This window comes from Ascidiella aspersa, chromosome 2, assembly GCF_963924565.1.
Source record: "Ascidiella aspersa chromosome 2, kaAscAspe10.2, whole genome shotgun sequence".
Classification (NCBI taxonomy): Eukaryota; Metazoa; Chordata; class Ascidiacea; order Phlebobranchia; family Ascidiidae; genus Ascidiella; species Ascidiella aspersa.
The window spans coordinates 19,381,672-19,453,760 of NC_139448.1; the positions used below are offsets into that span (position 1 = coordinate 19,381,672).

Below are 72,089 nucleotides of genomic sequence, written 5' to 3' on the forward strand. Positions count from 1 at the left end.
GATAGAAGTTTGTGCGAAGTGCCAAACAAATTTGTCTTTACATAGTTTAAGTTGACGAAAGTATAGATTCGGGGATGGAGTTCACAGTTTGCCAACCATTGCATTAGCCCTATTATTCGGTTTTGAAGATTCATGCCATGTCATGTAATGGTAAGTACTACACTGTATTTATGATTCCGAATCATTATATTTACATCTACCACATAAGTTTGCACAAACTGCTTGGTTCAAGTTGCATACTCAACTGGGATGTTACTGTAAATGTAAATCGGAACTTGTCTGAAGTGAATTGCCCTTGCGTTTGGGAAACTAGTGTTCATATGTGCAAACGTATGCTTTTTTTAGCAATTGTTTGTTTTCCGAATAAGAAAAACAGCTGTAATTTGTTTAAAATCATTAAGTCCATTTGTGATGCCTACTTATCCTGAAGATAGTGGAAGTGGCAGTGAGTATGAAGATGAAGGAATGCGACCACCAACTCGAAAACGTGGAAGAGGTGGAAAAACTGCTGTAAGTTGCCCTTAGGTTTTTTACATGTGATATAGTGCCATAAACACATGTAAATTAAATATAACTAAAAAGAAGTACCCAACAAGTCCAGAATTCAACAACAATTTAATTTTAGTTGACTACATTGACAAAATAAAGTCATAGTTTGCTTATTTTGATTGTAATCTAATTTGTTTCTAGTGTATTATAATCTTAGTTATTAATCTTAATTCCTGTTAGGACTAAAAATGATACTTGTACATTATAATAAGATTATAATTCCATTGCCAGAATTTATTTATAAATATGTAAGTAAAGTATTCAGCCTGAAAAGTGCCAATGTTTTCATTCGTCTTATAGCCGACATAATACAGGTTGGCATTTAATCTAAATCTACATTCAGGCGGGTGTCTAACAAAACTAAGTAGCTTTTAAATAACGTAACCTGTCTTACTATTTCAGTATGTATATCAGGGCTACAGAGTCGGTTGAAAGTAACCAGAGTCCAACTCTGACCCAAAAATTAACTCAAGTCCAACTCCTGAACCCGCTCAGACTCTGCAGTCTAGGTTGCCGACTTCTGTTTTAAGACACAATGTTATAAAATTAAACCAAAACCGTATATATATTATTGTGCGCTGACGGTGCATTACGTGTTATAGCCGCAAAACACTAAAATTAATTGCAATTTGCTTCATATATTGATTAAAATTATTGTTCTATGTATTGGCTTCTGGTGTGCATTTCTGTACCAGTAGTTTTCTTAAAGTTGCTTGACTTCCTGGAAGCACCACACAATCACACTTCATAATTATACAGTATAATAGTGTGTCATAAAGCGTTTTCATATTCTATTACACAGCAAAAAAAAATTGTCATTTCTACTCAAATATCCCACCTTATATTTATAAAAGCTGGAAAGCCAAGAAAATTATCTTTCATTTAAGCTCAGTTGCAGAAAAATCGGAAGTTAGTGTTTTTCGCTATAAATTATCAAAAGTTTTGTCAATCACAAATAGTCATGTGTGAAATTAACCACTTGGTGGCCTGTAATGATATAAAAACAAACAACAATATATTTATAAAATCTCCTTACTTTGGGAACTCCTGTGTATTGGAATTTTCAAGTTACTATTTAAAACACCTACATAATAGTCCAAACAAAATTTGCAATTAAAAAAGCCTGAAAGGGGACAATTTTACTGTACCAGCAACAATGGAATGACCCTGTTGTTATTTAAAGCTTTATAAAAAATTACTTTACATCATGTCAACAACAAGTTAGAATCTACTGTTTGTTGATTATAGCAGCTCTTGGACTTAAACTTTCCCAGAAAACTTTAAACCTGTTTTTAATAGCAATGTGCGAAATATTTGTAAAGGTTTCAAAGCGACCAAGGCATGACACTATGGAAAGTAATTTGGATGTTGAAGCAACTTTATTTGAGATTGTCCGTCAAGGAAGAATGTCTATGATTGCTGTTGTGGATGACTGGATTGAGGCTTACAAGGTAAGACATAAGAGTCCTAATTCCAACATCAACATAGTCAGAATAAGGCCTATAAAAATTTTAACCCAAATCCCAACTATAAGTTTGTTACTAACACCTCTAATAATGTAAACCCTAACTTCATTTCGAACCCCACCCATTGCCTGCAGCATTAAATCAATCAGGGACAACAATCAGGCGCCAAAGCAGTGACACCTCAACAGTGCGGTTCAAACTTGGTCGCCCAAACACCGAATGCCAGACAGGTTTCCCCAATCATCCAATATCCTCTTCCATATTTAGGCATTATTTTGACAAATTTAGATCTTCTTCTGTTGTGGTTATTACTAAGGATGTTCAAAGTAGAATATTAAATCCTCGGATTCGAATCCAAATGGGATTTGTATTCAATTCTGCTGTTTATTTGGAACCGATATAATTTAGACTTTTATCGCCATGGTTGCGCCTATTAGTACATACGCGAGTGGCAAGTTAAGATAAGGCCCATTTATGCTTGCTTTAAATGTAACCTGGTAATACGGTGTCAGAGTTTTTTCGGGCGCCATAACCTTCGCCTAATAATTTTCAGGCGACATAACCTTTCGCCTAATAAAGTGGGCATCAAATGTTATTAGGTGAGTGACTAACTTGTAATGCCAGGTTGCAAATTTCTTAACTGTGTTAAGTTGCAAAAGTAACATTCTCTCATAAAACGTGTGGGCATTAAAAAAAGGCGCTACAGGGTTACTTAAGGTCTATTATAAGCCAATATTTAGCGAGGTTATGCACAGTCTAATTGTCCAGTATTAGTAATGGCAGGCTGGTAGAATCTTGCCAGCCTTCTGGTGACAAGTATTTTTGGTGTAAATTCTTTGTTTTTTTGGTCACGCCCCATAACTCAAATGATGTGTTCGTCAAAGGAATGTATCAACCTTGCCATGTTAAAACAAGATAATTAGGAAGTAAGTGAAAAAGCAAAAAGTTTCGCCGAAGCTGCAAAATTTTTTGTGACATAAAGAAATACATATAGTATATGCTGAAGTATAGCCTGGGGGTGCACATGTCTGCCTTTCTTACTCTAGCACCGTTACATAGATAAGCTGTTTTGGTGCGAACTCATGTGCACAAATGCAGCTTAAAATCAGATTGAAAAGCGAGAAAAACATTCTTAAAATTGGAAGAAAATATTTTTTTTGAACTGGGATAAATTTTTAATAAAATAATAATGGTGTGTTATAATCCATGTTAATAGAAATTGTTTGCCCAAAACTCAGTAAAGTGCAACATGCCATAGTATGCATAATACCTCTTGGCTGAATAGATATGCTTCAGAGACACAAGTATAGCTAAATGAGGCCGAAGTTCTCGCAAAGCACAAAAACTTTTTTGCATTTACGTAATTAAAACAGCCAAAACATATTAAGCCCTAGATGGAACAGCGTGGCCTATAGTACATCCTTGTTATGCCCATTTGAATGTCATACTGTCTATTTAACACAGTGGTTCTCAACCTGTGGCGAAGTCATTTTGGGTAGTACACTGTACGCAGTAAGTTTTTAAGTAAAATTACAGTTTTACCAAAATGTTAAGCTTTTCTTATTGTAATAAACAATACATTCATCGTAATGATTGTATAGTTAAATATTTTATGCTTCATCAATGATAGGAACTATTAGCCTATCTTTCCGGAACATCTATGCAAATTTTTTGTATGACATCATAGCAAAACAACGAAGAATTACAAAACTTGGCTACCAGTATCTTGCAAGTTAAAAAAGGGAAACTTTTTTGACAGTAGTGCTGGGCTGCATTTGTTTTGAAATTTCCGGGATAACTAATTAGCTAATCCACCCCTGTTAATAATCCTATATACATTTTGAATAAAGTTTAGTTTTTCAATATTTTGTTGGTACGCAACAAGATCATAGAAGCTCGAGGTGGTACGCAGTAAAAAAAGGTTGAGAACCACTGATTTAACAGGAATGGCGACTATCATGATTGCTTTTCTAACTCAATAAAGAAGTATTTGCCAAATCAATTAAAACTGCAAATACGCAACAGTTCGATCGAAATTTAGTGCTTTTTAAACTAATAAACAATCTATATGCCAAACACTGGCTTTTCGCTGCTAAACAATGTGCTTGATAAAATTATTTTCTGCCAATTTTAGTGCATAATGTTCCTGCATATTTAGCATTATAAATAAATATTGGATTGAATATGTGTAGAACAAGCAGACGTTGTTTGGACACGATCTTTCCAAAAAAAAATTTTTTTTTTGACAACCTTCTTTGGTTTTCTGTCTGATTCTTTGGCCGACATAGTCGCCAAGTCGCCAGCTTTCTGCCATACTGAGTAATGGCAATGGTAACGTTGTAACCAGGAGCGTATCCAGAAATTCAAAAAGGGGGGGGGTTCCGAATTTTCACCTTAGGGAATTCCCCGTTGTTTTTTTCGTCTGACGTTAATGACGTTATAAAATAGTGATGGATATGACGTTATAAAATAGTGATAGTAATGATGTCATAACCAAGAAAAAAATCATCCGAAACAGCCAATTAACGTTCAGCAAAAGCGAACATTTAGACGCAAAGTGAACACGTGCGTTATCTACAATCCTGCCAGGCGCCAGCTGTAGTGTGCAGTCGTTAACTTCAGGAGACAAACTAAACCAAGACCGTGAAATATATGTGATTGATTTTGGTAGATCCATGTACGGGACTAGACTAAATTCCAAGCACGTCTGTCACCACCTGCAATACTAAACGGAGATTGTTTTTCCCGTGTGTTTTTTGATTAGCGCGACATCTAAAACTACTTCGAAGAAACGGTATAACTTTAATAATTAGTTAATGTAGCAGCGTTTGATAACCGTTATAAGTATGGCCGCACCTAGCGAGCGTAGCGAGCTCGATTTTTTTTTTTTTGTATAACGGCATTTCTTTTTTATTACATGGCCGAAAATAAAAAAAATGTTAAAAAATATATGTCAAATATTTTTGAATGTGTTTCGGTTTGTCCGCGACGCACTTGGCAGCTTTCCACGGCGCAACGGTAAAGAAGCGCTGATCTAGTTCAAAATACAGCATCAAAACGTTAACAAACCGGACGTAGTAAGATCATTTCGCGCTATTTTGGCAATATTCCTTTTGGGATTTTTTGGGGAGGAATTAACATTGTTTAAGTCTTTAAGGGAGGAATACGAAATAAACTTTGAGAACCACTGATCTAGCGTTTACGGTCGACCAAACAAAAGACGAAAAACGGCGTTTTGCGTTTGATTTTGGTTTCGCATTAGCTTAAGACACGTGACCCAATTACATTTAAAAACACGCAGCTTCGGACGGTGAGTAAAACTCTGACAAAAACGAACAAAAAACGATAATGTCACTTACGAAAAGGAGGGGGGGGGTCCAAACCCCCAAACCCCCCTGGATACGCCACTGGTTGTAACATATCACGCTAGTCAAAAAAAGTATACCTGTAGAGAATTTCCCCAGTGACAATAAAAGGCACAGCATGGTGTCTGCAGTTTCGTCACTTCGCAAACTTAACGAAGCAAGCAAATATGTACGAGTTCCGTACTGACGTTTTTCAACTGCTAAATGGGAATCAATAACTACAGAGAGCTAAAACAATGACGTCACATTTTTTTAGTTTTTTTTGCCCGCCAATTAAAGAGCCCTAGGGGCGCAGAGTCATAAACCTAACATATGCCCCTATATAGAACTCTATGCCATGTCTGAAAATTTTAAAATTCTATGATTTATGCTTTTTCTATAAAGCTTCAGACAAAAATTGGTCTGAAACATGGAAAAATAATTTCTGGCCCATATAATAATTAATAAAACAATATGAAAAAATAATTCATGCTTTACTTAAAACAAACACTAGTTTGTTTAAACAGATTCTCACAGATATTTACTCCAAATTTTTAAAGAGCTTCCTAGACCAGGTGAGAAGCGCAAATGCAGGATAATTGGGATTGGCTAATTTAACTAGAGTTAATAGTTAATATATCCGGTTCCCATTAACAAAAGTACCACCCTCCCCCCAGAATAAATAATGTTATCTATTTTGTTTGACCAATTGATAATTATTTTTAGACTGATCGCAATGGATCATTGCTGGATCTCATACAATTTTTTATCAACTCTTCTGGCTGCAAAGGAACTGTCACATCACAAATGCTAAGAGAAGCCACTGAAGGATTTCAGGATGTCATAAAAAGAATGACAGAAGAATTTGACGAAGTGGGTGTTAGCAATGATATGGTTGGAATCAGTGTTTCCTCTAATTTTTAGCATGTGCACAGGGCTTTTGCACAAGAGTCAAAATTCAGTGCGCAAAGTGCCCAAATAGGCTCCGTGGAAGACCTGTTTTAAGGCTGTTAGTTTAAAGTCAAGATCTGCACCATAGCATATTTTCTTTCCTTGATGCTTAATGCCATGCATATTATGGGAATTTAGCCAACTTGTAAATTTGATAAAAATTAATGCCTGACAAAAAAAAGTATAATTTATTTTTTTAACTCCCAAGTAGAAAATCTAAATATATTTGGCTTAGTTTGTCCCGAAGGAAAAATGACTTTATTTTTTGCATTGCGCTTGCTTGAGACACGTGTTTGCTTGGTAGTTTTTGGGCAGACTTAGCCAAGTGTACTGTGGTGTAGCCGCCAAATGAAAAATAGTTATCCTGCTCATTGCAGCGGTTATAACAGTAGGTAATTTTTCACTTTTTTGTTCAGACTAGGTTCGGATTAAACTAATTAGTAATGTTAAAACTAAAAGTAATGCTTTAGACTGCTTCTTACCTTGTTAAGCAGGTTAAAATATATTGATGTGTTGTTAAGAAATTAGTTGTCAATAAACCCAACAACAAATTTGTTTGAAGGACAGCGGGGATTATCCTTTGATTGCAGCTGGAACACACTTCAGAAAATTTAAATCCAACTTCTGTGAGTTTGTACAGGTATGTCAAATCTGGACATTGTTTAACATATAACTCATCAATATGAACAACTTATGTTTTAATATGTTATTTAAGGCTCTTGTACGGCAATGTCAATACCAGATCATTTATGACCAATACATGATGGACAACATTCTTACATTGCTTACTGAACTAAGCAATTCCCAAGTCCGGGCGTTTAGACACACAGCTACACTTGCAGGTGTAAATTTGAAATAAATCTTGATATATTTTGTTATCTTAAATTGACGCAGAACTGATTTGGAAACAGCTTGTCCTGTCTTTAAAAATGCTAAAAGTATTTTCAAGTGTGCTTTCAAACTAAACAATGAAATAACAAAAGTTTCAATTTTGTGTAAAACAATCCCTGCATTTTGTGTCTTGTAAATAACTTAATGATTAATCTAATAATTGTATACCATATAGCTATGAAACTGATGACGGGTCTTGTTAATGTTGCCCTGGCTTTGAGCGTTAGTTTGGATAACACTCAAAGGCAGTATGATGCTGAAAGAAACAAGGCAGCCAACAAACGTGCTTCAGAAAAACTTGATATTCTTTTGCAGAAGCGAAAAGAGGTTAGCAATTTATTTATACAGTCATTAAAAATGCTTGGGTTTATTACTAAAATTGTTGTACTTGAATAACTGAACAATTTTTCATAATTAATCATTGCTCACTTTACTAACATAATAATATTAGGGTTGTTCCTCAGCAAAAAGTTACACTCGCCAGTTGGGCGAGCGGTTATCAACCAACACTCCCCTGGACGAAATAACACTCACTAAAAATGTTGGCACGCCGTCTGCAAATATCCGTCCTAGCGCAGCCTTTCTTGTGATATTGTTAACCTGTCTTGTGGTTTCCATACATAAACGTTAGTTTTTGTCAAAGTCTGGTCGTTTATTGCCGCGCATGAATAAACAAATTAATGACCTAAATATTTTTTTTACAATCTTTAGTGAAAAAATAACACTAACTATATTTACAACCTGATTTAAGCAACACACAATAGTGGGCTTTTTCAAATTTTCAATTAAGTTGCACCATGGTTTTGATTTATACCCAAACATAATTGAGATATAAAATATTCACAGACAGTTATTTTTTAAACTTTTGCTTGGTTCACCGCTATGAACTTTAAGAGAGTAATTGCTAATTCTCAGTTGTAGTTACACAACACTGCTTGCAAATATTATTTTATAAGACATTTGCATTCAAACTTATTGCTACCAAAACACTGCAGCAATTGCTTATAATCAATTTCTTAATACAAACAATTCAATAAATACATAAAAGTAAAATTATTTTTGCTGGGTAGATCGCAAGTCGAATAAACTTTTCCAAAGGATTAACGACTGGGTTGAACATTTAAAGATTTACAACGTTTAAACAATAAACCTCATACCCAGGGCGATTATTTTTTGACCTAAAAAATGAGAAATTTTGACCTAAAAAACGCTAACCCGAACTCTAACCCAAATAATGTGCGTTAATTTAATAATTATTTTAAACACTGGTGAAAAAGCCCAAACTCGTGTGGGCATAACACAATTTCTCGTCCGGGTATATAGGATTGTTACGTCACAAATTGATGTATTGGGACCTAAAGCGTTTATGTAATTATCAAATCAACGCACTTTATTTGGGTTAAGGTGCTGGTTAGTGTTTGGGTTTGGTGGGTCAAGTATTATTAAAAGTAATCTTCTAAGTCAAATTAGTGCATTGTCCAAGACCTCAAAGTCTAAAAGTCAGCCTTTTTGATCCTTTGGTTGCTCTAATTGTCATACCTTTTTGCTTAGAACTGCACTAATTTCTGACGGATCGGGTGAAAATTTTTAGATGACAATTTTTGTTCCATAGACAAACAAGACGCTTGTTATTTTAGAAAATTGTTGTATAAATAGTTCAAGTTGACTGTAAAAATTATTTTAGAAAATTAACAAAGACCTATAAATCGAAATTGGAAATGGGATAATTGCAAATCACAAGCGAAAAAAGACAGCAAATACTGTTTAATACAATTGACTAAATCAAAGATAAACAGTAAACACCTATAAAGCAAACAAAGTTCAAGAGCCTTATACGATAAACTAAACCTGGATGGTTAATTCTGCAAGCTCGTGTATACCGTATATTACTCTAATGAAGACATAATACAGTTAAAGCGTCTTTGAATTGAACTCAAAACTAAATTTTTTTGATAAAATTTTAACTGAACGACAGTTGCAAAACGCTGACTATAGTTTTTTTTTAAACAATTTATGTGCATTTTTAATCAATTTTGACATTGAAATAATTTTGACAAATTTTGACCTGACAGGTAAATTTTTACTGTTTTTGACAAGTCTAAAAATAATGGCCCTACTCATAACTATTTTTCACTGCAGAAATGGGGTCTTCTACTGTTTGCCTGTAAACAATTTTTGAATACGGGACAAAGAGTCTTTATTATGATCATTGCTTCAAACAGGACCTTCGTTTAATCTTGTTATTCATTTAGAGTTGAATGTATTTGTGCCTTAGTGTTTAAGGAAATACCTGGGGTTAAGTTATATTTCTAGTGGTGCTGCTTAACACAAGTTGTCCTACGCAAACTGATTAAATTTCTTGTGGGTGTCAATCAGCGAGCTTTTTCAGCTATCATGGGATTGCATTTTTAGGTTGAAATACAAAACCTGTCTAAGCCAAATTCAAGAAAGTAGTATTAAAGTTTGATAATGAACCAAAGAGTTTTTTAAATTGATTAAGAGTAATTTGAATGGACCAAGAGTTTTAACACCTTTCCTCTCAAAAGCGTGGAAACATTGGTATGCCACAGCATACACTGGTGTTTAGAATCAATGGCTTTGCAAATTAAAAAAACGATTTTGTATTGACTGAGATTTAAATAAAATACCACTTGGCTAACCTGATTCAAATTGACTTGTTAATGTTTAGACAAAGATTTGGCCATGAGGACTTCTCAATGGAACATGTAATGTACAATTAACACATTTTAATTTTATCAAACGCCTATAAAACAAATCCTATGTTTTTTCTGCTTTAAAAGACCAATGTCTCTACACACGCTCATGTAGTTAGTCCACCGCAACAGTATTAATATATTTTCGTCTCTATACCTTCTAAGTCTTAGCAAAACAATTTCACCAATTGAGTATCCTTTATGAACCAAATAAATGCAAGCAGCTGAGCTTTCCAGTTTTCTAGATTCATTAACTTGCTCATAAAACTGACAGGCTGTCTTCTTCACTAAAAGTTCTTGCAAACTTGGATCTTTGAGTCTGAAGACAAGTCTTCTATTCTTTGTAAAACTGTCAGTTGACAAAGGAATTCGTCTAACTTTTTTTGGATGCACCAGTTCAAAGAAAACAAAAATGCTAATGCTGGAACTAAACTGATTTTGCATCTGTGTGTGCTTTTTTATGTTTAGCTAACAGTTGACCCACTTTGTAGCTTGCATCAACCCTATTTTCGGCAGCTTAACATAGCTGTCTTATTTGTTTGTTTATTGCTTTTATTCCTTTGCCATATTCTTTATATTTGGATGATTCATCTCAAGTGTCTGAAAAGCTTGCTTGGCACAAATAACACCTTCAATAGAGCTGTGTTGCAGTAAACGCACAAAGGTTGTCGGTAATCCTTAGGTCCCAAAGCAATAAACGCACACTGAATTTAATTTTGTCTATATTTACACATACTACAGTCTCCCTGAGTTGTCTCTTTCTACTTGCTTTTTCAGTACATTTGTCCTAGAAAAATTAATAAATTTAGTTATTTTCCATAACTAACACAATCAAATCCTATTATAGTTTAAAAATCATCTGTACTACATGACAAGAAAAAATATGTTAATTTATCAGTTGCCTAATTTTGATATGCTCTTCTGGATGCATATCAGTAATATGGATGGGCTGTTTTCCAAAATTACAAAACCAAATTGGGAACCACCACTTTAAATTGTGTCTTACTTAGTAAATAAAACACGTTTAATGCTAAATAATTCAAAGTTGTAAAATCTCTAATAAAACCTATACAAAATATAATGGACCCAAAATCTGTTTACTATGTTATGCAACATGTGTATTTTACCGTTATTTACCAAATGGGTAAAAATTTGGTGCTTTATTATAAACACTTAACCCCCAGAACATTTATTGCCAATGTAAGTGTTGTCATTGCTGAAATATTTATGTTGTAGCATGCATAAATATTATACATGAGCTATACGTTTATTTAATGAGAAATAACAAAACCTTAAATATTTTATTGGCCAAGTTTCTTATTGGGAGCCACTGACATGTTTTTTTTTTTGTTACAGTTAGAAGAACAGCAAAGTGAAATTGAAAGTATGTTAAATGGAATATTTAAGGTAACTTTTTTATTTTTATGTTCAAATTACACTTTTAAAATTAACTGATTTGTAGGGTATATTTGTGCATCGTTATCGTGACTATATTGCTGATATCCGTGCTCTTTGCATGGAAGAGATTGGTACTTGGATGAAGATGTTTCCTAAAGTTTTTCTCACAGACAGCTATTTGAAGTATGTTGGATGGACCCTACATGACAAGGTTTGTTGGTGTTAAATGTGTAATGCACAAAATGTGATTTACTGTGTAAAAAACAATGCATAAAATGTTTTAGAAAGGTTATCCTTTCTTTATTAGCTTACCTTATAGCAAACTGTTTGTGCTTTCCATACCTGTGTGCATACTGTTATACAATACTAATAACTTTTTCGTAAAGATAAACGCAGACACCATAAATTCTTAGCTAAGTAATATATTGTCTTAGCAAAAGGAAGTGAGATCGAAGTGCTTGCATACACTTCTTGGTCTCTATGGTGACACAGAGATGACACGAGATCTCAAGTTGTTTACAAGTCGATTTAAAGATCGAATTGTTTCTATGACTCTCGACAAGGAACATGATGTTGCTGTATTAGCAATAAAACTACTTGTTCTTATTCAAGTGTAAGTCTTTAGAATTATCATTTCTATGTTGGCAATTCATTTACTATTTCCCTGTCTGATAAAAGCAACAAAATAGCACCACAATTTAAATAATTATAATTCATGGTTGAACAAAATATAATAACATAGTTATAGTATTATGTAACTTTTAGTTGGCAATATACTCAGACAATAGTTTTAGTCTCAAATTGTGCTGAAATGTAATTTTTACCCCACCTAAACCTCTTTATCATCTTTTAGAAACTGTACCTATGACACTCCAGTCCTCAGCTCAGGTGACAGTGAAAGCATTTATCAGCTTGTTTTTTCTTGCCATCGACCTGTAGCTATTGCAGCTGCAGAGTTCCTCAACAAACAGTTGTTTGCGGACAAGGTATGAAACAATATTAGAATTAAATAAAAGTTTTGGAGTACTCCATAAAATCTTTCAAGTAACCGGTAATATTTTTAAGACGCCTTTACGGATTAAATACCAGGAGAATAAAATTTTTGTCCCCCAACAAAGAGGTATATTAATTTTTTTACTTGCCTAAACAACTCTCATTGCTCCTCAATTAAAAGTGAAATAAATGAATGCTTGGTAGCAGATACATTTTTTCGACCCCATAAAATGTTTTTCCATCACTTGTTTAAAATCCTGCTCTGAACTTGTATGACAATAGGTTTTAATGCAAATACTCTTAACTATTTAGGAAGTTAATCCTGGTTACACAAAAAGAGGTCGCAGAAGATCGCCAAACGCACCTTTGATTGCAGATCTTGTAATGTTCTTCATCGAAAGTGAGGTAAACTTACAAACTGTATTTTTCGCAAAACTATTATGTGATTGAAATTAATAGATATGCCTTTTATTTTTTCTAAAAAAAAATGTTAACTTATATAGTTTATACTTTTTTTGTGGCATTTAGAGCTTAGTTGTTTAACAGTGACCTTTGACTGTCCTGGGGGCGACTGGCACGAGCATATAATATTTTAAATTATTGGTTAGTTAAACTTCAAATCGTAGTTTTTAATATGACCTCGAACACCTGCCTTGCAATGTTATGTGATGCTACTTCTAAATGGTTAGCAAGGGGCACCGTTGTTGAGAGTACATGGAAGGGGGCCTAGACTCATGAAAGGTTAAAACCACATGTTTTTAGTTTGTTTTTATTTGTTAATAGTTAATTTAAATTTTGTATAGCAAAGGAGTTAAAAGCCTTTCTTAATTTGACAAACTTCTAGTATCATTTTATACAATTTTTTAGTTACCAATCTGGAGTGAATTGAAATTGTTTTTACTGCACTGCTTTTTTAAGCTTCATGAACATGCAACTTATCTCGTTGATTCCCTGTGGGAAGTTGCCGGACCTATGCTCAAAGATTGGGAATGTATGTCTGATATGTTGTTAGAAGAACCAGCAAATGATCAAGATGCCCTGGATGAGAAACAAGAAAGTGCTCTTGTTGATATTATGGTCTGTTCAGTCAAGCAAGCAGCAGAGGGTGTCCCCCCTTCAGGAAGACAAGGTTACAGCAAGGTAAAGACCAACAAATACTGAAACATTTATCTGAAAAGCATGTACTTGTTGTACAGTGCTTATAAACCATCATTCCTCCTAACGTTTCATTTTAGAAAAATGCCAACAGGGATAGAAAAACAGCAATTGAAGATAAAGTGCGATTGACGGAACATTTTATTGTTGCACTTCCAAATATTTTAAGGAAATTTCATGTAGACAAAGAAAAGGTTGCTGGTTTGCTACAAATACCAAGATACTTTGATTTAGAATTCTATACAACTAGCAGGTAAATAATATGTTAAAATTGCAACTCGATGTAGATGGTAGAGATAAATTTGTCCTAAATTACCTAACTAATTACCTACCTGTAAAATTGTCATTAGATTGGAAAAACACCTGGAAGACCTACTTTCACAAATGGCAATAGTTGTTGACAAGCACACCGACTCAGAGGCAAGTTAGGTTCATTAGTATTTTCCGCATTAGAGCCAAAACCTGTTTTAATACCCATTGAAGTTACATTCTCTATATTATTCTAATGTTGTTTCGTATTTTTTTAGTGTTAGGTATGGTGGCATCAGGAACGTGCTTTTAATCCAGGTTGGCACCCAAAAGCTTACCTACAGATTAGCGTCACTAGCGCCAAAGCAAAATATTTAAAATGTTAGGCCCATGACTCTCATTCCAATATAAGAATGGGGGAACAGGAAAAGTGGTTCCATACTAAATGCTGAATCTTACGTTTGGTGGCCACGCATAACTTTTCAAAAGATGTGTTATTATATTTGCTTTTGTTGTCTGCGAATGATTCTTAAATGTCAACTTGCAGGTTTTGGAACAAGCATCGCGTACCTACAACCACCTTTGCGATGACGAGTATGCCATCTACAGCAAGGCTACTGTGGCCAGGAGAGCTGTGATTGACACTTGGGCAGAAAACTTCAGACTAGCCTTTGACATCTTTAAACTTGCTGTATGATTGTATACTGCACTTTTAGCAACAATGTTGGCTTTAATTTCGTACCTAATTTATGTAACCATTCACGTATTTGCTGGCAGGGCGACGAGGCAGATGACGAGGAGATTTATAACGTCGTACAAAGTTTAAAGCGACTGACAAATATTTATATGTTTAACGACATGACGTCTTTTGATATCTACCCACGAGTAAGTGGTTTTCTTGCTGACTTGTTGTTTTTGTGAACTCGGGTTCTTAGAATGCGTAACTTAAAAGAAGTCCTTTAGTTTTAACACCAACTACTTGTTTCAGGCGAACCTTATCATCTCTTTTCACCAAGAAAGGGCCGATTCTGTTCCAGAACCCGTAAGTGATTTTTCTATTACTCAAAGTGCTACTTATTTTTTGCTCTTAACTTTTTTATTACCCTATTCGATGTTCACTTTTGTAGATGCTGCGGCAAGCTGTCGAGTTCATCTATTATGACGTTGTAGCAGGTTTACTTAAGGTGAAGGATCGTAGCGATAGTGGGGTCGGTGTGGGGACGGATGAACCTCTGGTTGCGATAGCTGAACTGCGAAAAAAGGTCACAGAATACTTAAGGGCATGCGAACTGCTTCTCACACAATCTCCGCATAAAAAGGTAATCGGATTTCAACTGTTTTTTACGTAAAGCAATATTTTTTTTTTTGACTGATGCCCTACTCTCTATATATCGCCCAAGATGGATAAAAAGCACAGGTGTATATTATTTACATGCGGCCAATCGATATTTGTTTTGCTTTGTAGCATTACTACGAGCATTATATGAACTCGCAGTGTGATTTAAATGTTCAGTCTATTGATATTCGCTACAGTGACCAGTGACCACTGTTATCAGGTGCAAGAGGCGTGCTACATGTCAATATGCGATCTTCTGGTGATGTTTGCCGCCCAACTTGCCAACTCGAATCCAACCCTGAAACCTCTCGTGCAAAAAGCGTCAGATCACATGCAGCACGCACTTATCGAGTTTGTCAAAGACTTTGTGTTTGTACCAGAGGAAGATGATGGTGAGTTGCTGCTATTTTTTTTTTCAACATAAGATGAAGCTACAAAGCAAGGTGATTCAAATGGTATGAATACGTTATGCAGAGCCTGAGGCACAATACCTTTCATGAACAGTTTTTGATAAAAGCAGTAATACATTATTGTAAATCTGTAAAAAACGCGGGATTGCTTTAAATTGCCTTTTGCCATTTTTTGAAACCTATCCTATACTTAATATCAGAGGAGGATGACACAGCCACAATAGACGCCCTGCATCGGCGAAGATCACTTCTGGCAGCAGTTTGCAAGTTGTTTGTCTTCAGTATGATAGACCTGAGACTAGCCGCTACTGTTTTTCAACAATATATCAGGTACAACAAAAAACTGCCTTAAATCATATGAGTAAAAAACATTAAATCATATAAGTAAACATTAATTTCTACCGCGATTGTTTATTTTGCTGGGCAGAATTTCTCAATAGATTGTGTCAAAATCAATCACATATCTTACTTCAGATTATAAAATTCAGATTATAAAATTTGTATTTTAGGTATTATTCGGACTACGGTGACATCATAAAGGACACGATCAGCCGTTCGCGACACGTGAATAAGTTGGCCTGCGCACAAACCCTGGCACTCAGTCTCATGACGGTTAGTTCCATTTCTTTAAGATGTTTGAATTGACCCTAGTTACACTCGAATTATTTCTGTGCTTATATAGGCGCAGCCTGCTTTAAATCACTGTTTTTTTTGCTGTTTATAATGTACGATATACAGTTATACCGCGACACAGTGCGCGAACAAGGGGGTGAGCTTGACCACAGTTCCCAAGAATACGGTCACATGAAGGAACTGGCAAGAAGATTCGCCCTCACTTTTGGACTCGACCAAGTGAAAACCAGAGACGCGGTGGCCGAACTCCACAAGTATGTTCTCTTTTTTTGGTCGTATTACAAATTTTTGCGACATTTGCCCCTTGTCTCAGCAATGATTTGAATGGCGATTGTTATTATAGTAAAATGTGCATTTTACGTATAGCTGTATGTTTGTCGGCAAACACTGAAAGATTGAAAGCTTTTTTATTTTGTAAACTCACTTGTCTTACACCAAATATATTCATAAATGTGTGCACGTGAAATCTGCGTTTTTTTACATTTAAAAATATTGTTTCAATATAGCGAATAACATTGTTTTTCCACTCGTTTTAGAAGTATATTTGGGTCACGTTTAGTAATCCATGTATATTGTTTCCGAAGGGAAGGCATTCTCTTTGCATTAAAGAAAGAGGAAGGTGCAATGAATGACGAATCTGTTGCTCCACCAAACCTAAGCTTCTTGGGTATCCTCGTCGAGTTTTCAGCCAAATTAATGAAACAGGACAAGAAGACTGTGTAAGCTTAGTAATTTGCGAACCAGGATACACATTAGACGAGTTGTTCTTAAATTATGGTTAATTATTATCAACAAAAGGGCAATTAATTTTTTTAGGGGTAATTTAAAACTGAAATTAAAGTTTATGAAAAATCTATGTCTTTTAATATTTCGTTTTAGTGTCGTTTATCTATTTATTAATTTATTGAATTGCTGGACATTTCCTAATATTTTTAAACTCATGATACCTTTCTTTCCAATTGTCGAATCTAAAACTGTACCTTACAGCCTTCAATATTTGGATCGTCACACTTCCGGTGGAATGCAAACAAATCAAGGCCAGTCTTGGATCCCGTTGGTTACTTATCGCAATTCTTTACTCCAAGGTGCAGAAGATGAGTTGAGGACATTTCCCAACAAGGTAAGCTATCGGCAAACTAATACAATACGGAAATTTAAACTTACTTAACTATATTTCAAGTATACGTGTAGCATAGCCCTACCAATGTCTGGTTAGAGTTGTTTAAAGTAGGATTTAAAAAATATTGAGATATCTTTATTAAGTTTTATTTCCCCCCTCAAGTAAACTGAAGTAAAATACCGATTACCCGTCTTTAAAAACATTTTCAAATATATCCAGATTTAAAAAATAAACCCAAATTTTCATTTATTGTTATTTATTTATTTTGCTTTTTTGTTTTATGTGTTTTAATATTTCTAATTGGCACAAATAATTTGTAATATCCGCTTCCTTATATAGTTCGACGCACTGGAGAGAAATTTGTAAAACTTTAGGGGAATTTCCGAAAATTAAAGATCTTCTTGCAATATAAGCTCAACGAACAAAACGAAATAATGATTTTTTCACTAATTATTTTGTCATTTCTATTTTTGGAAAACGTTACTTTGTAAAAATATTTTGTATTATTTAATTGTTTTATTTTAATGTTTATTTATGTTTTTACAACCTTCTTTTTGTCGTTTCGCTGAAAGGGTCGAAGAGGTAGACGACGAAAAAACGAGGGTGATTTAGATGCCCCCCAGACTCCGAGAAGTCCTGCAACCCCAATGCAACAACCACCAATGTCACCCCAGGTATTGCCATAATTTATTATGTTTCGACTAGTTTATGTATTGTATTTTTCAAGTAACAGAGAAATGCTGATATGATGTTTGACCTAAAAATGACTTGTTCTAGACTCCTATGACACCTCAGAACACCATGGGACACCCGCAGCTTAGCTCCACAGTAGTAAGGGGTGTGCAAGGAGTAAACGACGCCCACCAAAAACAAGTTCACATTCCCGATGAACATTCCATGTATCAAGCGTAAGTTTGTGTATTCCTAAAAACTGATTTACACTTTATTATCCCCATTTTAAATTAAAGCTTGTAAGTGTGTTCCTACCTTTTCGTAGGAATTCGGTAAAATTGTGGATCAACAGTGGAAAACGCTCTAGCAACAAAACACGCTGTTTAGCAAACCGAAAAGGCAGAGCCAGATCTTCCAGTGCAAGGCGTAGATCTACCAGTGTAGATTCAAAACAAACTAAACCATTGAAAGCAAACTCATCAGACAAAACCCAAAACGTAAAAACCAAAGTCCCTGAACATCATTATTCAGATGACGAAGGCTTCATTGGTGAAGTTGAGAAAGTACAGAAGTCGTTGTCCGGTTTAAGTGCTAGTTTAAGATCGTCAGTTCGCAAAAATTCCACTTCTACTCCGTCATATGCCGAGGAGTCAGATGATGACTTCGACCTTATATATATTGGAACGCAGCAAACGAATCGTGACTCTAAAGTTTTACCATACGTTGAACCAAAAAATAGTAATAACTGTAAAAAAGCCGAAAGTTCGTCCGATGCTGAACTTAAAATTGACCAATTTGAAGATTTGCCAACAGTTTTTACAGACGCCAGATTAAAATTATCCTTTGATAACCGTATCACTGAAAAAAAGGAAGATGACCTGCTAACAGAACATTACCAGAACGAGAGCGACGACTTGTTGGTGGATCATCTACTTGACTCTCCAGAAAAAGCTGATAGTAAGTACCTACGCAGTCCTTTAATTCAAACCAACCCTTTTCAGTGCATTATTCATGAAATTAAACGTGGTGTGAGGGTAGCTGATAATGACACGCTGGACGAAGGGCATATCTCAGATGTGAGTTCAGAAAGTGGAGAGAGTAGTGAAAACCAGTTCGAGAGCTGCTCTTCTAGGTATTACCAAACCCCTGAAAAGAAGCGGCGCCAAGTTCGTAAACACACAAAACATCAAGAATATATAAGTCCAAAAAAGACAAATCCACCTAGACTATTAGAAGACTTTAATTTCTCAGAGAAGGAAAAACGAAAGATAGTATTTGGTGTGCATGAAAGTTGTGATTCTCTGTCAAACAAAAAACAGTCAAAGAAGTCCGATAGCAACGATGATATAGACTTTCTAGCGAAAAAGTTAATGCACGAAGGGAGCGATTGCTTGAATTATTGCAATTTAAATGTTTATACTCCAATTGAACATTTAGACTCTCCCAAGATCCAAGAGAAAGGTGAATCAGAGTCTAGTGGGGATGACGATGACCTAGGGGCATTTACAGATGTAATGCAGGATTTTTTTTTAAATGCCAGTCAGAGATCACAGTCGCAAAACGAGCACAGTTCACAAAGTTCCCAGAAATGTGAAAGGTTAGTTGTTTACAAATAACGCTTCTTTTATTTTCTCAAACATCCAAATTCTAGATACTTACAGTTAATTCAACTTTTGCATATTTTTTGTTAATGCAGTTCGCAAACAATGATAAATACGCCGATGGCACGTGGCGGCCACACACCGCAAGTACAAGACTACCAGCATTCTATGCATTCAGCGTACCCTATGTCAGTCCCCCAACAAAACCCCATGCCACAATTAGGCACACAACAACCCAGTCCGATGGCTCCTCCACAGTACATGCACCAAGGGTCATCGTCTAACTTGTACCATCAAAATCCAACTGACCACTTCCATGGAGTGATGTCACCAATGCAACAGCAAAGTATTCCACCACAGTCGCCGGTAATACATTTATTGCATTAGTGTTATTTACAAAATCAAAGGGTTAATGTTTTGTAAAACATCTTATAAATTTTTTTTTTGTTAACGTAACCTTCCCAAGACTCACAGGCGACTTTTTCTACACAGAAACTAAATAAATTCCATTTTAAATAAAATATTGCAACTCGATATTTCGGTTCATCGATATTGCGTTAATGTACACTAAACCTAACTTATTTTGTTTCAGTATTTCGGAAGTTAACTTGCACCAAGAGCATTGCCACGATACTTCTATACATAGTGCTACAGATGTGTTATCTTCTGTTTTAACAAATTAATATTGCTACTGCAAAAAAAGTTGATTTAAATTTCTGATACCTACATTTGTATGTTAGCACCTCCTATACGAAAAGCGGCGTTTTCTATTTTTGTAGTACGAAGTAGTAAGCCTGCGTATCAAAGTGAGGTTTAAATAAATTAGAAATCAGCTGCATACAGATGAATAGCTATGTATGTTATGTACAATTTTGAATGCTTTTGGAACGTTTAATGTACATTTTTCTGTTGTAATGATTTACTGTTTGAACGTTCTTTTCTGGTTATTGTGTAAAGTTGTGCGGAATTTGGCACCTGTCCAAATGTAATTGTTTAAAGTTGGTTATCGTTAAGCATAATAAAAATTACAAATACGTCTTGTCTGCTTTTTCAATTTACTGTTGTAAATAGTTTAGTTAATGGCCATTTGTATAGAAAAGGGGAACTGAAAATTAAAGACTGAATTAGAACAACATCAACGTCGAAATAAAAAACAGTTCGGATTTACCAAACTACCAAATATATTCGTAATAACGGGTACATCGGAATATAACCTAAACCCGTCGAAATAAGACCTAAACGGCCAGAATAAAGCCTATACAGTATACACTACTGCAGGGGCGGGCAACATACGGCCCGCGATAGGATTTTAAGCGGTCCGCAGTAGGGATGTTCAAAGTAGAATATCGAATCCAATTCTGCCGTTTATTTCGGGTAATTGGAACCGATATAATTTAATGATTTGCCGCTGATTGTTGCGCCTAATTGTACCAACGCGTGTGGTAAGTTGGCCTGTCGCTGCGGCGACCAGTTTACAGTGCTTGCTTTAAATCAGTGGTTCCCAACCTGGGGTCCGTAATTACCTTGATGAATTTGGGAAAAACGAAAAGTGTTTAAATTGACGTAGCACGGGTAATACTGAACCAAAATTGCTTAGATTTGGTTTGTGGGTTTTTTAGACGCAACCTAGCAATTCCAGGGGGTCCCTATTGCAATTTGACAAAAAAGTGTTTTTTGAACAACCCTAAATGATAGTCATAGTCAATGTTTGAATGAAAACACCAGGATGTAGTTAAATAGATATGAGGAATAGGGCAGAGGACGTTGAAGATGACATGAAAGGCAACAACAGCCCTCTCTTTAAATTTGCTTACGTTGAAAAAGTTTCGGCATGGCACTTTGGGTCACCCTTTTTTTAATTTATATCCCCGAGGAAAACCGCTTGCCAAGGGCGACTAAGTCCTAACAGTGCGAGGCGCAACTCCCATAGGCGTAGCCAGGGCAGATGTAGCGAGTTGGTCGTCAGCCTATCTTCTTTATTTATATATTTTTCCCCACTGTTCTAGTTTCTTTATTTTAGTATTATGTCAATTGTTCATTCAACTTTTATGCCAATGGTGTATCATCTTTTGTTCGTTCTTTCTTTCTTCAACAACAACAATTTAACACAGTACAGCAGGGGTCGGCAACCCCCGGCACGCAAGATGATTTTGCATGGCATGCCAATTGATTTAACGCGCACGTTATATCACCTTAAGAAAGTGCAACCGTTACATCACTACCGCATCATTAACATTACTATTACATCACTAACACTATCTAAATGGTTGCACACATTGCCAGTTCGTGTCACAAATAAGTGTCTTAACTGTGTTGTATTTAATATTATTTTTTGTGAGCGTCAAACTTGTGGTAGATACTTAAACGTCCATTGTGAGGTTCCAAATCCAAGCGTTTTCAGATCGCTTCCTATTGGCTGAAATTTTATGACGTTACAGACGAAATTTTGAGACGTAACAGACGATCAGCTGAGCGGCCGTACTAAATTATTTATTTTTCTTATGGAAGAAAAATACAACAAAATACGATAGGACCGAGATAAGAACAACACCAACGTCAGAATAAAACACATTCGGAATAAGGTCAGGCGCTGGTCTAGAATCCTACCACAACGCACATTATTTGGGTTAGGGTGCGGGTTTGCGTTTAGGTGGGTCGAGTATTATTATTAAATAATATATATTTAATAATACTTGACCCACCCACACCAAAACGCTAACTCGCACCCTAATTAAAATATTGTGCGCTGATTTGATAATTGTGGTAGGATTTTAGACCAGCGCCGACGGCGCTAGTTCAGAATCCTACCACATTTTCGCCCAGGGGCTTAAATTGCTAACATTATTTGTGTTAGCGTTTGGGGTCGGGTGGATCAATTATTACATTTAATAATAGTTCCAACTCATTTAAGGTTGTGTGCATTATTTAGCCTATTTAGACACCTGGGCGAACTTGGGGCGCAAGTTCAAATTTGAACGACATAAACTGGGAGGCACCACCTTCGAAATGAGCCACAATAAAAAAAAATTCAACTTTATACCGTCACAACTTTTGGAGATACTGCCCAAAACCAATTCCGGCGCGCCAAGTTCGCCCAGGTTACTTAGACCACCACAATAGATTACACCAAATCCGAATTTAATAAATGATAAACAAAACGAAGTTATTAAGTTTAGTACATATGTCGTATACCCAGCATAGTTGCGTACGGTCAGTTAAGCAGACTGTAAGTAATTTTTTGTACTGGCCTGTTTTGGCTTTGCACACCTACATTCACACACAAATCACAACTCGCTTTGGCTAGGGATATTGTAAATCAAGTTTAAACACACTTAAACTAATTTTTGAGACATGCTAACGCTTGTTTATTTAATCAGAACAATGATATGGTTATTTTGAGCTTCATTTACGGCGTAAGATGCAAAACAGTGTCAAAGTATTTACCCATAAGCCAATTAAGTTTCTCCTATTTTCCGGCACGACAATAAACGATTTTTTAACGCCTTATTATTTTTTTTAACGCCTTATGATTTTGCGTGTTAGTCTTGCGCCAATAACGATTAGATTTTCGAAACTTCTTTTTATTGTTCGCCAAGTACTACAGTACGTCAACGCCGTTCATTTGCGTTGAGTACATTTGCGCTTAATATAAATGTATTACGTCATAAAATTTCAGCCAATAGGAAGCGATCTGAAAACGCTTGGATTTGAAACCTCACAATGGACGTTTAAGTATCTACCCTAACTTGTTAACCGTTCGTATTACGTCACAAAGGCCCACATTTTGCGTAACGTTTACTACGTTAAAGCAGGGCATGCTACATGGTTCTCAACCGCCGGTTCGCGTCAACTTTCCTGTCGGTCCGCCGAATATATTACAAATTTATATCTCAATTGCAAAAAGCAAGATGTTGAAGGCGGCTTGTCCATCAAATTTAGAACTTAGCCAGTTCCGTAATTTGCAGCATTGTGACGTAACATAGAGTTAACGGTCTACTTTGGACTTCATCTTACGTCACATTGCTGCAAGTGTTGTGCCCAACTATTTAAAAGTAGGCTACAACTCGTTTAAATCCTAAACTTTAAGACCAGTTGTACGTTAAAAACTTCATTAGAACCACGTATAACACGTATGATATCAAAAAGACAGCAGCAAATTTCTCATTACATAGAAGTGTTAGTTATTTGCTTTTAAGTTGCATAATTGTGTCATAATTACATTTTAGGTTGATTTCAATTTTTGAAGGTCCACCGGTTCGCAAAAATTGTTTTAAAATTTTACCGGTCCGTAAGCTTAAAAGGTTGAGAACCACTGTTCTACATTCAAAGTAAGCACGTGTGTTTTAGTGCCACTGAGAAACCAACAAAAAGCGAAACTGATAGTTAACACTTCTAGGTATCGGCTTAAAAGCATCGAAGTATATTTCAAATAATATACGTAAATTAGAAGTCAGATCACAGCAGGGCTGCTGAGTCGGACTCGGGAGTCCAGTAAGACCAGGTAAAACTACCCGAGTCCGACGTGTGCGGCATGCGCAGTACCAAATTTCGAAACTGATAAGGCAGCAAACTATAAATTGTTAAGGTGGAATAGCATATGCTCGTGGCATATTTTCCATGACCCTAGAGTGGATTGCGGAATATCCACCTTAATTTAGTTACGTAAATTGGTGAAATACAGAGGCTGAGTCGGACTCGGGGCGTGATGAAATCTGATATTTGTCCGGAGTCGGACTCGGGTTGGTTTTACCTAACTCCGCAGCCCTGATTGCCAGTGCGAAACCAAACATAGAAAACTGTTTGGCACGCGAGTTGATAATATTTTGACATTATTCATAAACTGGCACACTGCGTACGAAAGGTTGCCGACCCCTGCAGGTCAGTATTTGAGTAGCATAATTATTACAATAGTCAATAGCATGTTAATTGAGTTTCGGGCAAAATTTAGGTAGGGGTCCGCAGAATTAATAATCTGTCTAAACGGGTCCGTGACAACAAAAAGGTTGGGAACCACTGCTTTAAATGGAACCTGGTAGTGCAGTGTCAGCGTTTTTTCGGGCAACCAATTACCGAGTCTCGCGATAGCGTTCGTCTAATAATTAAGTGTCAATCAAGCATTATTGGGCGAGCGACTAAAGTGTAATTTCTGGTGTGGAGTTCGCAATTGCCCTAAATGCGTTAAGTTGCAAAAGTAATATTACGTTGTAAAACGTGCTGGCCGTCTACAAAATGCAGTTATGCACAGCGTAATTGTCAAGAATTCGTTATGTTAATAGTAACTTTGTATTCTTTGCAGTACATTATTTGACTGCATATAGATCATGTTAGTCAAAAAAGAAGCACTAAAACCCAACAATGCTTTAAAAACCTGGACAGTTGACATAATACAACTTACAGAACTGCTTCAAATGACGGTTGTTAAGAATGTTAAACATATGGGAGATTTTTTTATTATTATATACACATGTTAGCAAATTGTTTGGGCGATTTATTGCTGTGATTGTAGGCCCTGTGAGGTAGATTAAGATTAATCCCTTCCCCAAACAAAACCAAGGTTAGATAATTTAATAAAAATATACTAGGATTCGCTATTCTGGATTCGTTATTCTATATTGGAAACCTATTATTCTAGAATACCTTGGGATTCTACTTTGAACATCCCGTTTCCGGTTTTACATGATAATGTGGCCCGCGGCCACAGTCTACCGCAATCCCCTATTACTTTCTTTCTACGTCAAATAATAGTGATTGTTGGTTATTCTTTAGTTTTTTGTTTGGGGTTAAAATTAGAGGACTCCAGCCATAAGATCGAAATAAGAGCAACATCAACATCACACAGTTCGGAAACAAAACTAACACACAGTACGGAATAAGACCAAAATAGGACTAATATCAAATAGTCGTTATACCGTCTTAATCGGGATAAGTTATAAACCCGTCGGAATAAGACCTAAATGACCAAAATCAGGCCTATAAAACATTTTACCTATCCCCAAACCTCACCCCTACTAATAATTTGAACTCTAACCCATTTTCCAACCCCACCCATTACCCACCGGCCACAAACCAGGGCGCCCCAAATTCAACACTAAAGCGGCTAATGTTATTGCGCCCATCGTCCAATACCTTTCTCCCTACAGTTTCAGGCGTGATTTTGGTCATATAGGCCTTATTCCTAAGAATTTAGGACTTAATCCGACAGATTTGTGTCTTATTCAGACGATGTAGTTATTATTCTCTCGTAGATAATACTGCATGTTAGGCTTTATTATGTGTCGTTGGTGTCAATACTATATGGTAATTATTGATTTTTCTGCTTTAGGTATTGTTGATTTTTTGGTCTTATTATGTGTTCCAAATTTAGATTTAGAGTTTACATCAATATTATTCCTTGGATTTTGCCGAGAAACGTAAAGTTTAACAAAGATTGGATGCCGAAAAGTACTTTTTCAAGTCGGCAAGAAAAAAATCAGTTCTTTACAGGGCAATGAAAGTGTTGCCGTGTTTAAAGAGTAGAACATTAGCCGCCATTATGCGACAAAACATGTAGGCCATGGCAGTACAATTAATATATCGATCAGGAATCCGGCCCGCCAAGTACTTCAGTTTCCCATATCAGGCCCGCCGACTGGAGAAGTTGCCCACCCCTGCACTACAGTATACAACCTTATTTCCTTATACATAACCCCAAACGCCACCCGTAACTTCATCACTAACTAACCTAATATTAACTCTCACCTAATTGCTTACCCCAAAATGGGACAAATAATCCGGTGCCATAACAGCGATGTCAGACCGGTGTCTTCCAATCCCATGCCCTTTCCCTGCAGTTTAAGGCGTTATTTTGTTCATTTAGGCCTTATTTTGTTAAATTTAGGACCCATTGCGAAAGATTTGCTCTTAATCAGACGATTTTAGACAGGGAGTCAAACCGTTTAACTTTCCGGGCAGGTTTGGTTCGGGTTCAAGTTTTGGAATCCGGTTCAGTTCCGGTTTCGGTTCGAAGCAATTTAGAAGTTCCGGTTCGACTAAATTTATTTTCAAAACCGGTTTATAAAGTTCCGGTTCGGCTAAAATATGATTTGCGTTACACCTAAAAATTTGGGTCTATCAATTAGAGAATAATTATTAAATTGTAACTCATATTTAATCCAAGTTTCGCGATGTAATAAAAACAAGCAGTTAATTATTTAAATATCCGACAAATAAAAATCACGTTTTATTTACTAAATTTTATTTTTTTTCACAAAATGTTGAACATAGTATACTTGACTGTGTAAAATATAGGTTGTGTCGTCATGCGAGAGTGAACCGCTTTCTCGACAGGTTCGGGTTCTCAGCTTCTTTCAAAATATTCGGCTCCTTAAAATCTTAGAAAAAACGATTCAGGTTCGGTTACGGTTCGCAAAAAAATTGTGTTCTTGAGTGGCCTGGTAAGATACTAATAGCCCATGAGTAGTCTACGCACGACCAATTTAAGGTGTACACAAGCAAAATCATTTTACCAACACTGTGACGTATTTTTATTACAGAGATTTAGAGAAAGTGTTTTTAACGTTTAAGTGGTGAGCAAGAAAAATGTTTACACTTGAGTGCAGCGTTAAAGGTAAAACCACCAGTCCATTAGGCAATATGGATTATTGCCACACATCAAACCCTAATCAAACAACTTTTGTTTTGACGCAATTTTCGCGCCGTTCGGAGTAGGGAGTAGGCTATTATTATTATCGATTTTGTAACAAATAAGATATTACATTGCTTTGTGACATTGCTGGCCCTAACTACATTAACTGTGGCAGTGAGTTTCAATTTTCTATGTCGAAATTTTTTAGATCTATGTCGGGTAATTGGAATAATTTATTAGTTTTTTAGCGGAAAGTTTGGATTTACGCCGCCTATCGCTTTGGCACAACTACTACGGCCTACTGTGCTGGTTCATTTGTAGCCATATATGCGGCTTTATCGTTTTTTTCGTGCGACTAAAATGCCAGGTGGGGAATTTAAATTTTCTTGGGGCGTTATGTTGCACTCTGGGGCGTTATATTAAAACAAACATTCCATCGTAAAACCTTTAGGCCAATATTCAGCGAGGACTGTCAAGTTATAGTAACGCATCAATGACAGTAATAACTTTATCTTCTTTACAGTATAATTTTTTACCTGCCTAATTAACGTTAGTATCACACTTTTATAAAACACAACATTGTTTTCATTGCGCTTACTACAAGATTTGGTAACAACTTGTGTTTCTATCACGTTTTATGTTCTTGTTTAGTTTTTCGTGTAGTTTCGTTGGACCAGTGCCTTTATGTTGACGTGCCTGGTCACAATGAATCTCACTCTTTCAAGTTCTTTGTTTCTTTCTTTGTTCTTAATGCGCTCCTCTTAATCCAAACGCCTCCAATATTAATATGGGCAATGGCTATACTATTTGCAAAATATGGATGGTTTTAAGGTATACATTTTTGCTTTATATGTAATATAGTGTGTTTCCATAGGCTAGTCTATTTTTTGCAGTGTGAATTCATTCTAGATAACCGATATACAAGTTGTCTGTATAAACAATGTGCCTAAAAAATAAAATAATGAAGGCATTTTTTTTTTCGCGAATAATTTAACTTCCTCTATTTCGCCATAAAGGAAATATCTTTAGTCCTACTTGCTACAAAACGCGTTGTTTGGTGACGTTGCGTTATGACGTATTTTGGGACATCATGCTTAAGCGATCATAAAAAGTTCTATAACTGGTGACAGTTTGAAAGGGTTACAAGTTTAAGACCAATAAATATGGTACGATATAAGGCGTCTTTGTCTAAAACTCTAAAAAGAATATGCACATTTTTTAAATTCAGATGGTTACTTCTCTGTAATATTTAAAAAAAAATCCACCGTGTTGTCTTTAGTATTTTTTTAACATACTTTTTAATTTAATTTTTTTTCGTTGATACGTGTACAAAGAAATATGTTTCAAATTGTATTTAGTTCCCTTTTGCCAATGGCTGCCCTCAATTCCGTCGTGTCATGCGCTATCGTTGTGAAACAAAACAAAAGAATGATTCGTCTCTTTTAAAAGTCAGCGTGCGAAAGCAGGTCGGGCGGTTGGTGACTGAGTCGAGTCGCTCATGTAAGGTTGTACCATAACTTGAATAGTGAATTATTTAGATTTGTAATATATAAATTTCCTTATAAAGTTATAGTTGGTTAGTCCTGTCGTCGTTAAACGTTGGCCTTTGGGTGACGGTGATTTATGGGAGTTCGTTTGGTCGAAAATTATTTGGCGCTCGTCTAGAATCCTACCACAACGAACATTATTTTGGTTAGGGTGCCGGTTAGCGTTTGGGTTTGGGTGAGTCCAGTAATAGTGTTAAACAATATTACTTGACCTACCCACACCCAAACACTAACCGACACCCTAACCCACATATTATGCATTGCTTAATAATCATTTCAACGTTGTGGTAGGATTCTAGACCAGCGCCAATTATTTTACAATAAAAGTATTGTAGTTACAGTTAACCTGTTGAACTTTTCACATCCACAGCAATTTATTTATTTTCTATTGAAACAAATTTTGTATTCTTGGTAAAACACTTCACCAGACAAAAAGATATTGAAATTATGTCAAGCCCAAAAAAAAGGTTAGCTGTTAAACAAAGAAACCTAACATATTTATCAATAAAAATTGGGTGTTGGTCTACAATCCTACCATATTTTAACCTGTTTTTTTTATTGCTAACATTATTTGGTTTAATGTGTGAGTTGTTAGCGTTTGGCTTTAGGTTGGTCAAGTATTATTATTATATTTATTCCACCATAATCATTTCATCCTCGCACTTTTCATTTTAACAACTCATTTGGTTACTGTAAAAATAAATAGTAGGATTCTAGACCAGCGCCTTATTTTCTCATTTAAATTTTGACAACTCGTTTCATTACTTTAAAAAAAGTGGTAGCATTCTGGGACCAAAAGCTAGTCAACCTACAAAATCCTGTTCTATAATTTCTATGCCAAAACAAACATATTTACTTAGCTTTCAAAAAAAAAAATTACTCCACATTAAGCCCGTTTATGAATATTAAAAAAATTAAAATTAAAAAAAATATAATAATATTCATTATAAAACACAAAATGAAAACTTTTTGTATCATTTAACCAACAAATTTGGGGCAGGCCTTAATCACACCTTTCAAATGATACCATACTTGATGCCACTGGTATGGAGCATTAGGGTTCAAATCGACGATAACCGATATTAATATTCATAAACGATCGCAATCATTTTTAAATGCCTATAGCATGCCTAATTTAAGATGGAACTAAGCGAAATTTCGAACGACGCTTTAGTCTAACCTCTGTCCTAAGCTAGGATTTCTCAACCCTGGCCTTCGCCCCCCTTGGGGGGGCCACCGAGCGGTCATTGGGGGGCCACAGGCATACCTCTGTAGCTATAGGTATTGCATAACCAAAGTGTCACTATGTTCGGAATTTGCAAGTTAACTTAAATGTGTCATGTTTATTATGTGTGTAAAACTTTCTTGTAACGTTTCGTAACAAATTTTTCTGACGCGTACTTTGACGCGTCAGTAGGCAAGTTTAACGTTTTACCACGAAAAGTTATGCTTAATCAGACGTTGGCCATTGGCAAGTTTGGATAAAGGTCGATCGCTATGGCTAAACAATTACTTTGCTGCTTTATATGCAGCCAAGTATTGGGAAGCCAGCGTTTTTTCAGGCGGCCTATAGTGCAGATATCCTTTACCTAATCATAAAGTGTGCGTTGAATGCTGTTGGGCGAGAAACTAACGTGTAGCCCAGTGGTCGGCAAAATGTGGGTCACGAGTTAGTTTTAAATAGTTTAGTGCAGTGCTCTTTAACCCAAGTTTGTTGTACCGAACTCATGCACCCTGTTTACTTAAAGGAAAACTGAGATAAAAAGCGACATGACAAATCATTATGCATATCAATATTATCATATCAATTAAACCGAGAGTTGACGTTTTACACACTGTCGGTGAGAGTTCGATTATGGCTGCAGGCTGCTTGCGAGTACTATTGCATGTCATATAAATCAGCATTCAATGTCAATATTAATGGTTCAGTAAAAGTTTGTGATGCACCCTTGTATACCTTTTCGTACTGGTGCACTCTAGGGTGTACCATGCACACCGGTTGAAAAGCACTGGTTTGGTGTAATCATGTAGCTGTTGGGGACCGCGTGATAGCCGTACATGAATTTTTATATTGTCTCCGTGTGGTTCAGGCCCGCATGCTAAATGTGGCTAAGAGAGTCCCTGTCGAACTATATTTTTTGCCAACTTTAACTATATTAACGTTATTGTCGCGCTTCGTGCGTAGCCTATTTTCTTTGTTTTATAGTACCATTATGTCTTGCCGATGTTTTCGGTATCAATTGGAGCCGTGTAATACTTCACCTTTTCTTGGTGTCAACAACCTAACCCTGTGTGAACTTAGACTCCCTGCGGCCTACAACATGCAATTTCTATAAAAATATATCTAGTTGTATTTTTTTTATTCAATTTTTATAACAAGATTAACATAATGACCATTAAATTGCCAAACACTGGTATAACCTAATGCCAGGTTTAGAAATTCGCAATTCTCTTAAAGCGCGTTAACAAAAGAAACTCGTAAAACGCAAGTATGGTGCAGGGTTACTCAAGGTTAATTTTAGGCCAATATTTAGCGAGGTTAAGCTCAGTGTATTTCTCAAGTAATACTAACGCATGAATAAAACAAAAATTCAGAAATCATCTCGACGAATCTAATAGCGTTCCCTTGGTTCAGTACAAAACAGAGACGACTATAAACAATACCTGTATAAAATCAAGCTTTGTAATGACTACTATGTTAATTTAAATTAAAAAGACTGACTTGTTATTTTTTAGAAAATTACTGATTTTGTTAATTTTTTAGAAATCTAAACTAAGTGCATTTATTCGTTGATTAAAGGTCATATTTGTTATTAACGTGAGAAAATCAGTAAAACAAGTTAAACACAATGCTAGTAAGCAGGGGCCACGAGGGTTGATAGCCTTTCATAGGGGGCCACGGGCCATAAAGGGTTGAGAACCACTGTCCTAAGCTAATACCTAGTTTTATTGTACATAACTTTTTGGGTGTCCGGACCTCCCCTTTTCGTTAGTGATTTTATCGTTTTTTGGCAGGGTTTTACTCACCATCCTAAGCGGCAATGTTTTTAATGTAATTAGGTCACGCGTCTTAAGCTAATGCGAAACCAAAATCAAACGCAAAACGCGTTTTTTTTTTTTTTACTGCTGTTCCTCGCTGTTCGCTGTCTGCACTAATATCCGATGTTGGTGTAAGTCTGAAAGACGTGCGTGTATTTTAGGTGACTTGGCACACAACCCGGCGCAGATGTTGCACTAATCGTGGCATAATAACTTTGTTTAGTATTGCAGGTGAGAAGAGAAGTGCTTGCAATTTAGCGAACTTCTGTACATGGATCTACCAAAATAAATCACACATACCGTCTTGGTTTAGTTTCTCGCCTAAAGTTAACGATTGCACACTAAGCGGTTTCGTAGGAGTATCGACAATGCACGTGTTTGCTTTGCATCTAAAGTTTTGCTTTTGCTGGACGTCAATGGGCGGTTTCTGATTAGTTTTTTTATTTATTTATGACGTTATTACAATCACTATTTTATGACGTCACACCCTTCACTATTTTATGACGTCATTAACGTCAGACAGAAAAAACGGGAATTCCGCAAGTTGAAAATTCGTAACCCCCCCTTTTTGGATTTCTGGATACGCCCCTGACTTTTACCACTTAATAACACAAAAATATGTGCCACAATGTAGATAAACAGCATTTAAACTTTTATTTTCAGCATTCTTAAATTTTTTTTTAAACTTTATTTTTTGTTTAGTGCTCCAGAGGACACTGACTTGGCAACAGCAATTTTAAGGCAAAAAAGCAAACCTAATCGTCTAATTGTGGAAGATGCTGTTTCAGATGACAACAGTGTTGTTGTTCTTTCTCCGGTAAATTTCACCAACTGTAGATATTGAATATATAATCATCATATTGCTTAATTTTGACTTACATTTTTAGGCAAAAATGGAGGAATTACAATTGTTTCGAGCAGATACAGTGCTGTTGAAAGGCAAAAAACGCAAAGAAACAGTATGTGTTGCTTTGTCAGAGGATGATGTTCCAAATGAAAAGATCCGGATCAATAGAACTGTTCGAAAAAATCTTCGTGTCAGATTAGGAGATATTATAAGGTATTTTTTATATTGGTTTTATCATAGTATAACATACACTACTATGTTGGTGTTACTTAAACTCTGAAAATCTCTAAAATAAATAGTCAGACTTCACTAGCAAACTTACCATTGTATTAAGTTCATTGTTTTATATTAATTAAATTAATTTTAGCATCCAACCTTGTCCTGATGTGAAATATGGTGTAAAGATACATGTTTTACCAATCGACGACACTGTTGAAGGAATTACTGGCAATCTGTTTGAAGCATTTCTTAAGCCCTACTTCCTTGAAGCTTACAGGCCAGTTTGGTAAGAAATTACGTTTTGCTAGTTATGCTATGCAGGAGGCACATTCTTTAACAGGGGGGCGTTTAGGGTGGCTATAAGCATATTATATTTAATAGTTTATACTAAATGTGGATGCTTTCTTTAAAAGGTGGCAGTGGCGTATCCAGGGGGTGGGGGTTGTGGACGAATACACACTTGCTAATCAGCCAACCTAAACAAATAACAAAAAAAATATCCTGTGTTTACGGTTGGCCCATGTGCAAATAAGAGACGAAAAACGGTGTTTTGAGTTTGGTTTCACATTACCATTAGACGCATGACTCAATTGCATTAAAAACATTGCTACTCCGGGAAAAAAATTTTTTGTTCCAACGAAGAGACTCAAATTAGATTAGAATCGCAATCAGCCGCAACTAGATCTAGTTGTCTAAGCCTAACTGGGGATTTTTAAATAGTCGTTCAGAATATAACATGATAATTAAGTGTGATTTGTAACCAAGATTACTTCTTTATCTGTTAGCACTACTAGATTAATAAGCACCTTTAAACAATTGCAAGTAAAAACCTCTGGGAACACTGTGACACACCGGGTTTTGAGCACTGTTCTATAGGACACCACGTTTTGGAGGGAACTTAACCTTCCAGGAAAATGCAAAACAGTCGGTGAGAGATTTTTACTAAAAATTATCATTTTTAGCAAAGGTGATGTGTTCCTTGTTCGTGGTGGAATGAGAGCAGTTGAATTTAAAGTGATAGAAACTGATCCTGCTCCATATTGTGTGGTTTCTCCTGAAACTGTTATACATTGTGAGGGTGAACCTATCAAGCGAGAGGTATGTATTTAAATACTGTTAATTTCTTTTATAAATTAACAGAAGTTTAAGTTGCTTACTGTATTCTGTATATTGAAAAGTATTACTACCTTGTTAGAATACTATTTTTATCAAAAATTCTAAAAATCACACATTAAAATAAATTAAAAGAACATACAAATATTAGCATGGTAATGGCCAATTCGTGGGTAGCGGAAGCAATTCCTGGGTAGCGAATGTGTTTTACTACCATATTTAACTTTTAGTATATAGGTTTTATTGCTCCCATGCTGTTTTCTTAGCATTAAGTTTACCCTGACTTTTATGTTGTTCTATGATTCGCATAAAAATTAGGGCACCAGACTATGCCTCAACAAAATATGTTTTTTATGAACTTTTAGGGCATCTTTTTAGCTTAAAGGTTCCATACATAAAGGTCATGTAATTTTTAAATACTGTTGATGTTGAAGTTGTAACCACCCTTGGCAAATTCAGGGTTGTTCCTACGCAAAAATTAACACTGCTATCAATCAGCACTCGCCCGGATGAAATAACACTGGCCAAATTTTTCGGCATGGCGTCTACAAATTTCCGTCCTAGCGCGGGCATTTCTTGAGTTATCGTTACAGTGTCTTATGGTTTCTATATGTAAACATTAGTGTTTATAAAAGTCTGGTCGTTTATTTCCATTCATGGATGAACAAATTAATGATCCATAAGCAGTTCACGCTTAAACAATGTCTTTTAGCCGAAATATTTTTTAGAATCTTTAGTAACAAAAAAAAATAACGCTGACAATTTAGTAGCCACGGCCTGCCTGTTTTCCATTTTTCTAAAAATCCTTGGCTCTCTTTTTTCGTATTCTGTTTTTTACTGTGCTTATTTCTGTTTTTTTTCTGTGCTTAAAGGACGTTTCACCGCAGGTTGCTTCGCGCCACAAACCATTCATACGCAAAGTTAACAACCATATGCACTACAGGTTCTGTGCTGCCCAACGCCCTAAAGTGGACCGTTTCAATTTTCCAAGGGCGTCCGTAATGGTTTAGATTCGTATCTAAATATAATTGCAATATAAAACTTTTACAGACAATTATTTTTAAGCCATATTTCAAAATATTGTAGTGTTCAGTAGGCTGTTTCAGTCCCACAAAACAAATTTGTATCGCTTGGTACATCGCAAGTCCAATAAACTTTTTCAAAGGCATCAACTCATGGGTTAAACATCTAAAAGTTAACAACGTTTAAGTTAAACAATGAACTTCAAACTATTTATCACTGCAGCAATGGCGTCTTTAATTCTTTGCCGGTAAACGATTTTTTAAAACGGGTCACAAGTTGTCCTACACCAGTGTTTCTCAACCTTTTTTAGCGGCGACCCAAATATTAAGTGTAAGTATGACGACTAAGGTTTGACGACCCAATAGTTTTTTTTTGTAAGCGAACAAAAACTAGGCATTAGCTTACGGAATTTCGAATTTTTAAAACTATGCATTATTTGTATTGCTTCCTTAATTGAGAAATCTTGCTCAGAAACAATCTCAATTAGTATAAACATGTGAATTACTGCAGTCAGCGACCCAGCCAAATCAAACAGCGACCCATAGGTTGAGAAGCACTTTCCTATACCAACTAATTAAATTTCTCGCCAAAGCCACTACTCGCCAGTCGGGCAAGTTTGTCAACCAGCACTCGCCGGAGCGATTTCCACTCGCATTGGCGAGCGGGCGAGTGCTTAATCCCAATCCCCCTAAAATTACAATTTAAAATAAACAAAAGGTATTCCACTTAAAAAGTAGTTTTTTTTTGTTTTTTCTATATTTTTGTATGGGTAATAAAGACAAGCAAACACTGTTTTATTTGTCGTTTACGTTAGTCTATGATGTTTTTTGTGATTTTACCACTGTATTGTGAATAATACCTTTTAAAACAGAATAAATGCGATGAATAATGGTTTGCACTTACACAAAAGTTTTTATGTGGTTTTCAAGCACCCTTTTAGTTGTGATGTCATGTAAAACATTCAGTGTCTACTTTGGAGTAGAGAAACAAGGCAGAAATTATTTTCGTTTTGTGTATTCGCAATGCTAAAAACGGTATTTATTAGGAGCTTATGTCAGTTTAAAATCGTCTGTTTGACGCTAGAAAAATGCAACACCGTGTTGACACTTTCACGTTCGATTGTCACACGATTTCAATTGCGTGCAAAATGCTATGGAATTGCAGTGTCAGAACAGCCTCTGTGACTTATCAATAGCACTATATCTTCTCCACAGCTTAATGGCGGCTCCGCAATTACATATAAAAGTAACACATAAACAAACGAAACACAAACATTACATTAATCTTGTTTTAAAATTTGGTTAACTGTTACTCATGACAAATGGCCATATTACCAAGTTAAATAGAAAATTACGTCAACTAGATATATTTTGGTATAAATTGCATTTTGTAGGGAGTCTTAACACTCTCAGGGCCGTATTTCGTACACGCACCTGGACCGTGAAAAATGTAAAAATCTAATGACAACCTTATTTAACAAGGAAGTTGTAAAGACACTTCATTTCAATTCATTGTTAAAGTAAAGATCTTTTATCGGCACTGTTTTAATAAATTTTTGCCCCCCACCTAAACAGTAGTAATTTATCTAAACCTGATATCCAAGTAAGGGTTTTATAACCGGTTTTGAAGAGGATGGCATTTAAAACATATATACATTATTTTTTTAGTTTGTGTTATGTTTGTAGTTTATATACATTAATTAAGCTAATTGGGTCTACCTCTTTTATAAAACATGAAGTTAACAAGTAGTAATGTTAGGACCTGGATATAAAAAATTACCTTAAGCATCCAGTTTAACATGACAGGATGAAGAGGAATCCTTAAATGAGGTTGGGTATGATGATATTGGTGGTGTAAGGAAACAGCTTGCTCAGATCAAAGAAATGGTAGAGTTACCTCTGCGCCATCCTGCTTTGTTTAAGGTAAGCAACATCTAAAGTTAAGATAATTCTTTTTTATTTGTTTTGGCCTTATTAAACAAACATAAAAATTGTTTTAGGCTATTGGTATCAAACCACCACGAGGCATTTTGTTGTATGGTCCTCCAGGAACGGGAAAAACCCTGATTGCAAGAGCTGTAGCTAATGAGACTGGGGCATTTTTCTTTCTTATTAATGGTAAAGTGTTTCTACTATTTTAATTCACCCTAAAGGACATTTTGTTGGTATTACCACCAAATGTTATGCTTTACAGGCCCAGAAATCATGAGCAAATTGGCTGGTGAATCTGAATCAAACTTGAGAAGAGCATTTGAAGAAGCTGAAAAAAATGCTCCCGCAATTATCTTTATTGACGAATTGGACGCCATTGCTCCCAAAAGAGATAAAGTACTGTGTTATTAACTCTACTTATAAATATATTTTTAAAAATGATAACTCACATCTTTGCCCTGAATAAGTTGAATATGATATTATACTTCTTGAATCTCAAAAGTAAGAAAAGGGTTTTGGTCTCACCAAACTCTATTTCTTTTAGCCTCGCCTTGCTTGTGAGAAAATCCATTATTAATTGACTGATTTTGGTGAGGCTAAACGCATTCGATTGTGCCTTTGGTTTAGCTAAGGTCAACCCTAGCCTAATTTTAATCCTGCATGGTTATGTACAGCATAATTACGAGATAAATGCAATAAGAAACTTGACAAGCATGTGTGGCTGTATATTTTTATGTGGGTTATACCGCGGTGCTGCTATATTTTTCCAGGGGGTTGTTGTACAGTGCTACTATATTTTGCCAAGGGGTATCCGGCAGTTATATTAATTTCTTTTAGAAGGTTTAATATGTCATAGTCGGTATATTGTAAATGTAATTAACTGCTTAGTGCTGTGGCAGGCAGAAAGTGGATGTGGCCCAAAGTTGCATTTTATTAAGGGGCACGATATTGTTTTACAATACAGTAGGCCATGAGTCTGGTCAGAGAAGTTATTAAAGTGTCAATAGTATCTGCCATTTAAAAGGGTTTTTAATTAGTTTAAACGAATCAATTTGCTGTAATACATCAAAAATTGGTATTAAGTAAACATATATTGGTTTTTATCAGTCTATCTCTGTCTATACATTGAATTGTGTTATACTTACACACTTTAGACTCATGGTGAAGTGGAGAGACGCATTGTTTCCCAACTGCTGACTCTCATGGACGGGTTGAAACAACGGAGCCATGTTGTGGTAATGGCTGCTACAAATCGTCCCAATTCAATTGATGCTGCCCTACGTCGATTTGGACGCTTTGATCGTGAAGTAGATATTGGGATTCCAGATGCAACCGGTCGTCTTGAGATCCTTCGTATCCACACCAAAAACATGAAACTTTCAGATGATGTTGAGTTAGAACAAGTAAGCACTTTTATACTAATATCTGATAAGATTACTTTGTCACATCTGAGTGATACAGTATGCCAGTAAGTCTAGGTGAAAATATGCCGAAACGTAAAGTTTTTTATTCATTATGGAAAAGCTCGCATAAATTACCACAAAAGGCCCCGGATAAAGCATTGTGTCTAAAATATCATAATGATTCCATTCATATACGTTATGGGGTTTAAATTTTTAACTGTTTTAAAACGCTTGAGATTGTGCTGATATCAAAGCTAATAATAAGTGTAACAAAAAAGGTTTATTGGACAAAGACGATAAAACGAATTGATGAGTGTCATTAAGGCATCACCTAAACCAAACTTTAATTTGTATCTTAAAGTCTTGCAAGGCCTTTAAAAAACTTTGTATAATACTTGTACCACCAGGTTTAACAATGGTCTTTATTCTGTTTGATGTCTTAACATCAATCCATTAATCAAATCTTGCTATTTGTTTTATTCTTTCAGATATTTTGTTTGTTTTTATCCCAATCGATTTTATAGGAATAAGTTAATGAAAAATTATTATTTACTTGCATCTTCTTCATAAGAAAGTTATTTAATAATTTTTTTTGGGCTTTGGAAAGGTATCTTTAGTCTATGTACTTCAATTGGTTTTGCACTAGCTTAAGAACTAGCTTTGAAAAAAAAATGTATTTCTTTTATTTTTTATTTTGTTTACTGGCCTATTTTATTAAACCTGCATTTTTAAATGAATTGATTATTTTAGGTCGCAGCTGAGTCGCATGGACATGTTGGAGCGGATCTAGCTGCTCTCTGCTCTGAGGCAGCTCTTCAACAGATCAGAGGAAAGATGGATCTTATAGACATGGAAGAAGAAACCATTGATGTTGAAGTTATGGACAGTCTGGCTGTTACCATGGAAGATTTTAGGGTATTTTTATTGATAATATGTATATAAAGGAATATTTTATTTTTAATTGATAATTTTACTTAAGTTTGCCATGGCACAAAGCAACCCATCCGCTTTAAGAGAAACTGTGGTTGAGGTTCCAAACATTTCGTGGGGTGACATTGGTGGTCTGGAGAATGTTAAAACTGAACTTCAAGAACTTGTGCAGGTATTTTATACTAAAAAGTTTATTTTAAGTTTTTTTTTACTTGTTCAAGTATTTCAGGTTTTCCTACCTTTCATATGGTTCAGTGCTTTTCAACCTTTAAAATTTCCATCCGCATTTTTAGCACAGTAAGTTTGCAACCTTTAGTTTATTTTCAATGAGAGGATTTGTGTGTTAAAACTGTTGAGCCTAAGCCTTGACCGATATAAAATAGATGTCTTAAGCTGCAATGAACCACTACGAGACTATATTACTGTATCTGTAACGCGTAAGTGGGCACACCAGCTTATTTGATTACTATATTACACATGATCAAAATAATAACATGCACCATTTTCATCCACACATTATTCCGCACGACGTTTGTCATCTGCACTATTTTTTTTTTATCCGCACAAGTGCGGACCATCCCACGGGTTGAAAAGCACTGGTTTGATGTTTTGGGCTCAATGGCTTGCTCAACTTCAAGTCTTTGTTCTGTAATTTGTTAGTATTTCATCATAGTTGCTTACAAATACTAATATGATAATTATGTATACTTTTTGAAATATTGTTGTTTTATATGCTACACCAAGGGCAAAATCGATAGTCCAGTTAACAACTAAGGCCGGCCATACAAGAACTATGTCAAAGATAAATGTGAATTAAATTATTTCTGAAAAACAATTAGAAAGTAAGGAAATTTGCAGTCGTCAGACACACGTTTTGGGCGACTTTTATTTCATCCTGGCGAAAGTGATGGGGAAACGCTCTACCGACTGGGTCGATTTACAGATATTTTGTTACTTTGTGAAACAGTTTTATTAAATTGATTTTAAATGCCATATGCTGTGTTAAAAACTCTGCATCTGGCCGGCGAGCTATATGCTTCCGACCTTGGCACCAAATCCTAGTAAAGAAATGATAAACGGTCATTAAGAAAACCCAATCTGTTAGAACAAAAACGTATTTATTTTGTTTCTTAATAATAAATTTCAAAGCCAAAAAGGTCGAGTAGATCGACAGCATCTTGATTAAGACGTTTCGATACGAGCTTGTATCATCTTCAGTTAGTGTGACTGAAAAGCAAATCAAAGCTTCACTTATAAAAAGGACTTATCTACACCGCTCTACCTATTCAACACCTAAAGGCTCCAACTGTAAAAACTCTGATGATAACAAAAAGGCTCCAACTGTAAAAACTCTGATGATAACAATTGCGTCCTACCTTTTATAAGTGAAGCTTTGATTTGCTTTTCAGTCACACTAACTGAAGATGATACAAGTTCGTATCGAAACGTCTTAATCAAGATGCTGTCGACCTACTCGACCTTTTTGGCTTTGAAATTTATTATTAAGCTACATTACAGATCCGTGCATGGTGTACCCAAGTATTTTGTTTCTCTTTTATGACATCACGATCAAAACACTTTTTTTTTATATTGCTTCTATTCTGCTTCCATAAAACTGTTCAAAAATAGATTTTTTTCCATGCCTTTTCCTGTGTTCGTATGGCCGCCGTCCGGGGAGGAATAAAAAAGTCTTTGAACTTATATGCTAAATCAATAGAATAACAAACATTTTTGTAGTTTTGTTATTTAAAAAGTATTTATTAATAAAAGAACTGTTAAAGTAAAAAAGGTGCGGAATTACAAATACTACTAGATTTTTTGCTTAAACTATTTGGTTGCTCCACTAAGCGGACGATTTATGATGAAGCAAAGGGGTCATGATTAACAAGATCTCTTTGTTTGCAGTACCCTGTTGAGCACCCAGAGAAATTCCTCAAATTTGGCATGACCCCCTCTAGAGGTGTTTTGTTCTATGGACCACCAGGTTGCGGCAAAACCTTATTGGCGAAAGCAATTGCCAATGAATGTCAGGCCAATTTTATTTCAATCAAAGGCCCCGAGATGCTTACAATGTGGTTTGGTGAATCCGAAGCAAATGTCCGAGAGGTCTTCGATAAGGTTAGCTATTAAACACTTAGGTTTATGTTACATTTTTTCTAATAGCATATTTGTTGAAAAACAATGTTATAGGCACGACAAGCTGCTCCTTGTGTCCTTTTCTTTGACGAGTTAGATTCAATTGCGAAGAGTAGAGGAGGCAATGTTGGTGATGGCGGTGGTGCTGGTGACCGTGTCATCAATCAAATTCTTACTGAAATGGATGGCATGGGCAACAAAAAAAATGGTGATCTTATTATGCTGCCTTTAGTTTTATTTTACTTGCTATATAGACTTACATCGTGTTGAATGATTAATATATTGATACTTTATTCAATCTCTTATACTTTCTTTATTTATATAATGTTGGACTATATTCAACATTAATAAAAATAAACTTAAAATGCTCTTGTCCTGCAGTATTTATCATTGGAGCTACAAACCGACCTGATATTATTGACTCTGCAATTCTCCGTCCCGGACGACTTGACCAACTCATTTACATTCCCCTTCCAGATGAGAAATCCCGTATATCAATTTTAAAAGCAAACCTACGTAAATCTCCAATAGCAAAAGTAGGAAATATACCGTAAAAGTCTTGAACTTCCGTATTTTTTTGATTAAATGTTTTTTATCTATATACAACATTTATGTATATAGGATGTGGATCTTGAATTGATGGCAAAGGTTACAAAGGGATTTAGTGGTGCTGATCTCACAGAAATTTGCCAAAGGTCTTGTAAACTTGCTATTCGTGAAAGTATTGAAAAAGATATTCAACGTGAGAGAGAAAGAGCACGTACTGGAGTTGCAATGGTCAGTTACATGATGACTAGCTACATAGCGAGTGTTTACGAAGTCGTTTTTCATACTTCAAGTCATGTTTTTTCGTCTAAAGGACATGGACGAGGACGAGGAAGAACTTGTTCCAGAAATTCGTCGTGATCATTTTGAGGAGGCGATGAAATTTGCTCGTCGATCGGTCACTGACAAAGATATCCGCAAATACGAAATGTTTGCACAAACTCTACAACAAGCAAGAGGTTTCGGCAACTTCAGGTATGCTTTATTAGATAAATACCTAGATTAACTGGGATTTTACCAGTTTAACGTAGTAAGCGTTTGAGATAAATGCGTATTTTTTTCGCTTACAGTACATGGTATGTTGACCATCCTCGTCTAGCTTGCTTAAGTCTAAGCTTGCTTTTCGTGGTATAGCCTACAATACTTACAATTTAACATGTAACCCAAAAGTAACGTTATGCACAAAGTTACATCATCAATAGGGTGCTAATCAATTCCATCGTGGCATACATTCCTAAACGCTGCATCCACGTGTTGCGAGAGTCCGTTAAATAGGGATTTCATGTCATGTGTTGATTTGCATTTTGCGGTGTTCGATAAACATGGAGCCTAAAACACACATCCAGCTCAGTGTGTCTAACATTACATGGATTAACTAAATACTTCTCCACAAGCACAATAACAGTAAAATATTATTAGGTTACCACCCAAATGGAAACTACAAAGTCGACTGGCGTTATATTGAAAATATAATGGCTAGTTTTGTTTAAGAAGTTACGGTAGTAAGTTTTAAGCTGAGTGATAATAATATCGCGGCAACCAAACACAGTAAAACCTTTTAAAAAGGATGTACGAAGTGTTCGAAAAACTTTTTTCTCGTGGCTCAAAATACTCTTGAGAATTTCTTGCGCTCTTTGCTAGCCTTTTTTAGCTTCTAATTGGTTTGTTTTCTTACAACAATTTTTGCAAAATGTTCACGTTTGAATCTATAGTTTCGGCCGAAGTGGTCCTTCAGGAGGCACAGCCCCGACAGGAGGTTCTGGAGTATCAGGTGGTGGAGACTTATACGAGGAAGAAGAAGACGACCTATACAGCTGAAAACACTGCAAAAATCACCAGATGTGCTGCTTGTGTGTCTTTTGTGTGTAAAACATTATTAAGAGTTATAATTCTAAATGTGGATATTCTAGATTATTTCCAAGCCCGCTTTTTGTTCATTTGCATTGCAATTTTCTGTTTCGATAGAAGAAAGCGATTTTTCTACAGCAAATGTTCCTCCGCAATACAAATTATTTACGCCACATTTTTGTGTAAATAAATCTATCTGCCGCTTTTTTCAACAAATTTTCGAGTTCGACATTAACAATACTTTGTACGATTGTGAAATGGTTCCTGGGCTCACTGTAATACGTCATTGTTGAAAAGTTCACATTGAAAATTCAGCTCGTTTTCGTTAAAATCAATGGATGAATTTAGGTAGTTCAATGTGTAGAGTTTTCCTGAATATTTTTCGACAAAGAATAAAATGTTTTGTTCAATATGTTTTTTTGATTGCATGTTAAAAATTGTTGTTTACCAGCTCGGTTGGCTCATACTAGACCAGCGGTTCTGTGGGTAATTACCTACATGCGGGTAAATTCAGGATAGCAGGTGGGTAATCAGCGGAATCAGAATATTTAGAATTATGGTTGTAACAAACAATGACACAGCTGTAAGTGGTAAGTTGCTTTAGTACTTACACTTTTTTGATGTTGTGATTGTGATGCGAGTCCTTTTAAAACAAGCACAAGCATATTTTAGTATTTTTACAATGGGTTCGTCATAGTGATAATTTTTGTGGCCGGTTTTATGTGACGTAATAGTAAGATTTTTACTGTATCCGCTCACGGCTAGCCTAGCTATTTTTTCATGATCAGTTTGCTGTTAGTGTTTATTCTTGAAGGTATTCTTAGTGGAGTTGTTTGGTGTAGTACAGTGGTCTCCAACCTTTTTAATAAGCGACCCTATTTTAAATAAAATTACATCAGAGTTTACATTGCGACCCCATTATTTTCAGATGGGAATAAATTATATATATAATAGTGCTGGAACTAAGCAACAAGAGCAAATATGTGTAAATTATACACATTTCCAGCGAACTGTGGCTATACATGTGCACTAAAATGATTTCTTTTTGGTAGTTTTATTTAAATTATGAATTTATATTTAGCAAACGAGCATTATGCAAAAAATCAATTTCTTTCAACACTAAGTGCGACGGTTGCGCCTGCATAATGTCCACCAGTTTTTAAAAACGCGGCTCCACTTTGCATAAGCATAATGGCCATGCTCTACTTTCAAGAGATTTACGATGTTTCGTTTTTAATATGGTCAGTGCGCTAAATTTCGTTAAACAAATCCAGTTGGTTGAAAACGAAAAGATGTAGTTAACTCAAAAAATTGGACAGAGTCGGGTAAATGAGTTGCATAAGAGTCCAAAAGTAAATATTTATTTGCTGAAATCTTTGTAACCTAGCAGCTTTTGAGAGCTAAAAACACCTATTTTATGTTGAAGAAACCAAAGCCTATCTTTCCTAAGTACTCAGTCACATTTATTGGTGTGACGTAATTGCAAAGAAAACAAAATACATAAATCGTACTAAAACAGTAGGAATATGATGAGGTATGGCGACCCACAGGTTGGAGACCACTGGTGTAGTATACAGTAGCTATAAGTGTGCATTTAAAGTTGGTGTTGAGACGAGCGAGCTATAATTTGTTGAATATCGCTGTTTTATAGTTTTAGTACCGTATGGTAAAATGGCAAAATGGTTAAAATTAGATTTTGGGTAATGGGACTTTGATCACAGAAATGGGTAATAAGGGAAAAAAAGTTACGAACCCCTGTGCTAGGCGAATAGAGCGATTATTTTGTTTGTTTCAACTATCGACAGTGTAGATCTAGTCGAGAAGGGAGCAATCGCCCACCTCAAATGCCTGGAAATTTTATCTTTTATTGGTAGGTAGCTTAAATACGCTGTTTATATCAGACAAGCCTGTTAGCTGTTACCAGGGGCGCCCGCAGAAAACTTTCCCGGGGGGGCAATCAGGGGCGTAACCAGAAAATCAAAAAGGGAGGTCCCGCATTTTCAACTTAGGGAATTCCACTATTTTTCGTCTGACGTTAATGAATAATGACGTCATAAAACAGTGACAGTATGACGTCATAGAATGGTGATTGCAAGACGTGATAAAAAAACTAATCAGAAACAGCCAAAAGCGACCACGTGCCGTCGACAATCCTGTCAGGCGCCAGCTGCGAAATCACGGTGTGCAATCTTTAACTTTAGGCAAAAAAAAAAAACCAAGACCGTGAAATATGTGTGAATAATTGTGGTAGAATCACACTTAATTCGGCTATCAGCAGCGTAGTTTTCAAGTTCCATGAACGGAACGAGCGCTAAATTACAAGCACGTCTTTCACCACCTGCAATACTATACGAAGATCGTTTTTTCCGGGTGTTATTATGCCACGATTAGCGCAACATCTGCGCCGAGCTGTGTGCCAAATCAGCTAAATTACAAGCTGCGGTTGAGAGGAAATAAGTTGTGTCCATTGCACACTTAGCAACCTTTGGTAACCTGTCAAACCCCTATGTTATTCTGCAAGCGTCCTCAAAACCAAAACGTGCACATTGTGCGCACAATGTGCACTTGCGATATGTACGCGAACCGATATGTGCACATTGTGCGCACAATGTGCACTTGCGATATGTGCACGGTTCGGTGCACATTCCAAGGTGCACATTGTGCACTTGTGATATGTACGCGAACCGATATGTGCACATTGTGCGCACAATGTGCACTTGCGATATGTGACGATTAAATGCACATTGTGCACTATCGCTCAATGTGCAACTTACAATGTATCAGTGAACGTTATACAGAAAAATAAATAACATCATATTAAACGATTTTTCCGATGATGTTTTTGTATGGAAAAGATCAAGTAGGCTAATGCATGTTATCTTTCGTGCCATTCTTTTTATTATGATATATTTTCTATTTGAGTTCCAATTTTTCTTCCGATTATATTGAGTGAATTTATTATGCATGTTATTTTTCGATCGATTCTTTTTATAATTCTTTTTTTTTAATTGAGTCCCAATTGTATGGATTTTCGATTATATGGGTTAAATTTACCAAACAAATAAGTTAACAACTGGAGGTAACTAAACCTGCAAATTTAGCCTTAAAACCTGTAAAAGTATTTTTAAACGTTCATCATTTTCAACTACTCTGCTTATGTGGGCTTGGTTATGACGTCACTGGATATCGGATTGTGATACTTTTTGTTCACGATATTTGTTATCGGAAAAAATGTCACGTTTTGGGCACCCCTACCCAATTGCATGTTGATAGGACCTTTTAAACGTAAGGCAACACTTCTTGCATTCAAAGATCTATGTTTGACCATTTTTAATCTAATTCAACTGCAATATTGCATTTTAATTTTGTTAACTTAGAAAAAAAATTGGTTAGAATTAGTTGAACATTGAATAGCGTTACGTCTGCTTAGATTGTTTGTGTTTGTTTTTAAATGATCAATGAATACTAAAAATAACTTTCGTAATTAGTGGCTCTATCGACCTCTCTGATTCACTGCATTTTAAAAAATACAAGCATTTTTATTATGAAATACATTTAAAATGAGTGATTGTACAACGTTAAGTCAGGCCAATTGCGTAAATTTAAAAAAACTTCAACACAAAAGTCTATTTTACAAAACAGAAAATTGAAGGAGTCACGGCACGCATATAGCACAAAAGCAATTAAGGGAACAAAAAATACTCACTTCAGGGCGAAATACCAATCGTAAGATAAAATGTTGGAAATGGTTGAATGGAAAAGTTTTAAACGGAAAACTGCAGCAGCAATATTTGCGAAATATTTTAAGCAAGATTATAAACGAAATACTATCGATAGGTAGGTAATATATAAATGCGACAGAAACAAATTAAATATAACCTCAAATGACAAAGGAAAATGAAATTATAGTAAAAATAAATGAAAAATGAATAGAAAAGAAAAGGCTATCGAAATACAAAAAAATTAAAAATCAATACACTAAAGGGAAGTTGAAGACGAACGTAGAAAAATACTACAGAAACATAAAAAATATATAATGTTAGATTACACAGAAAAAAATAATTACTGAAAATAAAAAGTAAAGGCATAGGCCCACATTTATACAACATCCAAAAAGGTAAAGAATGCCGAAGTGTTACCGAATCTGAACCGTTTTTTGTAAAATTTTAAGGACCAGAACCGGAACTGAATCGATTAATTTGAAAGAACATAAACCTTAACCGAGCCCCAACCTGTAAACAAAAGCGGTTCACTCCAGCATGACGTCACAACTTGTATTTTACAGAGTTAAACGCCATGTTCAAAATTTCATGACAAAAATATGAATATTGATTAAATAAAACGTTGATTTTTCATTTTTTCTATATATTATCAATGAGCTGCTGTTTTTTTAATACGTCACGTAACTTAGCTTAAATGACTTTACAATTCAAAAATTATTCTTGCCTCTAACCAACGAGATTGCAATCCGTGCTCAAAATGCGTCCGATTCTCTCGGTATCCACCCGACGAATGACAATGCAACACGACGCCATCCAAAACGCAACCGCACACAAAGTTGTCACGCAGCGCTAGAAAAACTGAGACTTCGAAATTCACACAAAGTCCTATCCCTGAGGGAAAACCAAGTCGGTGGGTAGCTAACCCGAACGGCGATTCCCGCGGACAAACGCATTAGTCCGGTACAAAGGGTCTACAATAATTAAATTTGTGACAATCTGTATATCTTCTGGTACAGTAAGTAAGAAAAGTACAAATCCTACATCTGCCTGTCTGTCTGTTTTTAATTTTTTTTTTTGTTGTTTTATTAATAAAATAGATAGCGAAAAACGAACAAGAAAAACAAATCAAAATAATGAAGTTCTCAAGCAACTAACGACCATTTACTGTCTGTTTTTAAGTTCGATAATAATAATCGGCTGCCGGACAAATAGCGCCTTACCATCACACGCGGTGGAAAAAGTGATCACGGAAAACAGTGTGCAGCTTTTTAGCCACCTTTGCCGCACCGGCACATTAATAGCACATCAAATTCAAGTGAGGTGCACATTAGATACAGATTTAGTGTACATTTGGTGCAAATATCGCAAGTGCACAATGTGCGCACAATGTGCACCTTCAAATGTGCACTTAACCGTGCACATATCGCAAGACTAATAATCGAATTTTGAAATTCCAGGGTGGGGCAAGTGCCCCCCGAGGGACGGATGGTTTACATCGGCGCACCCCCTGTGTAAAACATGCGGCCTGAAGATCGCATGCCGCCATTTACTCACACACATATGCGACCCGCACAAAGGTTTCTCCAGCGTATGCTCGTTTAATTTTGCTTAGCGGTGAGTCAAATACAGCAGTTTACTATAACAGTTCTGAACAGCAAAGTTTGCTATGAAGATGTCCAACCGCCTAAGAGTAATGGAAGTAGAGCATATGTTGCAAATTGCAAGTATATTGCCTTTAAAAGTGTTTTTTGTTTGTCAAACCACTCTACATTGGCGACTGCAGGGGTGCAAGAAGGAAACTGCCCCGTCTTTAAAATTATATTTCAGAAATATTTCGATTTTTTTTCCTGCGCCACATATTGCATTTCGATGTTTATAGCCTATGTAGAGGAACGACTCATATCTGTTTATGTTTGTAATTATAGCGTGTTCGCCTGGTAAAGTGTTAAATATTTCACCTCGATACTCATTTCCTTTCCTGGCCGTTCTGGAACATCCAGTCGGCATTTCATCCCAATTAATCCCCATCGCAGTCGCTCTTGTGCTATATAGTGTCACGCTACTGCTGGATAAAACACGACAGTCAACGATGCGCTCCTTACTGGCAACACGTGTTTTTACTGCGCTGTAAGCTTTTTTATTGAAAGCGAAATATGCTAAATTATGTGAATGTGCAATAAATATATAAGCGACCTGACAGTATGCACTTTGAAATGCTATGACAATTTGTTTAGTTTCGATTTAGTCGAGTTCAGATAGCACGGTGGTCATGTCTCACCTGTTGAAATATACATTGGAGACTCCGACTGAGATATGTACATGAAAATAAATCCTTCTGAATAAAATTTTATGCATACTGTCTGGTTGCATAGAAAATATGAGTTAATTTGGTTTGCTAGCGCAGTTTTCTCGTTTAAGTATTTTTTAAGTTACGCCGATCAGTTATGATTTGTTGAAACGTTTATTGACAAGTTTGTGCCAGCGTTATTGCTTGTTAATTTGATGTTTGATTAGATGTAATGCAGAGAAAAATTGTTTGACGCTTTAAATTGTTAGTTACGCAAGACTGTTATAGTTATTGTTGCAAAATTATGGCCTTTTTTGGTGAGTTTTAAAGGTGAAAAGTATTACGATCGAGGTTTAATACTTCTCGTGATATCTAGTCTCAAAACCAATAAACGGATAGATTCTATCTCAACCAGCACTTACAGAAGTCGTTACTTCAAAAGTGTCAAGGCCACTGCGGCTACTGTTTCTGGTCACGTGTTATGATGATTGATCTTTTATATCTCACCCAAAATAACCTGATCACTTTGTCTGAATCTCCTGCGTCACTTAACCGTTATGATTTATATGAAGGAAAACAGAGCAGAAGGGCCAAACCTTGATGCCAATTCCCCACATAACGCGAGTTTTATCTCATTTGTGACTGCAAGTGAGCATGCTCTGGGTATTATAAGCCCATGATTTTTAAGGCCCTTGATGCCTCATTTGCTTTTCAGACCGTGTGAGATAACCGTCATGTAGTCCACATGAAGTTACTAGCATGCAGAGAGTAACTTTCTAGAATGACCTTTTGCGCCAAGGTTATTATGTCTGCTATTTAGGGAACCCATTTAATGTGGACTAGGCGATGTAATTTGTTTTCGCGTTTCTGAGATTAGCACCTTACCCCCTTTCAATTGGTATTTAGAGCAAAAGGCTCTAAGCAACTAACTATAGTTTTGCGATTTGAAATTCGAACTGCGTTTTAAGACGATAATTTTCTGCATTATAGGCTATTCAAAAGTGTTTTGCATTGTGTGTTTATTGTGCCCTTTAAGTACCATTTCAGACGTTACATCGTGTCGTACAATCAGCTACCCCTGGAGTTGTCCGTTGGCCGCCAAGAAAAGGAATTCATGAACGCTCTTCGCTCTATTGAACACCACGATTCCCAGCACGTGCTGCTTCCATATTGCACGAATGTCCGACGTTCTGCGGTTGCTGGTCGATTCGTGATCGGATTCTGGGAAGATTTTAAAGAAGAAGCGCGGCCAAACGAACGAGACCTTTTTCGTTTTCCAGGGAGGAGGGAAATGGTGTATAGAGAAACGACTCATGTCTGTTTGTGCTTGTAATTATAGCGTGTTCTCCTGGTAAAGTGTTAAATATTTCACCTCGATACTCATTTCCTTTCCTGGCCGTTCTGAAAAATCCAGTCGGCATTTCGACCCAATTAATCCCCATCGCAGTCGCTCTTGTGCTATATAGTGTCACGCTACTGCTGGATAAAACACGACAGTCAACGATGCGCTCCTTATTGGCAACACGTGTTTTTACTGCGCTGTAAGCTCTTTTATTGAAAGCGAAATATGCTAAATTATGTGAATGTACAATAAATCTATAAGCGACCTGACAGTATGCACTTTGAAATGCTATGACAATTTGTTTAGTTTCGATTTAGTGGAGTTCAGATAGCACGGTGGTCATGTCTCACCTGTTGAAATATACACCTACTATCTTAAATTAATGGATTTATACTTTTTCCTTGTTTTTTAAACAGATTTATTTGTCTTTCGCATTTTGTTGTCGAAGCAATGTTAATCTCAGCCTAGTGTTACATGTTATTCAGCATTTTGTATGGGCTTCATAAGTGATCGGGCTTGGATTGAACCGGTGGAAAGGGGCACGTGGTCATGCCAATTAATATCAGCGCACTTCCTGTTTGCCATTTCGACAGCGCAACATCTCTCCCGAGCAAAAGAGGATTTAGAGGGGGCTATTGTGATCGCCCCCCTTAAACCCGAAACAAAGTCTAGAAATTATTCGTAATACGATCTACATACCAGTAACCAACAGACTAGTCTGTTATCTTGTCATTTTCGCGTCACTTATTAAATATGAGATCCATACAGTAATAATTCTATTTATTATAATTATCAACACCGAACACGAACCGGAGCTGTATGAATCGTTTTCCAACCTTGCGCCATCTAATCGTTCTACAATCAACACTTCGACGACCGTTGGTCATAGATAACGTACAAAGTATTTTCTGTGTTTGTGTCTCACGTTTTAGCACGCATGCTAGTATAGAGTGCAATTCATTTTTTTATCGCAGTAAGGAATTTGAATTTTTAATCGTTGGTTTTATTTAACCACGGTTACTATTGGCAAAGATCAAAAAAGAAGCACGTTGCTTTATAATGACTAGTATAGTTTGCAGAAAGTGGCTATTTGACCGGATCGCTCTTTTACGTTCGCATCAGTTTGTGATTATATGTCAATTTAAACTACTTTGCTGTCCGGTATATAGCCAAAACATTTTGAACTGCCGAAGTTTTTAATATTAGCCTGGAACAGTTCTCGGCGCTGGCCTAGAATCTTACCACATTTTCTTCCGGGGGTGTTTATATTACTAACAATATTTAGGTTAGGGTGAAAGTTAGTGTTTGAGATTGTCAAATATTATTATTATTATATTTATTCTCCCATATTTATTTTTCCTTGCAATTTCAACTTTGTCAACTCGTTGCGTTATAGAAATCGCTCTTCTGGTGTAAACTGTAAATGAAGTGTATACCAACGTTATGGCAGCAGAGGTCATGCAGCTGACCTCATCATGTCAGGATTAATAATTAAAACGTGAATGCATTAGCCAGCTTCTAAACTATGGGGTAACACTAATTTACGGAATAATGAATGGTCGGAACGCTCACAGTATTATTATTAAATATAATAACACTTGACCCACCTTCACCCAAACGCTAACCCCCCACCCTAACCCAAATATTGTCCGTTGGTTTAATAATTGTTTTAACTGGGTAACACTTAAAATAGTGAGCGTTCCGACCATTCCGACCATTCATAATTCCGTAAATTAGTATTACCCTAAACTAAGCAGTATAACAATAAAAAGACTATACTTTAAAATTAATAAATCTAGACATCGCTGAAGTATGCCATGTGCTGTGACATGACAGAGTCATCTGGTGCAGAAGTGCACTGTCGAACAACAAGCTTTACTCAGATTTCTAACAAAAATCAGAGTATATGTAAAATCTAAAGGGGGTGTAAAATTACAAGGTTATTTAGGTTTTAAAAATATTCATATTTTGTTTTTGCATGAAAACAGTTATATCTTTAGATATACAAAAGCTAGATTAACATGTAATGTATCCTTAGAAAGGTAATTTGGCGCTCTTTCATTTATGTACGTGAAAAGTTATGCAAAAAACAAAACAAAATAATACCGCATACCACAACGCATATTGTTTGGGTTAGGGTGCGGGTTAGCGTTTGGGTGAGGGTGGGTCAAGTAATATTATGTTTGTTATTAATAATAACTTGACCCACCCTCAACCAAACGCTAACCCGCACCCTAACCCAAACAATATGTGTTGTGGTATGCGGCATTTGAAGAAAGTTTTTTTTTATTAATTTTCATGTACATAAGTGAAAGAGCGCCGGTAATTTTGTGCCTTAAAGGTAGAAAAAGGATCTTTTAAGCATAAGTATCTATCATACCCCTACGTGGTAAGCATCAAACATATGTAATCGTAAAATGGGCACTTTTGATACTTTTTTTTACGATTTTTGGTAAAGAGTTTTATTTGTTTGTTAACAAGAAAATGGGTATGGTATTATTTGCTTTTATTTAATTGTGGATATTTATCTATAACATGCATTGCCACTTTCTGAGCAGTTTCTTCAGTGGACCTAACTAAGTTGCAAATACGAAACAAATTTTACTCCTCATTTCTATAATCCATTTTGTTTTTTGCTTTACATATTCAAGACATGTGATGCATTTTGTTGTTCTTTGCTGGTCAATTGATAAATTCTTCCAGTGGCTGTTGATGGATGAACTTTAGTTAAAATCGAGGAACCACAAGTTCATCTTTATTTATTGGATGTTTAAAAGACCTGGAAAGTCTGTCTGCATGTAGAAAAGTAACCATCACTTCATCTGAATCCTTTAATTCGTCCAAAATGCAGGAAAGCCACCAATGGTTGTTATATTTTCAAGTAACAAAACTGCTTAGCTCATCACAGTGTAATAGTTGTTTGTAAGGAATGTCACAAACCAGGACCTTTTGATAATCTAAAGATGCAGAAAAGTCAGTCACCTTGATGTAAGTCTGGCAAGATTCCTCTGGAATAAAGCAGTGGTACTTTTTGAGTTGCCGCAATTTGTAATAGCCGATTTAAATCTCTTCTTAATCAATGCACATTTTTCAACTTTTTTTTCCAAAACAAATATAAAGTTTATATTGCTGATTTTTTATGTGGCCCAATTATGCAGCTCTCTTGGGGTTCGTATACAATGTTTTCCAATTTGAAGACTTGCTTGAGCAGTCAATGTTTTTTATAGTTCCACCCAATCCGTCACATGGTCCTTTGCCATGTAAAGTTGCAAAAAAATGCCATTCAGCTTATAAATTAAAGTGACACGTTAGATTTAGGAAGTTTTTTTTCTGTTTTTATATTGTCCAGCAGCACCATCTGTAAATACACTACTTTTGTTAACAAGGGGAATTATATTTTAAGAAAATCTAAGCCATACTGGTTGAAGAACTCTGTGATTCAATTTCTGCATTAACAAAACTTTCAGAGGCAGATACAGTAACTTGTAAAACATGAATGTGACAATGGTGACAGTTTTTTTCCTGGCACCAGATTGATGTGCTTGCTGAATAAGTCACAAAAAGCTTTGAACTTTGATATGCATAGTGTTTTAAATACTTTCTTGTATGGCCAGTTCTTATAATTTCAAGCTCCTCAGGTGTTAAGACAGAAATTGGCTCTTTACTGCAAGTTGCAAAATCAGAATCTTCATTTAACAATAATCCAATATCCCAGTTCATTTTACATATTACTAAATAAAAAATAAATGCAATATATTTAGGCCCCACAACTCTACAAGCCATTATAAGTTATATACTTTATTCTATACTTAATAACAAAGAGTCAAATGTAATTTTTCCCTTTACCTTTTTCTCTTATTCTTTATAACTATTTTTTCTTTGCAAATGCTTTCAGTTTTTTTTATTAATTACAGATACATAACATATTTTTATAAATATATAGGACAAAAACCACAAAACTGTTGACGTTTTTTGAGAAAGAAGAAATTAAAGTCATTCGATTACCCCCTGCAACTTCGAGTACAAATTCACCTGTAATGTATTTTCTAGTCTAAAGCAAGATTTATCACCAAATTAGTAGCATGCTATACATTCTCACCTTTCTTTTAATATATTATAGATTTTAGGTCTGTTTAAACGTATTTGATAACCAAGAACTTTGGCACTCACTTTCCGCAAAAGTAAAAAATCCACCAACATTTGTTTACTAAATAATAAATGAAAGACATCTTTTGAGTTGTCCCAAGTTTTTGTTTGCAAAGGGAGCACAGAATACATTACATACAAGTCCATTTGTTTTACAAAATTAAAAATAAGTATTGGATTTGGAGTTTTCTATTTGGACAAATATAATATTTGCATCTGAAGTTTGACTTGTAGTAAAAAAATTGTTTGTAGGAAAAATCCTCTCCTAGATATAGTTAGATTTTTATTTAAACACAGTAGTTTCTTTCATAGTAAACTGGCTCTTTGTTTAATTGGTTGTTTTTATGCAGGATATATAATGGCTGTATATTATGATGATGATGATGCCCATTATCAAAACCAAGCCTACCAAGAAGATTATGATGATTATGAATATGTCAGTAATGAAGAATATATGACATTACACCACATTCAGAACACTGCAAACCTTCCCAAGCTTCTTGAACAACGAATAATTACCCACAGTCTAAAGAATGAAATAAGCCATTTAGTATACAACTGTATGAGTACAGTTTTAATGCAGAGTGTTGATCAAGTCAAGTTAACTTTATCTGTGTGTTTGTTTTTGCGCTGTATTTTGTATTTCTTTCAGACATATTTTACACCCATCTCAAGTTATCTTAATATTTTTCATATAACTGTTGTCACCTGTGGTGTTTTTGTAATCCATAATGTTTTTCATGATGTGTTTACTGACACAATGCTTATATTTTGTATTTTTGTATTATTATTGTACACTATTAATTGGCTGACATACACTTATTACACAAAAAGTGGCCTTATTACTGCCCTGTTTGCAGTATCCTGTGTTATATTTGGTGAAGTTAGATACTCTAACCCACAGTTTTGGAATCGTATTAGAGGTGTGCTTTTGCTAACATCAATGAAGATTATATCAATTGCATTTGATGTTGACTCAAACAGGGACTCGATCCCATTTCCAGGTCTGTTGGAATATCTGTCCTACTGTTTACATCCTGGTTTTTTTACATATGGACCTTGGTTACCACTTTCGTCCTACAGGGATTACTTGTACTCTAGAAGATCATTTAGTTTTAACTGGTTCTTAAGCGTGTTGACTTGTGCATGTCAAGCTGGGTTGTGTTTAGTTTTGTCGGATTGTATTTTTCCTTTTCTATTTATTGATCCTTTGCAACCACAATCGCCAGCCATGTTTTCTCTGGTTGGAAATAGTTGGATGATGTCCTACTGTACTGCCATTTCATTCCATTTTAGCCACTTTTATGTTTCTTACCTTGCAGTGTTGACAAGTTTGTCCTCCGGTGTTGGTGGAATACACCAAAGGAAGCTTAAGACTGACAGAGATTTGCAAACAACAAAGATTCAGTGGCTTAATTACAAGATTTCTGATCCAATTCAAGTGGAAATACCTTGGTCAATGTTAAATGTTGTTGTAGCATGGAACATTCCCATGAGTCAATGGCTTAAGTTTTATGTATTTGATGTAACAAAGGTGCTTGGTATTTTTCCTGCAATTCTGTTCACGTATGCCGCCAGTGCAATGCTACATGGTTTAAGTTTTCATCTTGCTGCTATTTTGATCTCATTGGCATTTTACACATACACAGAGAATGCACTTAGATTTAAACTTTCAAGAATTTTTAATTGCACACATATTCAAGCAAGACCCCCAAGAAATTCTATGCCTATTCCAGCCTGGGCTAAACTATTTAATATTGTTTGGGTTGCAATCAATATTATGCATCTTGCTTATCTTGGTTCAATGTTTGATTCTTATGAAGTAGAGAAAGACACTGCTGCATATTCAGTAAGTTTCACTCTTGCAAAATGGAGTTCACTTGGATATTTAAGTCATTGGTTTGCTTTTGCCTGTTTTGTGATTAATTGGTTGATTGGATAACTGTTATACATTTATATGTGCTTTTTAATAAACTTTTTTGTACCCAAATGTTTAGTTTTGTTCTATATAATGCACTACCAAAAATTCAAATATTTTTTTATTTTTGTGAAACTGATGAAATAGCAATCATTATTTTCATTTTTCTACATAAAGTTACATTATACCTAACTTAAATTTCCTAAATAAAAATGTTTAAAAGCAGGTTTAAATAACATGTTTAACATATTTTTTAGGATTTAAAATATTTAAAAAAATATAATATGGCTGGCAAATCACAGGATGTACAGCTATCTTCGTTAACACCAACACAGCTAAAAGGTCTTCATGATCAACTTGACCAGGAAATACAAATTCTTTCCAATTCTATGCAGTCGCTGAAAAACACTCAAAGTCTTCTAATGGAATCTAAGCGCAGCATTGCTAGTTTAAAACCAAAAAATCTAGGAAAGAAGATTCTTGTTCCAATGACTAGCTCTCTGTTTGTCCCAGGAACCCTGTCAGATATTGAGAATGTCATGGTTGATATTGGAACTGGATATTATGTGGAAAAAAATGTAAAGGAAGCTGATGAGTTTTTTAATCGAAAAGTTGACTACCTAAAACAACAAATGGATAAAGTTCAACCATCATTACAAAACAAATTTAAAACTCGCCAAATTGTTTTTGATGTTTTGCAGAGCAAGATTTTAATGCAACAAAAGGGACAAACTGAAAAAAAATAATTAACTATATCTTTCAATCATTTTAGTATTAGTATCATTCATTTTGACATTATTAATCTTCAATGTGGAACTTACTTGAAGTTGTATAGCCTTTTTTAAAGTAGTAGAAACTAATAACTGTACTGTTGGCTTTATGTATCACAAAATCTGTATGCAACTGAAAACTTTTTAGCGCTAATCAATATTTTTTGTGTTTGTGCCATAGGCTAATTTGAAAAACATTATATTTGTCGAAGAGTTTTCTAATTTGGCAAAGGAGAAACACATGTTTGTTATATTAAACCTTTAGGCACTAAATTTTCCATATCTTTACATTGGCTGTTGTTTTGTTGGTCATGATTTAAGTGAAACAATAAAAAATGGACAAACCCAAATCTATGGAGGATGTCATGGGCTTTGGTACTTTTGGCAAAAAGGCACGCACCTTTGATCTTCAGGCAATTTTTGAAGAAACTAGAAGAAACGCTAAGGAAAGAAGTAAACAAAGTAAGCAAATCATATTTAATCCAATGTTTTTCACAGTACATCCAAATCCACTTCATTTATCATTACAATTAATAAAAAAATCATCTAGTATTTTTAATAATACCAGGCACCCAATTACAGTTTGGATTATATTCGGTGTACAGAAATTTAATTCTTTCTGGCCAGCTGGAATTAGGTTGCTGCTATATTTGACTGTTACCCATAAAATAATGTACATAATAATTAATTACAGCTGAGAAAAACTCTGTTTCTGATGTGAATGATTTACAAAAAGCATCAACTACCTTGACTGCAGCTGGGTATGTTTTTTTATCATTATGGTTGTAAGTTATGGATATTCTACAGAACAAAATTAAATTATAAATTTTAACACCACTTGCCACATTATGACAGTTTAAAAATACAATTAATTTTAGAGAAATTGACAAAAATAATGATGATGATAATGAAAATGTCATTGGTCCTCCTCTTCCTCCATCGATGCTTATGAGCAATTATGGTGTAGATAATGATGAAGAGTCTAGTAGTGATGAAGAAGCGGTAAGAAAGATAGGCGCTGGTTTACAATCCTACCACCAAACGAGTGGTTAAAATTAAAATTGTGAGGAAGAAACAAATATGGGATAATATACATAACAATACTTGACTAAAACTCTAACTTGCACCCTAAACCAAATAATGTTAGCAATATACGCCCGGGGCGATATATTATTTTATGCCCACCCAAGTTTTGGCTTATTTCTCTGTGCAGCTTTTAAAATTATTATAAAATCAATGCACATTATTTGGATTAGGGTGCAGGTTGGGTAGGTTCACTATTGTTATATTTAATCTCCCAGTTTTAAATTTCAATTTTGACAACTGGTACGTTACTGTTACTAAATAAATTGTAGGATACTAGACCAGCGTCGAAATATGTTTATAAAAATAAGTTAGACATAGCAGTATTGGCGGCACTCAAAAATACACTGAATTATTTGGGTTGTATATACTAATATCACCAGTTATATTTTGTACCGCCAAGCAAATATGTTCAGGTGGTGAGGTTAACTATAAGAATGTCATTGTAAAGAGAAACAGGATGCAGGCTTTTTATCACATGATAAGTGCTGTGTACCCAGTCTTTATATGCTTTTGATTGCCAAGTGGTAATTTTAAATCATTTTTTGCTAAACTATATAATATTATGAATATATTTATCAGTGCAAAACCTTTTATTTAGTTTAGGGCAGTGGAACTTTTTTACTTGACATTGTCCACTCTCATAGCTCCACCTTCCTCTTGCAATGACATCCTGCTGACAAACAATGTCAAATATATATACAATAAAAGCTAAACACATTTATGTGTTCAACAACTGTGATCTAGCCCTTCTGAAGCTGCTTGTTGACCAGACATTGGCGTATGGTTGTTGCTCAAATCGCTCCTCTCTTGAGCCTGTGTGGCAGTTGGTAAAGCGACGGTCCCGGTATGGCCGGAGGTCGTGAGTTCGAACCTCATTGCAGGCTAGTTGTTTTTCTAGCCCGTGCATCGTTCTGTGAGTCTGTGATGGCCTTCGGTGTACAATATATGAATATACGTATAAACGACACATTAAATAACCACAAGTGTAAATATACCCACCCTATCCGTTAGAAATTAGTGCAGTTCTAAGCAAAATGGTCTACGACAATTAAGGCAGAAAGGTTCAACTTTTGGACCTTGATGTCTTGGATAATACACTAATTGAACCTTTAGGTAAAGGTAACCTCCCGGCATACATAAATTGAATATATTCGCTGAAAATTCACAAAAGATAACAAAAAGTTTAAGATAGAATTCATAACACTTGACCCACCTGAACCCAAACCCTAACCCAACTAATGTGCGTTAATTTAATAATTATTTGAACACTGGGGAAAAAACTAAACTCGGGTGGGCATAAGATAATTTCTCGTCCAGGGTGTATAGGATTGTTACATCACGTTTTTGCATAGAACTGCACTAATTTCTAACGAATCGGGTGATGTACCAATAGACAACTCAACAATGGAATAAACATGGTTATATACTTTGATTTAGCCCAGTTGAAATAATCAGTTGGCCTAATCTGGATTTTTAAAAACGATGAATACCGCAATATTGAATGTGAATGTGCCGGACTTTTTCACCAGTTGGGATATGTTTGGTCAATTTATTGTTGTTGTTGCACAAGAATAAATTGTAAGCGATTTACTAAAATAATGGGACTTCAGTCATTAAAGTTAAGTGCGAAATCTCTACCATCTGAGTGCAAAATCTCACCTCTTCATAGAAACTTTTATCTAGCCCTGCTGAAGAAGTATTTACTGGGTATCATTGTGATCTAAATATCAGTGCACATAAGTGTCCAAATAGGCTCTGCGGAATATCTGACTTCATGAGAGTTAATATAATTCAACAAACTGGCAAATTCTATAAAAGTGGCTGCAATAATTTTGGACACTTCAGTTTCAAAAAATAAAATATGCAATTAAAACACTTACATGAAAAACACACAAACAAACTTAAATAAATCTATTTTTCAAGGATGTCTAAAGCTAATAATGAGGTGTCTTCCAATGAGATTTAATTGGCTAGGATAGGGGTTTAGCAAAGTTTAACAGCAATTTTGATATTTGCTGTTTCCGTTATGGAATGTGATCACAGTTGGTTCAGCGAGCCTCGTATGGCTAAAATACAGCTCATTTTGAAAAGGCACAGAATCAGTATGAGCAATAAATCATGCAGCATAGAGGGGTGTCACACTGTATTCTAAATGTCCTGCCATTCTAAATGACAATGTATTGCAACATGCAGGCCTACATTGCTACATAATCTGTCAATAGGTCGGTCAAATAATATGCTGCGAATCATACAAAGTTTGCAACTTTTTATCACTTAAAAATTTGTTTTGCGTTACTCGCAAAATATCACCCTAAAGTTGACCTTGAGTAACCCTGTAGCATAATTGACACATAATGAATAAAGCGATGGTTAACGGCAAGTATTTGACCGCAAAAAAAAACGCTGAAATTTAAATCAAGCAAAGTATTTCTGCATGCCCTAATCCAATGGTTCTCACACTTTTTTAAACAAATTCCGTAACGGTCCCCTAGCAATTTTTTAAATTGCTCACGGTCACCCTTAAAAGTATGCACAAATAAACACAAAATAACACATGCTTTGCGGTCCCAAGAGAAACTACTGCCCTTATCCAAAAGAGAAACCACTGCCCTTATCCAAACTTGCCACTTGCGTATGTTGTAAATTTAGGTGCAACCTCTTGCTAGAAAAACAGATATTGGTCAGGAAAGTAGGCAATTAAATTGTTCTAAAGGACAATAAAATATTAAAAAACTATGAGGTTAAACTCTACTGCAAGGCTTTAAGAAACCCTATTACTATAATCAGGCTACAAAATTAGGCATGAGATGAAGTACAATCCTTATTAGGCTATTCAGTTTACTAACAGTTATTTTGAGGCATTTAATAAATATATACCAATTAAAAGTTATAAATAGCAAACTCTAATAACTTGGTAAAAGCTGGTATTTTTATTTGTTACATTTAGGATAGCACATTTGTACCAGCAACCCATGAAATTACCCTAAATCATGGAACCAAACCAGTCTCTGCCTTAGCTTTAGATCCTTCTGGAGCTAGACTGATAACAGGAAGCTATGATTTTGAAATGCGACTGTGGGACTTTGCTGGAATGGATAATGCTTTACAATCATTTCGCCACCTTACCCCCTGTGAGTGGTAAGTAAAGAGAATGTTCAGCAATACAAAATATTAATTATAAATTTTGTGGGGGTCAGTTCTGGACTCTGTATTGTAGTCTAGAAGAGTATTCTTGTAAGGGTCGAATTTACTATGCAAAACAGCAATGTTTTTATTATAAATGTGTAGGGTTATCATCTTGTAGTTTGGACCTAATTACTTTCCTACTTACTGTTAACATTTTGAAAGCCCTCTTTTAGGAGTATTAAGGGTTAATGCAGAAACTTCATGGCCAACAATGTCACCCATCGCAAAAACAGTTAAATATTTGTTTAATTTTGTCCAGACATAATATAAGTGTTGTTGTCGAACACTAGTCGATGACTTGATCAAACCAGGATTAATCTTTCAAAGTACTATTATTTGAGTTGATTTATTTAATTGTTTGGGTGTTAATTATATTTTCAGTCAAATTGTTGGATTTTGTCTAACATAAACTCTGTTACAGTTAATTTCAATGTTGGTGATAAAGAAATCACATTTGTAGGGCAAAAAATGCAGACAACATTCTAAAATTTTTGTTAGTTTAATCTTGCCGGGATGCATGCTGAATAACAAATTCTCGCCAAATTGCCAGTGCAAGATTTAATATAGTATCCACCTAATATTTGGAAATATCCTAGGCACCATTTTTATTTTTTTTTTTATGAAAAATTCAAAATGGTTCGAAACTAGCACCTTAAAAATTCTACTTATATTTGTATGTTATCTACCATCTTTGGCTAAATGTAATACATAGTGACTATTATATTGTAAGATAAAAGCAACATTCATGTTTTCCAGCCATCACATGATCAATGTACAGTACAGTGCTACAGGTGAAAACCTTCTCGTTGTTTCAGCAAATTCACAAGCAAAAATCTTTGATCGTGATGGCCATGAAGTTCTTGAATGTGTTAAAGGCGATCAATACTTGCGTGATATGTACAATACTGCTGTACGTACCTGCTCAAAACTGTTGTATTTGTTTACCATATGCAAACTGTAAACACATAACTTATGTTTCCATTCTTGTATCATGTCTAGGGGCACACTGCGATGCTAACAGGTGGTTGTTGGCATCCAAAAGTAAAAGGTGAATTTATGACATGTTCGAAAGATGGAACTGTTCGAACGTGGGATGTACATGGCCAGGGGAAAAAATGCAAGGTTTGAAAGCATAGTTTTTTACCGTTTTAGCTACACCACAAATAATACCAAGTGGCCTTGGGTGGTATCAATGCTGATATTATACTAACTGTCATGGAAACTCAGCCTTTGGGATCAGTCCTGGCTCCTCTCTTATTTAACATCTATACAAGTGATCTGCCCGCAACAGTCTCCAACAAGTAGACTGACTCTGAATATTTGGCGATTTTGTATACTGATGGAAATTGCTATAGTGTGGACTGTGGAGGGGATTCTCAGCCAGTATATGTTGGTACTGTCCGACTACTTTAACGGTGTACTGCGCATGTCCAATACCAAATTACCAAACTGATAAGCTCAAACAAAGTAAATTGAAAAGATGGCATACATGCTGTTGAAGCATTCTAAGTAAAATCGGCCAATTTGACTGAAGTCTGACTCAAATTTATTTTTTGGCATGTGTTGAACATGGGTTGTTTTGTAAGTGACTCCACAGAACTGTTGTTTGAGACACTATTTAAGGCATTTCTCTTTGCAGCATGCTATCTGTATCTAAACTACAATGAAATAATTGACTTGACTCACTGTTCTACTGCAATAAATCGAAATTCAGCATTGACAAACTGTGGAAAAACGTCAAATTACAATAATTGCATTTACATTTTTTTCAGACGGTACGGAAGTGTAAGGATAAAGCTGGCCACAGAACTCAGCCGTCCAGTTGTTGCTACAGCAGGGATGGTAAGCTTCTTGCAACAGCAAGTAATGACGGATCTATTATGTTGTGGGCTGAGAAAATGAAGGTGAGTTTTATACGTCTGATATTGTAGTCTACTCTAATTAATTGTTTATCAAGACGGCATTTTCTGTAGGGAGGCAACCAATGCAAAAAACATAGCTTTACATTATTTTTTTAAAACTAGAGATATTTAAAAAAACTAAATGCCATTTTAAAAATCAAGAGCCCTGTAAGATCCTAAAACGACTCATTTTTTGTTTACCAATGCAGTTTGATAATATTGTAATTGAAATTCTGATATTAAACAAAGTTTATAAAAAAGGAGAAGTAAGAAACCCTTTTTTCTTTTCGTTGTGCAATTTTATGTGTTTTTATTCCTTCTAGGTGCACACAACGCACATGTTGCGTGCTGCTCACACCCATGGTTCTGAGACGACTTCTATCTGCTTTTCACATGACAACTTAAACATTTGCACCCGAGGAGGTGACGATACCGTAAAGCTCTGGGATATTCGAAAATTCAAGCATCCCGTTGCAACTGCTTCAGATCTTGAAAACTTCTTTCCAATGTTAGTCACCATAAAATTTACTTTATACTTGTGCGTGATTAATAATATATCTTCCTTAAAGTTTAAATATTGTGCCGTAATAATGACTATCAGCTATCGGCAACATGTCAGTGTTGCCGTTTTATCCTGCACTGTTGCTAACAATATTTTGTATAAGTTTATTTGGGTTAGCATGGCAGAAGTGTCCTTGTGTAGAAATAAAACGAAGTTTTTAGTTTGACTTGCATTCCCAAGAGTTTTAATAACTCTTATATCCTTTTTTTTTCAAGGACCGACTGTGTATTTAGCCCAAATGACAAGTTACTTTTGACGGGTATTTCTGTGAAGAAGGATTGTGGTCCCGCAAAACTGGTATTTATGGATCGAAATGACCTCGAAATTGTCAGCGAAATCGGCCTTGGCGAATCGGTATGTTTGCTATTCCACCTTAACAATTTACAGTTTGCTTCCTTATCAGTTTCGAAATTTGGTACTGCGCATTAGCACGTCGAACTGTGGTGGTTTAACGTAGTCTTACTCGAATCCCGAGTCCTACTCCGCAGCCCTGCTGTAATCGGACATCTAATTTACATCTTGGGAGACGCCAAGCCTAAAGTTAAATTCGACACTTTTCAGCCGATTAACTTTCAGTTTCGTTTTTAGCTTGGTTTCTCAGTCGCACAAAACTATACATTCTCACTTGATTTACTTCTAATGTAGAATGTGCTTCTTTAACTACTGATGGAGATCAGTGGCTTTAACGCAGTAAGTGACGTAATACAAACGCTTAGTCGTAGACAACAAGTTTTAACGCCCGCAAAAAATAAAGTTAAATACGGCACTTCAGGCACTAATTTGTGACACGAACTGGAAATGTGTGCAACCGTTTAGTTAGCGCTGTAGTGCTAGTGTTGTAATAATAAAGTTAATGATGTGGTAGTGATATGATGGTTGCACTTTCTTAAGGTGATATAACGTGTGCGTTAAATCATTTGTCGTGCCCTAAAAAGTGCCAGGGGTTGCCGACCCCTGCTATATTTGCGATTACAAAATGAGTCTACGGAAAGTCTGTTGTAGTCATCATTTTGTTCATTTTTTAACCATTTTGAAGGACTATAATTAAGGAAAGGTAAAAATAATAAAATTTATTAATAACATTTATTTAATTAAAGTTGAAATTTAAGCACTTTATGCAAACTTCCATTGTAAATACCTGGCTCGGATCTATTTCAGGCATAACGTCATAAAGGTTTGTCAAAATGTGACGCAAAAATTAACCGTTATAATAATAACGCCTGTTCGTTTTTTGTTAAAGGTTGGAAATGTGTTACTTTCAATACAAAAGCTACATTACAAACATGTTATCGATTCGCGCAAAGCGAAAAAACGACCTTATACCGTTTAAGTTGACAAAATTTGTTTTCGCGGATGCGATGAATAGTCACGGTTTTATGTGGCCATGCCTGAATCCGCCCTCGTAAATACTTGATTTCGTACATAATGTTATACGTGTAATTAAATGACTAAATTGTAACTATTCACGTAGAGTATCATACGATGCATATGGCATCCGAAACTCAATCAGATCGTTGTCGGTACCGCTGACGGAAAAGTCAAAGTGCTATACGACCCTGAGAAAAGCGCCCGTGGCGCCAAGCTATGTGTTGTCAAGAAGCGACGTAAAATCAACCAAGCGGAAGTTTTCATTCGCCACAAGATCATTACACGTAAGCTTGACTTAAAATTGAAGAGAGTTCAACCTATTTGTTTATAGTAAAAACTGAATTAGGGTTTACTTAAAATGATTATATTGTTTACTTAAGTTACTTCGGCATATTTTTCTCCTATAGTTTCAATTTTTCTAAAAGTAGTAAAAAGACCAACAGTAACCAAAAAGCTTCTGATGGCGTATTACATAAACAAGTCTTTCCATTTTCTTTCGAATACAGTCTTATCACAGATTGAAAAAAAACTCTACAGTTTCATTTGTGTTAAATCAGCCTATGATGCCGTTATTTCAAACAATATTCGAATCTCTTTATGTGTCTCGTGCGTCACGTGTCCTCTTAATTAAAGTTTTACCAAATTAAACAAATTAGCCTAATTTTTTTTCGCGCTCGGCGCGATTAGAGTGGATTTTAGCTGCGTATTTCCGCACGAGGCTGCTCGAGAACAACAGGTGTTTGGAAGATTAAGTATAATATGGCGTTACTTTTTGACGTCATTCAAAAACTCCCTAAGTCCCCAACCAACAAAAACAAAATACACCAAACAAAAAAATCCTGGGTCCTTTTTCGTACTGCTTTTACGTAATCTGCCTTCAATAGATCTACAAATTGTATTTGGGGTCGCGACAAACAAGTTTGCCGACTACTGCGCTAATCAGTAACTTATGTTTATTTATCAGCTTATTCCCTACCTCTTTATCGGGAGGATCGCGAAAGGAGTACAAAGAAGCAGATGGAAAAGGACAGAAAAGATCATGTAAAATCACATCGTCCCCAGCCCCCGCTTTCCACCAGAGGGGGTAAGTAAGCAATGCCTAATATAATAAACATGGTGTTCAGGTTTTAATCGAATCAACGGTTTCGCCATCTAACCACCTTTTTGTATATATCTTTGTTTAATCAGGCGCCGGAGGTCGACTGAAGGCGCATGGCAGCACTCTTGCCTCCTTCATCATGAAAAATATCGCGAAGGACACCGCTGATGACGCGAACGCGCGCGAAGCCATCTTACGTCATGCCAAAGATGCTGAGGCGAAACCGCAGTGGATCGCACACGCCTACACAAAGTACGTCAAATGATACCTAATATGCAGCTAAGATGCTTACTAAAGCAAAATGTATTGTTTAACTTTTTAAACTATAAAAACGGTGGATGTAGTAGTAAATCCGGTCCTATCGTTTTAAACTTCCTCAACACGGCTTGCCTAAATACATAAAGTTGGTTTCTTGTGAATACTATCTTGAGGTGCTCACATTCAAAAATATCACTCTATTGACAGATTAGGTTAGTCACTTTTTGATTCGAATATATGGAGTCGATATTCGCCTTATTTCAACTAAATAAGTCATAATTTGGTAGGTGGATGACGAAAAGCCTTAAACATGCTTAAATACCTAGTGTTATTACCCTTTTTTTAATTTTTTGAAACAATAGTATATGGTTGCACGAGCTGCTACGCGTGCTGTAATGCTTTGCAATCCGGTATCTTGAATGGTAACTATATTGATATAATATCTATTTCATGGTTGTGATCTTGTGGATTAAATCACAAGTCCGCAAGTTTTAGTAATTTATTTGTTTGGTCTGAAAGGGTTTTGCTTAAAAATGGAAGTTAGGCAGCCGAGTTTGGAATTTTATTTGACATCTTTGTTTTCTTTCTTGAATTTACTTTTAAAATAGTCCTAAATTCACAATAAATATTTTGCCTTAGGCAATCGTAAAAAGAATATTTTAATGTTACTACTTTCTCTAAATTATTATTTATATGCACAGCTATCTTGTTCTTAAAAAGCAAGGCGTTTTTCCGGAGAAAAGTTGAAGTGCTTTTATAGCAAAAAAATGTTAAACATATTTTATAACAATGTGGTAATAGCTTGTGACACAAAGTTAGTTTGGTGATCCGTGGATGTTTGAGAAACTCAGCAAATGTAAATATTTTGTTGGTCCGTTTTGTCAAAACTGGTGACTTTATGTTTGGTTTCAATCACTTGTGAATGCTTGATGAGTGTGCCATAGACAGAGTTCTCATTCTCAGACGTTTCTGTACCTGCTTTGTAACGCAATCATTTATTCGCTTGCCAAACACTTCGTGCCTCACTGACACCGGTTCATGCGTAGGTCATACGCAGTATGACGCCATTCGACTGTTTACCGAAGCTATTAATGTCGCGGTAAATCCTTGGCGGTAAGTTTTCTTCACGCCTCATTCAGGCGATCTCGAACACCTGAGCGCTGTGCCGACGTAATATATAACATCTGTTTCAAGTTGGTTTCAGATGATGGTATTGCATTATTTCTGTTTATAAGACAAAACAAAAATTGCGTTTTCATTTCTGGTGTTCAACCCCTTAAAATAGACAACCTAAAAATAAACGGTCGACTCGATCAAATTATATTTTGTACGCCTTGAACATTATTGTTTGTCTCTGCTGTTCTTTTTAAGATTATTTAGTGAGAAACTGTTATTTATAAGATTCCTCTATAACCAAACTTTCGTGTTACGATGTTTAGAATTAAATATTTTTTGTCGATAAAAAATATATATTTGCAAGGTTAATCTAGAGCGGAACAAAAAGTTTGTAACTCGTAAATCCAGGTTGCTTTCCCTTGTTTACCTAACTTAGGACTTGGCTGTCATTTTGTCGCGATTTTTTGTTTAAAAAGTCAGGGGTATTTTTGTAATGTAGGTTTGCTTCTCCGTTAAAAAAATCTAAGAAATAATATGAAAATAGTTTGTTGTTACGAGTTTTTTTTATTTATCGTATTACGGCTAAATGGTTTAGTCGCGTGACAAGCATTTTCTTTGTTTTACCTCCCGGCAAATCCGCAGGGTAATAAACATCCGACACGGCTTATCGACCCCCTCTGACGATTTATCAACCCACCATCTGTCTTTTTTGTGTTTCGTTGAAATACCTATTTCCATACAAAGAGCTATTTGTATCGTTGTACAAGAGGCCCAAGAACTTTGTGAATCGATGTTTAAAGGATTAGAAATTGGCGAGTTTTACATGGCTTGTTTATGTGGATTTGATTTTGATATGTTGCGCTTTAATGGTGACGTAGGCTTCGGCGAGAAGTCCATTGCAAAGGTTCTATTATACAACATTTGAAACAAACTTTTATTTTGACCTGGTCAGTTGTCCATGTTATATAATACGTCAGATATTAACACCTTAGCGACAACTGTTAACTTTCCCAGTCCTTGTTGATGACATTTGATTTTAAATACACCATTTTAATTAATAAATTTCAGTATATTGTTAGTCCTACTACTGCAGTACGAAAACCATATTTATTCACCGAATGGCCCAACTTAACAAGAGGTTTCTACTGTAGAACGCAACCGAACACAATTTTCAAGACTAGCGACGATGATGAATCGGAAGATGAGAACAGCCATGTCCTTGTCGGTGGCAACAAAAAACCCCAGGAAGATGAAGATGAAGGCCAAGTACCAAGGTTCAAGAAGGCTAAACTTACGTGAGGTAGTTTTCACTTGGTGTTTTCCTGTGAACATATCCTCCGATCACAAGGTTACGGAGTATGAGCCGCGTGCAACAACATGGGTGGTTCTTTTCTTTTATGCTATGCTCAACTAGAAGTCATCCATACCATTTATCAACTTGTCTTATTTTGGCATGCAAAATCCGTCTATTTTGCAAAACATTTTACAAACCAGAAAACGCAAAATGAATCGGCATGTTATCCACTGACAATTCTGTTTGCGTTTCAACTTGAAAATATTGCTTTATATTGCCTTTTAAATGTGATTTTTCCTGTTCATCATTTGTCATAAAATATTTTATTTGATAGTCGAAGCAACTTTACTGATCAACCGGCTTTTTTATATGAATAAAAACATACATGGCTGTAAACTTGCAACTTTTACTTAGCTTTTGATTATACATCATGATGATGTCACAAAGCGACAGTCGAGAACAACTTGAAGACAAACAAAAGCGTACACAGAGCACTGGTTTGTTTGTGGATCGTGATATTGGCAAGCCAATCCCGCGTGACCCGCTTATCGCATTGGCATCTCCTTGCACATGAGAGCTCCTTGGCCGATTATAAGCCATCTATTGTTCTCACAAGCAACCTCAAGTTTATTTACGTACTCTTTGAAGCTGGCATACTTCACTTTGTTTTTCAACACAAGCACTCTTCAACCAACCGGTGCTTGTTATTGTGACCGTATTCTATTTGATGCCGTGCTCAATTTAAATTGGGTTGACGGTGGTACGTTTCTTAGTCAACTTTCATGTTGGGTTTTAATGAAAAAGGCAATGTTTTTTATCTTAAAAATAACTAATTGTGACAGAAAAAGTAAAACTTCGACACATCGACCAATATATTTTTGACAAAATTACACGTATTAGAAATAAATCGATTTTAAACATCGCATTGTTGTATTATATGACTGGACTGTTTTAATGTAGTCAGTTTACGTTTTTTGTGTTTTGCTAACGACCGGTGTAACGCGCAAATTAGTTTGTTGTGCTCAGTTGATATATTTGGCCTATAAAAATAACAAACAGCCATGGCAATCCTTTATTTAAGACAAAAAGGTGTCGGCTCTGCTATAAAATTGCAAAGAGTTAAGTTGAAATATAAAATAAAAATAATTAAAAAAAATAAAAACAGACCTAGCATATTATTTTGAAATAGGAAAGGACTGATTGCAAATCACAAAGCCTTAACATGTTATAAAGATTTCTCCAGTTTTTGTTAATTCCTAATTGTTATCTTCTTCGTTTATTGATATACAAGGTAATAAAATTCGTATAAACATTATGGATAGTTTGCAAACAACAATTAGTGCGAGATTCAAGCATGCATTTTATGTTTGATTTCGATTTAATGATAAACCGTGCCGTTTTAAACTTATAATATCAGAATTTATAAAGAACAATTTTCATAAATTAAACACTTCGGCCTACTGTTTTTCGTTTAGTCACACTTTTAATAACAATTTTGCGTTATATACAATATTGTTGGACGACTGGCTATTGGTGTGACCTCATACGAATCGTCAACCATAAACCCTACCGATTATCGCCAAAAAAGGTCTATGTGCTTTTTAAACATTTATTGCCTTCGCTTCCACCACCCGCTGACAAGTTTTCACTCTCCCTGGCGCTCTTCGGGGGTTGAACAAACATCGTATCAGTTTGTACATCCGTTTTTCAATATCTTCACGCTTGACGGGAGCCGTTATAAAATTGGCCACTACTGTGGTTGATAAAACTCAAACGCCATTTTCGCCATTTGAAAACCAATCTTAAAGCCTTCTCTGCAGTGATTGGGGCTGCTTTTAAGGTACATCATAAGAGGAGTGCGGGTTAATCCAATACAAGGAAAAGGATTGATGCCTGACAATTTGCAACAACGGGGCCAACTATCTTTATTCTGTGAGGTATTTTGGTAATACTTACGGGGTGATTTTCTCCGTTAAAAAGAAACTATTTCCAAATCCATTTAAACTCAACGTCTCGGTCAGCATTGCAAAATATATTCCATTTATTGTCCGTTATGTTCCTTTTAGAAAAAAGAAAATCGATAACTACCATCATCAAAAGTCGGGTAACACCGTCTGCGCCATAAAGTTGAAAAATGCGCCTGTAGCGTAAGAGCCACCGTCACACTGTTTAGTTGATACACGACTAAACAACATAAATGTTTTTTTAAGGGTTTCTGTTGCCTAAGGTTTTCTGATTAACGCATTTGGAATAAATTATTATTTTTTTGTTTTTGCAGCATCTGTTGTAAAGTATTGCCTATGAATGCTGCTTCTAAATATTGGTTAAGGTTTTTGAACGTAATCGGCACAAGAATCTTTACAAACCCCAGAAAACAACAGCAGTGTTTGTAATGCGCAACTATTTATCTATTCCATCTTCATTATGCAAAGTCGCGTTCTTAAGTGCTCTCCTAGCGCCCGGATGCAGCGGATTTGCAGCTATTGATTCTACGCACGACTTGTCGGCCACAAGGGCGCGGTAGATCCTCATGCAAATACGAACTTGAATTTAGAGCGGGTCACGCACGATCTGGTCTCATTTGAGCCTTTGGGACGAATGCGGCTATTCATTGCGCCTCTGCGCGACTTATGCCGGTAAGTGACCACTAACCATACGTGGAAAGTCGATAGTCACCCACATAAGGTTTTTATTAAGATAACAGATGGACGACTTCATACCCGCCACGGCCCAGGTGATCGTTAAACCTATTTGCATGTAGTGGAACACACGGTTAAATAAACAAATAATCTTTTATTTTTCACGGATTTTTATCTGCTTACATTGTTCTTTGTCAAATATCAGCAT

At 35.7% G+C, this 72,089-nt stretch overlaps 5 protein-coding genes across 8 annotated transcripts; all 5 read left to right on the plus strand.

The window, feature by feature from the left end:
* Positions 1-292: 292 nt before the first annotated feature.
* LOC146164223 (cohesin subunit SA-1-like) lies at positions 293-20,501 on the plus strand. Its single transcript, XM_083382205.1, has 28 exons — positions 293-510; positions 1,872-2,000; positions 6,086-6,232; positions 6,873-6,950; positions 7,026-7,152; positions 7,377-7,528; positions 11,272-11,322; positions 11,378-11,524; positions 11,748-11,926; positions 12,167-12,299; positions 12,619-12,711; positions 13,225-13,446; positions 13,542-13,714; positions 13,812-13,881; positions 14,258-14,401; positions 14,488-14,595; positions 14,699-14,752; positions 14,838-15,029; positions 15,267-15,438; positions 15,657-15,786; positions 15,966-16,068; positions 16,195-16,343; positions 16,674-16,808; positions 17,077-17,209; positions 17,782-17,883; positions 17,987-18,117; positions 19,578-19,848; positions 20,075-20,501. Exons 1-28 carry the CDS (start codon positions 412-414, stop codon positions 20,087-20,089), a joined length of 3,639 nt encoding a protein of 1,212 aa, XP_083238331.1. The 5' UTR covers positions 293-411; the 3' UTR covers positions 20,090-20,501.
* Positions 20,502-28,996: 8,495 nt separating this feature from the next.
* LOC146164224 (transitional endoplasmic reticulum ATPase-like) lies at positions 28,997-43,599 on the plus strand. Its single transcript, XM_083382538.1, has 17 exons — positions 28,997-29,120; positions 32,395-32,509; positions 32,580-32,752; positions 32,907-33,044; positions 33,721-33,856; positions 36,700-36,816; positions 36,894-37,011; positions 37,088-37,221; positions 37,980-38,228; positions 38,979-39,143; positions 39,208-39,330; positions 41,064-41,276; positions 41,349-41,502; positions 41,676-41,830; positions 41,916-42,071; positions 42,154-42,314; positions 43,052-43,599. Exons 1-17 carry the CDS (start codon positions 29,101-29,103, stop codon positions 43,155-43,157), a joined length of 2,433 nt encoding a protein of 810 aa, XP_083238664.1. The 5' UTR covers positions 28,997-29,100; the 3' UTR covers positions 43,158-43,599.
* A 9,300-nt stretch (positions 43,600-52,899) lies between these two features.
* On the plus strand, positions 52,900-56,859 carry LOC146164225 (protein-serine O-palmitoleoyltransferase porcupine-like). 4 transcript variants are annotated; one of them, XM_083383037.1, is made up of 3 exons: positions 52,900-53,526; positions 54,482-54,572; positions 55,035-56,859. In XM_083383037.1, exon 3 carries the CDS (start codon positions 55,043-55,045, stop codon positions 56,624-56,626), a length of 1,584 nt encoding a protein of 527 aa, XP_083239163.1. In that variant the 5' UTR covers positions 52,900-53,526; positions 54,482-54,572; positions 55,035-55,042; the 3' UTR covers positions 56,627-56,859. The 4 variants fall into 4 exon arrangements, with proteins under 4 accessions (XP_083239163.1, XP_083239160.1, XP_083239159.1 ...); XM_083383034.1 differs by having other exon boundaries at positions 52,900-54,572; XM_083383033.1 differs by having other exon boundaries at positions 54,482-56,859.
* LOC146164226 (prefoldin subunit 5-like) lies at positions 56,859-57,553 on the plus strand. Its single transcript, XM_083383038.1, has one exon. The coding sequence runs from the start codon at positions 56,887-56,889 to the stop codon at positions 57,346-57,348; it is 462 nt and encodes a 153-aa protein (XP_083239164.1). The 5' UTR covers positions 56,859-56,886; the 3' UTR covers positions 57,349-57,553.
* Positions 57,554-57,686: 133 nt separating this feature from the next.
* On the plus strand, positions 57,687-70,279 carry LOC146164227 (WD repeat-containing protein 70-like). Its single transcript, XM_083383032.1, has 14 exons — positions 57,687-57,834; positions 58,067-58,133; positions 58,251-58,374; positions 61,406-61,596; positions 62,401-62,554; positions 62,644-62,766; positions 63,417-63,548; positions 63,869-64,053; positions 64,323-64,461; positions 65,579-65,759; positions 66,440-66,559; positions 66,664-66,826; positions 69,100-69,248; positions 69,657-70,279. The coding sequence occupies exons 1-13, from the start codon at positions 57,708-57,710 to the stop codon at positions 69,245-69,247; spliced, it is 1,854 nt and encodes a 617-aa protein (XP_083239158.1). The 5' UTR covers positions 57,687-57,707; the 3' UTR covers position 69,248; positions 69,657-70,279.
* The last annotated feature ends 1,810 nt before the right edge of the window (positions 70,280-72,089 follow it).

Excerpts from the sequence above, each read along its gene's own strand:
- LOC146164223 (XM_083382205.1), top strand. The coding sequence starts at position 412 with ATGCCTACTTATCCTGAAGATAGTGGAAGTGGCAGTGAGTATGAAGAT. Across the intron at positions 2,001-6,085 it reads ACTGGATTGAGGCTTACAAG|ACTGATCGCAATGGATCATT; the intron begins GTAAGACATAAG and ends AATTATTTTTAG. Across the intron at positions 16,344-16,673 it reads GCGGTGGCCGAACTCCACAA|GGAAGGCATTCTCTTTGCAT; the intron begins GTATGTTCTCTT and ends TTGTTTCCGAAG.
- LOC146164224 (XM_083382538.1), top strand. The coding sequence starts at position 29,101 with ATGTCAAGCCCAAAAAAAAG. Across the intron at positions 37,012-37,087 it reads ATTTTTCTTTCTTATTAATG|GCCCAGAAATCATGAGCAAA; the intron begins GTAAAGTGTTTC and ends TATGCTTTACAG. Across the intron at positions 41,277-41,348 it reads TCCGAGAGGTCTTCGATAAG|GCACGACAAGCTGCTCCTTG; the intron begins GTTAGCTATTAA and ends ACAATGTTATAG.
- LOC146164225 (XM_083383034.1), top strand. The coding sequence starts at position 55,043 with ATGGCTGTATATTATGATGATGATGATGCCCATTATCAAAACCAAGCC.
- LOC146164226 (XM_083383038.1), top strand. The coding sequence starts at position 56,887 with ATGGCTGGCAAATCACAGGATGTACAGCTATCTTCGTTAACACCAACA.
- LOC146164227 (XM_083383032.1), top strand. The coding sequence starts at position 57,708 with ATGGACAAACCCAAATCTATGGAGGATGTCATGGGCTTTGGTACTTTT. Across the intron at positions 64,054-64,322 it reads CTTGAAAACTTCTTTCCAAT|GACCGACTGTGTATTTAGCC; the intron begins GTTAGTCACCAT and ends TTTTTTTTCAAG. Across the intron at positions 65,760-66,439 it reads TCGCCACAAGATCATTACAC|CTTATTCCCTACCTCTTTAT; the intron begins GTAAGCTTGACT and ends TTTATTTATCAG.